Source organism: Anolis sagrei, chromosome 1, assembly GCF_037176765.1.
Source record: "Anolis sagrei isolate rAnoSag1 chromosome 1, rAnoSag1.mat, whole genome shotgun sequence".
Taxonomy (NCBI): domain Eukaryota; kingdom Metazoa; phylum Chordata; class Lepidosauria; order Squamata; family Dactyloidae; genus Anolis; species Anolis sagrei.
Window position 1 is genome coordinate 152,973,753 of NC_090021.1, and position 60,018 is coordinate 153,033,770.

Consider the following 60,018-nt stretch of genomic DNA (forward strand, 5'->3'; position numbering starts at 1 on the left):
ATAAAATCTTTCCCCTCTTACCTCTCACCCGTGAACCCACCACCCATTACTTCCGACACTATTCACTGTGAGTCTCACATCTCATAAAATCTATCCTTATATCTACTTTAATAAATTCCCCTTGTGGTTATTTTAAAGGAAATATTTGTCTTCCTTTACATGTATTAAAATGCCAGCCTCCATAAAACCAGTTGGGAGGGGCTCCCTCTGTGAGTGGGACTGCAACACCTGTCAGCTAATCAGGGAGCGTTCCCTGCTTCCAATGCAGATTCCACTCTGTCCAATGGATGTAGAAGGGCCGGTTAGTCCAGGAGACAAAGGTGTCAAAATTAGTTATGACTGGATGATATGGTCCCAGCAAGGAACAAACAATAAGGTCCATCAGGTCCCAAGAATCTTTATTGTTGACATTATTGCTATCTGAATCCTGAGTTCGTAATAGATTAAAACCAGTAGACTAGGAAGGGCCCTTAAGGGTCAAATACATCTTTATTTTAAATGGATCTGGATAAAAGTGCTGAAGGAAAAGGAGTTGGCCAATGTCCTGGGTGAGTTTTGCCAAGCATCTGCCTCAGAGCTACGCAAGAAATTAGGGGCCTTCCACACAGCCCTGTGTCCCAGAATATCAAGGCAGAAAATCCCATGTTCTCTGGGTGTGGACTCAGATAACCCAGGCAGGATCCAGAAAGCCCTTTATCCCAGGAGAATCCGCACCCACCCTCCCAAGCCCCAGACCCCTTAGCCAGAGAACATCCGGAGGGCCTACACCCCTCCTCCCAAGCCCCCAGACCCCTTAGAAAAGTAATAAAAACTTATGTGGGCTCCATTAGAAGCCTCAGCCAGCTCTCCTGGCACATAGAAATGACGTGCCAGGATCACGGGGCAGGGGAAATTTTCCTCCCTCCTGGGGAGGCACTCTCCTGGTACATCATTTCTAGCCAGATGAGGATTGTAATGGAGGCCTGGTAAGTTTTTATTACCTTTCTAAGAGTTCTGGGGACTTGGGGGAAGGGGGGTGGGTATTCCCACACTTTACCTGTCTTATTTAGCCCAGTAAACTGTGTGAATACACTCTGGAGCGCAGAATTCTGTGGATTTATCCGACACCTTCCAGACATTGTCTGGACAGCCCCTCCTTTATTGCGGGAGTTGATGCAATACATCTAGATGGGCCCCCAGTTCAAAACAGATATTGTGGGATTTTCTGTCATGATATTCTGGGATATAGGGCTGTGTGAAAGGGCCCCTAGATGGCAGTGGTTCCTAAGGACTCACCTTGGCCTGGTCAGAATATCCCCGCCTGTACCCCTTCCATACAACTGTACAAAATCCACATTGAACTGGATAATATGGCAGTGTGGAATCAGGGCCCTTCTAGATAGGCCCTATATCCCAGGATCCGATTCCAGGTTTTCAGCATTATACTAGATTATATGAGTGCCCACTGCTAGATAATCTGGGATAAACAGAAAAGCTGTGATAAGATCCTGGGATATAGGGCCTGTCTGGAGGGGCACTCAGATAACCCAGTTCAAAGCAGATATTGTGGATTTAGCTGCCTTGATATTCTGGGTTATATGGCTGTGTGGAAGGGCCCTAGAAGACCAAGGACTCTGCAAAGGATCAGGCTGCATGGCATTTCCACATTCCCTTACTTTACACTTTTGCTTCAATGTCAAGAGGCCTAGACAAGGGTCAAAAGCATTCGTGTGTTAATTATCCTGAAGTAGATCAGTACATTTTATTTTACAATTAACTGCATGAAAGCTATGCCATAGAAAATTATGCAAATTTCCCATTCAATTACTAATAGAAACACACACAAGTGTATACACATATAGTCTTCTATTGAGTTGAAACGACTGTACAAAGAACCCACCCCCTTTTGCGCATGCGTCTTCACTGCCACCTCTCAAGTAGCGCGTGACTGCTACGTCAAGCACAGCGCAAAAGCGTCATCGATTGCAGATCCCTCCCCACCCCCTTTCTCCTATTAACGGACGCAGAGAAGAGAGCGGTCTCGGTGCATTGTGGGAATGGTAGTTCCTTTGAGCCTGGAGTTTCGCTCTGCGCCGCCTCCTGGCGTGAGAGCGAAGACTACAACTACCAGAGGGGGCGGGGGCGTGTGAGCGCGCGGCGGTTTCCTCCGCCCCCTTTTGACTGCCTTTGGAGCGGCGCTTTCTCCTCTCGCGTCTTGCTGTGAGAGGTGACTGAGCGCAGAGGTGACCCCGAAGAGTCAGTCAATCAGTCAGTGGGGCCGGCTGCTTTCACCGTCTCGTCGCCATGGTTCGTGGGGCCGGGCTCATTGAGAGGGAAGGGCGGGGAAGACCGGGAGGAATGAGGGACACGTCCTTCTCTCCTGACAGAGGGAGAAGGGGAACAGAAAGGGGGGGGGGGGGAGAAAGAAATGGGCTTCACTTCCTGCTTGCAGTGAGGCCTTCTGGGGGTTTTCTTGACTAGATTTGATTGGGGGGGGGGGAGGAGGTTGTCCTTGCCCTGAGACTTAGAGTATGGCCTCTTCCACACAGCTGTATAAAATCCACATTGAACTGGATTATATGGCAGTGTGGACTCATAACTCAGTTCAAAGCAGGTATTGTGGGTCATCTGCCTTGATATTCTGGGTTATATGGCTGTGTGGAAGGGTCCTGACTTGCTTAAGGTCACCCTGGCAGAGCAGGGATTTGAACCCTGGTCTGCAACGCTCAAATCACTGCATAAGTTCCTTTACTTCAGGAATGCTCTTAGACTGGATTGCAGTTAGAGTTAGAAGTGTGGGAAAAGCTGGCACTTGGTCTTGAGCACTTAAATCCCCCCAAGTCCTTGGTGCGATAGAAATGAACCTAGTATTGAGCGAGAAGCAGGTTGTAGCAAAAGCAAGCCCAGAACTGCCCAATATCCTATGTTGTAACTGCCAGTTAGCTGGAGAACTAATTGGAAACATCTAATTATTATTGTTGTTGTTGTTATTGACACAAAAGCACAGTATACCACAGCAAACGAGATCTATGTGCTGGATTTCGTATCACAAAATCACAAGTCGAACACTTCCCAAGTGTCTAGGACTGTGTGATATATTTTCGAATGATGCGTGCAGATCCAAGAAAGGTTTGGGTTTTTTTTTTTTTTGCCATGACAGTAGCGACTTGAGAAACTACAAGTCACTTCTGGTGTGAGAGAATTGGCCGTCTGCAAGGACATTGCCCAGGGGATGCCCCGATGATTTGATGTTTTTATCATCCTTGTGGAAGGCTTCTCTCATGTCCCCATATGAGGAGCTGGAGCTGATAGAGGGAGCTCATCCACCTCTCCCTGGATTCAAACCTGCAACCTGTTGGTCTTCAGGCCTGCCGGCACAGGGGTTTAACCCACTGTGCCACCGGGGACTCCTCCAGGAAAGGTGACCTTTTGCAGTTGACAGATCATGATTTTGTTGATGTTTATTGTTTCCAAATGCCGGCTGAGATCTTTTGGCACGGCACCCAGTGCGCCAATGACCACTGGGACCACCTGTACTGCTTTATGCCAGAGCCTTTGCAGTTCGATTTTGAGGTCTTGATAGCGGCTGAGTTGGCGACATGGCGACATCAATAATCCAGACTTTTTTCTTTTCCACAATCGTGATGTCTGGCGTATTGTGTTCCAAAACTTTGTCAGTTTGCATTCGAAAGTCCCAAAGTATTTTTGCATGTTCATTTTCCACAACCTTTGCAGGTTTGTGATCCCACCAATTCTTTGCTGCTGGCAGGTGGAACTTTTGACATAAGTTCCAGTGAATCATCTGGGCCACAGAGTTGTGCCTCTGTTTGTAGTCCGTCTGTGCGATTTTCTTGCAACAGCTGAGGATATGATCCATGGTTTCATCAGCTTCCTTGTACATTATTATTATTATTATTCTCTTTGGAATGCCCTCCCAGGGGAGATTAGATCTGCACCCCTTTTGTTGGCATTCAGGAAGAGGCAAAAAACCTTCCAATGGTTAAGAAGGCCCTTCGATTTTGGGACATTTTATCAGGGTGGTTTCACGGTATTTGCTAATATTTATACAGTAGTAGTACATTTTATTGATTAGCCCATTGGCCGTGTCAAAACACTTGACAAACACATTTTACACATACAGTATTCATCCCACAGTACAATAAAGGTTAAAATAAGCAAGCTGGGCCCTTTACTGGGGAAAGGCAGGGTATATATTTAATTTAATAAATAAATAAAATGTGATTACTATTATTATGTTTATTTATACCCTACTTTTGTCTCCATTAGGAGACTCAAAGCGGCTCACAACTAAAAGCATTGCAATATAGCTTAAAATATACCAGTATTAAAACAGTTATAACACCATTAAAAGCATTTAAAATCACAACAGACTCTGTCAATCTTACACACCTTTATATTTAAAAGCCTGCCTGAAAAAAAAGGACAGCGGGGACAGGACAGCAGGGAAGGGGCCGTTCTGACTTCTCTGGGAGGAGAAGCCACCAAGAAGGAAGCACCTCTCTCTCGTTCCCAGCAACCAAGCTTGAGATGGAGGTGGGACCGAGAGAAGGGCCTCTCCTGAAGATCTCAGGGCCCAGGCAGGTCCATACAAGGGGATGTGATTGGCCAAATAGCCTGGACATGAACCATCTAGGGCTTTAAAGGCCAGACTAGCAGCGAGTGGAGCTGCTGTAGCAGAGGGATTGTCCATTCCCTGCATCCAGCCCCAGTGAGCAACCTGGCTGCAGCTCTCAGATGCAGCCCCATGTAAAGCGTGTTACAGTAATCCAGATGGGATGTAACTAAGGCATGTTTCACCTTAGTTAGATCTGGAAGTTTTAATTGTGCAAAGGCCCTCCCAGCCATCACCGACACCTGGGCCTCCAAGTTCAGCACCGAGTCCAGGAGGACCCCCAACTTTGGACCTGTGTCTTCAGGGGGAGTGTAACTCCATCCAGCACCGCCTGGATCCCTATTCCCTGGACTGTCTTCCAACTGGCCATTGGATTTAATTTCAATTTGTTTGCCCTCATCCAGTCCATTACAGATGACAGGCACTGGTTTAGGGTCAGAACAGCCTCTTTGGCATTAGGTGAAAGTAGTAGAGTTGGGTGTCATCCGCATACAGTTGGAACTGTACTCCAAAACTCTGGATGACCTCTCAGTGGTTTCATGTATATGTTAAACAGCACAAGGGACAAAATGGAACAAAAAGGTTAGGTGGTTGTTGTTTTATGACAAGTCTTGAGCCTTTACTGACTCTACAGCTGAAGTCAGATGGCATAGCTGCTCTAGGGCCCCTTCTACACTGCCATATAATCCAGATTATCAAAGCAGATAGTTTGGATTTTATATGTTAGGGGCCTATCTCTTATTAGTACTGCGTAGAACCATTCCTAAACTACAAAATCTGCCGCTGCTTATACTCATTAAAAGAATCACATAGGTAGCCTGCAGGGGTGAGTGGGTGTGCGCATGAGCACACAGGCACATCGTCTCAAACTAGATGTCCTTGAAGGATGCAAAAAAAACCTAGGCTTTGGCTGTATGGCACTTGAGGGAACAGCTGCAGAAGGACTTGCATGGCTAGCCCAAGGAGAATGTCTCATTCACCTTTCTGTATGTGCTGTGTGATGCAGAAGAATCTCTAGGATGTTTCTCTTCAAGGAGGCATGTTGCATTTCCATATCTTGTAGGATCTGTAATGTCAACGTGTTGAAACTTGATCACAATTTCTAATTAGAGACATAAAGTAAATTGTTGCTGCATATTAATCACAAAGCTGTTACAATTGCAGAAACCACTGGCAAATCCTCATTAGCAATGAATGACCTGCAGTTTGTAACTCGATTAGGCAGGAATGTTATTTATCCATATATCTTTCCAAAGCTAGATATTACCAGTTTGCGTAGTCTAAAATGCTACAAAGTGTTGTATTTAGTATGCTACTTTGGTTTTACTTAAGAATAAAACCAGTGCTCTGACATCATCAGGATTAAATCTTGTACTGGAGATTACGGGGAAACAGCTGTAGTGAAAAACCATCAGCTGCTTTTGTTGGCAGCTTATTCGTTATACTGTTATTTTCCTTTCTAGTAGGTCTAGTAAACTAATATTTTCTCTGTGTGGTTAAAACTGGAATGGCTTCTTTTCAAAATACTTTTTTTCACAACTAGTGATTCTGTAGTTAGTAGGTATTGCAGTATAGCATGTTATCCTCATCTAATATATGCTGTTTGTGCCCTGTTGATTGTATCAAAGATCACACAATCTTTGTGGCCTGTTCTTGGAGTTTCTGTACTGCAAAGATGTGCCCTAGCATTGTCAGGCTGCTTTCTGCTATTCCAACTGGAATGGGCCCATAGTGCTAAAGCTTGTGTATCTTGGGCAAGCAAACAAGGCCATGTCAGGTACTATTCCTAATGCTTCTTGTTTCTGTGTATTTCTTTCTGAGTTACTGTGCAACTGTTTTTTTTTCTTTCTCGCTTTTCTGATTTGTCTGATGCTTTAGCCTAGGGGTTATGAGTTACTTTTATGGCCCCATTTTTTACCCTCCCTGCTCTCAAGTATGGTTTATGGCATTTAATGGTGGCTCCTGTATAGTATGCAAAAATTTGGAAAGTTTTGTTCTTAGTCATTTTAAGATAGAGATCAAATTCATGTCACTGTTTTGTAGATTGGGATACTTATTGCTTTTGCTGGTTGTTTTCTAGATTCTAGGAAGTCATTTGCCCTTACATCTTACCATCTCTTCACTCCTGCAAACTTCCTTTCACAATCTCTTCTCCCTTCACTTAGAAAACTCTACATTTTTTCAGGAGAAAATTTGTTCAAGTTATTTTGGGATTACAAGGTCAACCTGGATCTTCATGGTTGTTGGATGTAGATTAAATCCATTGACTCAACTGCTGAATAGGAAGTAAACTCTTTAAAAACCCCACTGATTATAAAGGTCTGTTTTATATGCGATTGTCAGTAAAATTTAGGTCATTGGCTATTCAGTGTCCTTCAGCTAGTGCTTAAGCACATATTTTCGTGATGTGTCTACACCATGCTCATATATAGGTTGATACATTTAGCAAGGAACTGATAAGACAATCTCTGAATGTTCCTTGCCTAAAGAAACCTGTAAATTCTTGGGTCGCCATAAATAGACAGTCACCTTGAAGATCATCACACCTATGCAGCTATACAAGATACTACTGGATGAACCTTATCTCTTTTTTTGATAAAATAACAAGTTTGGCAGATGTAGGGAATGCTGTGGATATAGTACATCTGAATTTCAGTAAGGCCTTTGACAAGATTTTCCCATGCCATTCTCAAAAAGAGGCTAGTAAAATGTCAGCTAAACAATGCTACTATGAGGTGGATTGGGATTTGGTTGACTGGCCAAACCTAAAGAGTGATAACCAATGGCTTCTCTTCATTCTAGAGAGAAGGAACCAGTGCTGTGCTACAAGGCTCTGCCCTAGGCCCAGTACTGTTCAACATCTTTATCAATGACACGGATAATGGAATAGAGGGCATGCTTTTCAAAATTGCAGATGACACCAAATTGGAAGGGATCCAGAGGACCTTAAGAGATTTGAGAGCTGGACCAAAACTAGCAAAAGGAATTTCAACAGGGAGAAATGTACTAGATTTTGCCGATAAAAATGAAATTCAGAAATATGGAATGGGTGACACTGTCTTGAAAATAGTACATGTGAAAGGGAGCTAGGGATTTTCATAGAGCACAAGCTGAACATGTGCCAGCATTATGATATAGCAGCTTATATGATTCTAGGCTGTATCACATAGGAGTATGATGCCTATACTGTGTCCAGTTGTGGGCACCACAATTCCAGAAGGATATTGACAAGCTGGAACAGGTCCAGAGAAGGGCAACCAAAATTATCAAAATTCTAGAAGATGAGCCCTATGAGCTGCTTAGGGATCTGGGTATATTTAGCTTGAAGAAAATAAGGTTTTGAGGGGACATGATAGCCATGTTTAAATATTTGAAGGGTGTCACATTGAGGAGGGGAGGGAATTTGTTTTCTGTTGCTGTAGAGATTAGGATATGAAGCAATGGATTCAAATTACAAGAAAAGATATTCCACCTAAATATTAGGAAGAACATCCTAATGGTAAGAGCTGTTTGACAGTGGGATATGCTTTCTTGGAATGTGATGGAGACTCCTTTTCAGGAAGTTATTAAACAATTATTAAACAGCCATCTATCATGAGTGCTTTGACTGTATTTTCCTGCATGACAGGATTGAACTAGATGGCCCTGTGACCTCTTCCAGCTCTATAATTCAGCCTGATACTAATTACTAAAACTTAAAATATCTTTTCTATTGCAGTCTAAACCGATCAGAGTTCTGGTGACTGGTGCTGCTGGACAGATAGCCTATTCTCTGCTCTACGGCATTGCTAAGGGTGATGTCTTTGGCAAAGATCAGGTAATAGATAAAAGGAATTTAATTGTACTTGTAAGTAGTAATGAATAATCTAAGGATCACTTTGGAAACTTGTATCAAACCTAGATGGCAAGAATAAGTCACTGAATTATACTTACTTCATTTCGTATTCTTTAATAGAACTGAAGTTTCATTATGGAGGGGGGAAATTCCATGATTATGCTGCTTGCTGTATGTGTTTCAGGTGAAGAACAGTAAATGAGAATTCAACATGTTGGCATTTTATATTTCATTATATGGTAATCCATATGGTTTTATCTATAGAAACAGTCACATTTTCTGTACTTTGTTATCCTCAGATATTTATTGAGTTAACTAATTTACACATTTGTCAATTTCTCTGCAGCAACTTAGTCTTGTTCTGTTGGATATCACTCCCATGATGACTGTATTGGATGGTGTACTTATGGAATTGCAAGATTGTGCTCTTCCTCTGTTAACAGGTGAAAAAATATCAAAATTTAGTGGGGTGATCCTAAGATATGCTATCTTTTTGTTTATGGTTCAAAGTCTATAGGCCAATGGGTCAGCATAAGATACTGTACTGTTTTGCAACATTATTTAATACTGTAGATATCAAGTTGCCATTTTGTAAAAGGATATCAGCTTACATAAGGAGCAAGGTGCTAGGTTTGAAAGGCAGTCAGTGCAACCCTAGAAGGTTTAATCTTCAGCGGCTGAAAAAAACAAGTAGTAGTTGTAGCTGAAGTGATGCAGATGATTCAGTTTTAATGTTTAAATTATGAACTAGTACTACTTTACAGAGAGACTAATTTCAACTTGTTTCATGCTGATTAATTATTTTGTATATCACTGTAGCACAGCTAATTTTGATGATGAAGACCTCTTTTGCTCACCTAGTAAACTGAGTGATGAACTTGCTTTATGGTACTGGATAATATTGCTGCTTATTTTATATAAGTAGCAACAATTTCTTCTGCCTTTTTGTTGTAGTTTGTTGTTGTTAGAATTCTATTTTATATCAGTTTTTTTATTCAATTTTGTAAACTACTGTGGTGCCATAAAAAGAAGGCCATATAGTAAAAATTTCAAATTATGTTGTATGCTTGCAAAGACCTGTTTCCTGGCCATGCAGGGGGTTTGACTGGATGGCTTTTTTCACTCTATGATTCTATGACAATTAAAGTGCCAGTTACTACCTATAAAACATATTTTTTTTGATCCTGGCTGTTTGAAGAGCTGTATGAAACAGCTGAAGCCTTTGTCTTGGCTCCATTCTTATCTGTTGAGAATGCCAGAGTGAGCTTTCTTGCTGTTTCTCCTAGCCTTTCAACCTTCCTTCCTAAGGAGTATAGAGGGACCCTCTTCTTGTTATTCTTCTTGTAGCAGACAAATACTCTTTTTGTTCTGATGAGCTTTCAGGAACAACTTCTAATGAAGGGCTCTTTATCTTCACCATATTTGTTTATATCCTGCATTCCTCTCAGTTTGAGACTCAAGGTAGTTTACAGCAATTGAAACAAACAAATGTAGCTAAACAGTCACTTCATAAAAAGTTTAAAATGTAATTAAATTGCTGATAAAATTAAAGTTAGAAACATAAAAATTAGAGAAAACAAAGACTGTACAAAGATCTTCCAACATCCACTAAAACAAAAATGAGTCTTTGCCTGCCTGTGGAAAGATAGTAAGGTGAGTCCCAATCTGACCTCCAGTGGTCAGTTTCAGAGCCTGGGAGTAGCCACTGTTTCAAAGCCTGGGAGTAGCCTTTCCTATGTTCTCACAAAATGTACAGATGACTATGGTGGAACAAAGAGAAAAGCTGACTAGAAGATCTCATGTGTTGTATTCTCTGAGGAAACAGATTGGCAGCCAGTGGAGCTGTTGCAGCAAGCGGTTTATGTGCTTCCTGTAAACCTGTGGCCCTCCAGGTATTTTGGATTTCAGCTTCCAGAATTCCTGACCATTGGACAAGCTGGCTATGACTTCTGGGAGTTGGAGTCCCAAACCCCTGGAGAGCTGCTGCTTGTATACCACTGCTGTAAACAGACCCAGTTAACATTCTGGTTGCAGTGCTTTGGACTAGCTGAAGTTTCTGAACACTTTTCAAAAGCAGCCTCATATTGAGGGCATTACCTTAGTCGAATCAGGATGCAACTAAGCTCGTGTCATTGCAGCTAGATCCGGCATCTCTAGGTGTGGGTTGACGCACAAATCTTAACTGTGCAAAAGCATTCATGGCAAAATCTAACCTCCCAGGCTCAGGATTGAATTCATGAGTACATCTAAGCTGCAAGTCTGAGTCCAGGAAGTGTGTGACCTCGTCCTGTACAGATTGAATCCTTTTTTTAAATGTTCTGGCTTTTGATTAACTTCTAGCACTGCCTTTACCCATTCAGCCAATTGCCCTCCAGCATTTTTGACAAACTAGAAGGGCAAGAATGTCAAATACATGTGGCAGTTCTCAACTCTCAAAGAATCCTATTTGCCTGCTCAGACAGCATGGATGCTGCTGATTAATTTTTGAATTTCTTAATGGATTATTTAAATGGAATGTTAATTACTATTTAACAATAATCTTTTCAGTGTTTTTAGTGTTTTATCTATCATACATTACATTTTAATTTTGTAGCTGCTTCTAGTCCTTGCTCTGTGGAGGAGATGGGAAATTTTAAAAATGTAAAAAGAGAGGCTGAAAACGATGTTTTGTTCTAGTGTATATTCAAAAAAGAATCAATTAATGCCAGCACGGATTATAATACTGTATTGACACCTTTTCCATAGGGTTGAAGACATTTTCCTCTCAAAATATTAGCATTAATTTATCTGTCTGTTATAATTACTGTTATCTTCCTGTCTTCTTATAGAGGTAATTGCAACTGACAAAGAAGAGGTGGCGTTCAAAGACCTTGATGTAGCCATCCTAGTGGGCTCCATGCCAAGGAAAGAGGGCATGGAACGGAAAGATCTTCTCAAGGCTAATGTGAAAATTTTTAAGTCCCAAGGCGCAGCACTGAATAAGTATGCAAAGAAGACAGTTAAGGTGAATAAGATTATTGTAATGTGTGAGAAAAGTAAATGAACTGTGCTATGAGAATTTGGTAGTTCCACATCTGAAATAGAGATACGATTACTGGTTCTCCCTCACAGGATTGCTGTAATAAATGAAGTACTGTGAACATTCAAAGCATAGTTTAAATTCAAATCAATTTTATTTATTTATTTATTTAAAACATTTATATTCCGCCCTTCTCACCCCGCAGGGGATTCAGGGCAGAGCACAACATATTTACGGCAGACATTCAATGCCGGGACATAAAACCATAAATATATACAAACATTAAAATCACTTATCCACATTAAAAGTTGCTTAAAAGCCATCTCAGGAAACAAAGTGTGTGTACACTGAATCATCCCAAAGAATAAAAGGTCACTATCAGCCATCCCCATATAGACAATTTTGGATTATAAAGTATTTTAGATTTCAGAATATCATGCTAGGACTAATATAACATTTTTAGAAATGACTTTCTAATCTACCTGTGTCTTTTAAAAGGAAGAAAAAGATAATTCTGATGATATATATATATTCTATATGTGGAGTTTGTTTCCAAAAGGTACTAAAGCCACAATTTAAAAAAAATCAGCTAAAGATGGCTCGGAGTAAAATATTATGTACAGATCAAAACTATCAGAATGTACCAGATCACTTGGAAAATTACATTTTGTAACAAAAGAATGCATATCCTTAACACATGTCAGTTTGCTTTTAAAACTGGATTTGCATGTATGTTGGAACAGGTACATTTTTATGTGTAATTGAAGCCAAAACCCCTTTTCTTAGTTTGGGATAGTATAAAGAAGGGTTAATACCCCTGCACCATATGGTTTGCTGTCTGTACCCCTGTTTAGGAGCTTTCACTTCACTTTCTGTCCCTGTGAGAATTGGATTTTGAAAAATTTGGCATGTCATGGAAATAAGGATTGGTGAGAAAGCTTCAGTGGAGATACCTTTTTCTCATGGTAATTCTTACAGGAGTGGATTTCCCTTCCTAGGAGTGGATTATCTTCCTCTCACCTCCTGTTGTCTCACCCCTCCCCCAAATTTGTAACTACTGCCTGTAGTTTTAATGCTTTCTTGTTACTGGTGAATCACTGCCGTGTTTCACAAGGTAACTAAATTCCTGTTTTGACTATTGCTGTTCATCCTGTGTAAATTTTCTTACATGATAGAAAGACCTTTGTTAATTACCCGTTCAACAGCTTTAATGTAATTAAGCCTAACTTTTGTTCTCTTAGGTGATTGTGGTCGGCAATCCAGCCAACACCAATTGCCTTATTGCTTCCAAGTCTGCTCCCTCCATCCCAAAAGAGAATTTCAGCTGTCTAACTCGTCTGGACCACAACAGGGCAAAGTCCCAGGTGAGAATGGATGTCTACATCCAGAGCACACTCATCATTTTCTTTTAATATGAACTATCTTGAAAATACTGTACAGTTATATCTCAGTTAACAAAAATATGATGTGTTCCTGAGCATTCCCTTTTTAACAGAAAATCTGGTACTAGAGACACAATATATACATATAACATATAAAAGGCTTCATAAAAATGATTCATTTGTTGGAGGCTCTGTTGACTGGCAATTGGCTTTGTTGAGTTTTGTTTTTATTGAGTTTTAACGGTGCTGTTTTATACTCTTATATTTTATTGAATCGTGCTTTTATCTGAATATATATCACCTATGTTTTATTTTAATTTGTGTTTTTGCTTTGATTGATGTTTTTGTATTTGTGTCTGTGGGCATTTTGTCCCATTTGTAAGCTGCCGAAGTCCCTTCGGGGAGATGATGGCAGGGTATAAGAAAAGTTATTATTACAGGCACATAAAATCACTCTCAACAAAAGATTCCCCCCAGGCCCTTCCAAGCCATTGAATGCTAATCAAGGTGATCAGCTGAAACATTCACAGCTAGCCTCAGCAGACAAAAGTCCTTTGTCTCACCCTGGTCATTCCACAGATATATAAACCCATTTTTCCTACTTCCAACAGACCTCACTACCTCTGAGGATGCTTGCCATAGATGCAGGCGAAACGTCAGGAGAAAAATTGCCTCCAGAACATGGCCATATAGCCTGGAAAAACCTACAACAACCCAAAGTTATTATTATTTGAAACACAACAAGATGAGTCCACAGCAGACACTCTGCTGGCTGTTGTATTGGATCACACGTCGGACACTTCCCAAGTGTCTAGGACTGTGTGGTGGATCAGAGAATAATGCGTGCAGATCCCAGTAAGGTGGTCTTTTGCAGCTGGCAGATGGTAATTTTGTCAGTGCCGATTGTGTTTAAGTGGCCAAGGTCTTTAGGCACTGCACCCAGTGTTGTTGCTATTATTATTATCATCGTCGTTGTCGTTGTCATCATCATTGACCATCATCATCATCTCTGATTAAAATTAGAAGTTTAAATTATTAATCAATTATAAGACATTTTCTCTTTTGTATCAAACTAGATTGCCCTGAAAGTTGGTGTGACTGCCAAAGATGTGAAGAATTGCATTATCTGGGGGAATCACTCCTCTACTCAATATCCAGATGTTAACCATGCCAAAGTGAAAGTGCAAGGGAAAGATGTTGGAGTTTATGAAGCTGTGAAGAATGATAATTGGCTGAAGGGTGACTTCATCACAGTAAGTTATATTTTAGGGGCATTATCTTCAGTGAAATATTGAAATTTACTTGCATTCCATAGAATAATTTGATCAAGTGATCAGTGTTGGTATCTTAGTTTTGCCCACCTTGCACAAGGGACATATGTTCTGCCCCATACATTAACTCAACCTTGTGTAATGAAGTTATGTAACAAGATTAGGAACAAGGTATTTCGTCTTTTCCATAAAATAAAGATTTACAATATCTGAATCAAACCCAAGATGTTCTTATCTACTTATTGCTTTTAAGCAGAGGTTGGATGGCCATCTGCCAGGGGTGCTTTGAATGCGATTTTCCTGCTTCTTGGCAGGGAGTTTGACTGGATAGCCCACAAAGTGTCTTCCAGCTCTAACGTTCTATGATTCTAAGACCATATTCATGTGGTGGCAAGGTTTCGTGATGGTATCCAATGGTTTTCCTGTGATTTAGCTGTATTGAACCCTGACCTCATTCAGCCTGGATTTGGTACAGTTATTCTGACTTCAGATTATGCAATTCAGGATATATTGGATAGATAGACATTGGTCCATAACTTGATAGTAGAGCTACATTCTGTGTCTTGAGCTTCCTAAGAATACTGAGTTTGTACAGTAGTAAATACAAATAACCCAGTAATTTCCATCTGTCAATACTACAGACTGTTCAACAGCGGGGTGCAGCTGTCATTAAGGCCAGGAAGCTGTCAAGTGCTATGTCAGCAGCCAAAGCGATCTGTGATCATGTGAGAGACATCTGGTTTGGTACTCCAGAGGTAAGCATTGCCCTTATCCATGAAGACATTGGCCTTGATCATGCTCTTCACAATTAGTGCTCACTTAGTACATACTGGGCAAACATCTGATCGGTAACTGATAGTTCCGTGTACGTTTTCGTGAACAGTGGGGTAGACATGCTAAAATTGTTCAACATATAGACAAAAAAGTTTGATAATTTGATCTTTGGTTAAAAGAACACAATGAAACAGCAAGATGCAGAACCTTCCTTCTGAAATATTTTTTCCACATGCACGTTCCTATACCATTTCAACATAGCATAAATAGATTCCAGCATAGCAGCAAATGGTTGCCAAGGCCATGAGTTCATCCATTGTTCAACAATTGACTAGCTCTCTAGCCACTAGATCAGGGGTATCAAACTAAATTTCATTGAGGGCTACGTCAGCTTTATGGTCGCCTTCAAAGGACCATTGAATCCATGGATGAAGAATCCATGGATACAGAGGGCCAACTATAGTTATTTTACGCTGTGATCAGTGCTCTTTAGATTTTACCCAGTTTGGGTTCCTGGATGTTACTAAATGACAACTCCCATCACTTTTTATTGCCTGCCATGCGAACTGGGGATAATGGTTATAGCATCCCAATAGCCCTCGTAGGTCTGAGATTGGGGAAAGGTTGAAGGACATTTTAACATCAGACATAGTATTCACAAGCCCTGTTTCAAAATTCAAACACCACTCTCCTGACTAAACAGAACAAACAATAGCCTTACAAATGTTACTGTATCACAATTCAGATCAGCCCTAGTCATGATGCCTAATGATGAGTAAGACAGATGGCCACATTTGTTTATTTATTTACTAAATTTATATCCCCCCTTCTCACCCTGGAGACTCAGGACGGCTCGCAACAGAGGCACAATTCGAAGCCTTGATACATATAAAAATAAAACAACATAAACTTTAAAATCACACAATTAAAACATATCACTTAAAATAATTACTTAAAAACACAGTCCAAAAGCATATTCCAGGAGCCATTCCAATTGTCATTGTTCATTATTGCACTGAGAAATAGTTGTTGCACTGGGAATTACTCTGCAAACGCTTGATCCCACGAACAGGATTTAACTTTCTTCCTGAAGGTCAGGAGGGAGGGAGTTGATCTAATTTCCCTGGGGAGGGAGTTCCAAAGCCGAGGGGCCACCGCCAAGAAGCCTCTGTCTCTCGTCCCCACCAGTCATGCCTGTGAGGGGGGTGGGATCAAGAGCAGGACCTCCCCGGATGATCTTAACCTCCGAGATGGTTCATTGGGGAAGATATGTTCGGACAGGTAAGCTGGGCCGGAAACATTTAGGACTTTATAGGCTAAATCCAGCACTTTGAATTGTGCTCGGTAACAGACTGGCAGCCATTGGAGCTGGCACAACAGGAGGGATGTTTTCTCTCTGTATGCTGCTCTGGTGAGCAGCCTGGCTGTCGCCAGTTAGACTACTTGAAGCTTCCGAACAGTCTTCAAAGGCAACCCCATGTAGAACATGTTGCAGTAGTCTATTTGAGATGTAACAAGAGTGTGGACTACTGTGGCCAAATCAGAAAATGACATGGCCAGCCGCATTTACTCTGTGGACCTTGAGTTTGACACAAATCAAAACTGAGAGGGAAGACTGCGTCTGCTTGATGAATGAATGGCTGCCCTGTAATTACACAACTTTGGAAAACAGAACTACACACAACATTGTTTTCATGCTAATATGGTATTCCTTGAAATTCATGGCAGTTCTATAAGTTAATGTACAACTTGAGCCACAGAAACAGGATTCCAGCCATAGTCTGAATTAATGTTTTGAAGAGGGCAGAGGGAGCACCAACCTAATTTCTTGTGTTTACTTTTCAAAGGGTGAATTTATTTCCATGGGTGTAATTTCTGATGGAAATCCTTATGGTATCCCGGAAGATCTGATCTATTCGTTTCCTGTTGTTATAAAAGTATGTAACTTTTTTTTTGAAGCACACTTATTGAACCTTCTATGTAAATGTGATACTTGCGTTTTTAAACACTGATGCCTTTTCTCCATTTGGGTAGGCCTCATAGCATATCATAGTATTTCAACAAAACACCAACACCTTTGAATCTATGTTATGCAAAGGGAATGTCTACAGGCTGGGCCACACTCTCAATTTATTGTGAATACAGTGGGTGTGAAGTACCACATGGCAGCAGTTTCAGTAATATTCCTTTTTTTAACTTTAATTTGTATTATTTGTTTCAATACTATTCCTAAAGCACTTGATGTGTTGGATGCGCTCTTGGTAAACGCAGACCCTGAATGTGCATTCAAGTCATAGACTTCTCTGAAACACTTGTGTTCATTTTACAACCCTTCAGCTTTGTCCGAGAAATTCATGAAATAAAATAAAGGATTTCTTGGTCAAACTCATTGAATTGTAAAATACTGTTTTAATGCAGACAGAAAATGGAATGACAACATAGTTTGACAAAATCTAATTTCTAGCCTATTTTCTTCACATTGGATTTGAAGTTTTAAAAAATTGCAGAATTTATGGCTAAATTCAGTGGCTAATCCCAGTTAGATTAGCAGTGGTTCTCAACCTGTGGGACCCCGGATGTTTTGGCTTTCAACTCCCAGAATTTATTTATTTATTTATTTATTTCGGGTACTTTTACCCCGCCCTTCTCAACCCCCGAGGGGGGACTCAGGGCGGCTTACAAAAAAGGCACGATTCGATGCCTATACAAATTACACATAATGTACAAACCACCATAGTTAAAACAATAATCACAATTAAAACAATCAAAACATCGATATACAACACATCATATAAAACTATTCACATGCTCAGCGTAAGTCTTTCAGAGTTCCAAATTCCATTCCATTAGTCATTTCCTGGCCATTGTCAAAGTCCTTTCTTTATCTGCCCGATTGTCCAAATGCCTGGTCCCAAATCCAAGTTCTCAGTTTTTTCCTGAAGGAAAGGAGTGATGTCGCTGATCTGATTTCCCCGGGGAGCGAATTCCACAGGCGGGGGGCCACCACTGAGAAGGCCCTGCTCCTCGTCCCCGCCAACCTCACTGGTAAACTGGCTGGGATTTCTGGGAGTTGTAGGCCAAAACACCTGGGGACCCACAGGTTGAGAACCACTGGATTGAAACCTGTAAACCAAGAAGACTTATGTAATGTTGCTTTTCCAAGTTCCCATTGATTCAGTGGGTTTACTCTGGTTAGGACTAACAATTGGATTTTTTAATTTAATTTTTATTTTATTTATACCGTAAATAAATCTTGTAGAGTTAACATCTGATGTGCTCCAATCTTTCTGATGTATTATTCGCAGGATAAAAAATGGAAGCTTGTTGAAGGCCTTCCTATTAATGACTTCTCCCGCGAGAAGATGGATTTGACAGCTAAAGAGTTAACTGAAGAAAAGGAAACTGCCGTTGAGTTTCTGTCCAGCGCATGACTAAATGCTCACCAAGATGCAGGAGATGGGTCAACCCCTGAAGAGTCTAAAAGTCGTCTCTAAAGTCACCATCGAATACTACTGTATCAGATGTTTCCCCCTCCCTTGTGGCAATCCTTTGATTATTTGCTTTGTTGGTACCTCTGTGCCTGTTATTGAGTGCTCTTAGTAATGAGATGAATGCACAACCTGTTTTGAATGTAGTGTGCAGTCTTGACCAAATCTTGGTTTATTGTTTGCTGCTTGCATTGCATAGTACATAGCCTACTTAGCCTCCATTTCCAGAAGGTTAGAAACCTTTTAGCTTGATTTACACTAAAAGCAAATCCGCAGTCCTGATGGTAATTTCTATGGAATGGGTTAATCAAGTACAGCTAGATTCAGCAGTGGCACAAGAGAAAGCCTACAGGGCATAGACTTATTAGTATGCAAAAATCTAGGTAGGAAATATTGAGTATAATGAATGTACTATGTATTAACAGTCACTGACTTTCTCAAGCAATCGTATTCAAAGCACATTAAATGTTGAGTAGGCACTCCTATTCTGTGGTGGTGTACTGTGTATTTTGTTTTCCATCAAAAGTATGTAACATTTCACCAAAGTATGACTTTGTTTTTAAAACAAAGCAATAGGGCTTGATTTCAAATTGGTTCGGAGACTTAACTAAGTAGGAAAGAAGAGTAAGAAGTTTCCAAAATACAGAGTTCCTCAAATTTTGAACTTTAAATTAGAGTTTGATTTTCAAAGAATTTGTAGTGTTATTTGTTATATGGAATGACTTCCCTGTCTTATAATAACACACCAAAAATAAAGTGGCTAAGAGCATACTTAATAATTATGAAGCTGTCATTAAAGTTGGATACCTTATTAATCCAACTTTAATGACAACTGATCAAATAATAGATCATATGTGTCAAACGCTAGACCCACGGGCTAAATGCAGCCTGCCATGTCCTTTTATGTGCCCCTCCCCCAAAGATGCTGGATTATAACTCCTGTCTTCCTTATCATTAAGCTTCATAACTAGAGCTAATGCAGTGTTTCTCAACCTTCCTAATACAGCAACCCCTTCATACAGTTCCTTATGTTGGGGTGACCCCCCCCACCACCACCACCACAAAATAATGTTCGTTGCTACTTCATAACTGTAATGTTGCTCTTGTTATGAACCATCATGTACATATCTGATATGCAGGATGTATTTTCATTCACTGGACCAAATTTGGCACAAATACCCAATATGTCCAAATTTGAATACTAGTGGGATTGGAGGGGGATTGATTTTGTCATTTGGGAGTTGTAGTTGCTGATATTTATAGTTCACCTACAATCAGAGAGCATTCTGAACTCCACCAACGATGGAATTGAACCCAACTTGACAGACAATTCCCACGACCAACAGAAAATACTGGAAGGGACATTGACCATGAGTTTGGGAGTTGTAGTTCACCTATATCCAGAGAGCACCGTGGACTCAAAACAATGATGGATCTGGACCAAAGTTGTCATGAATACTTAATATGCCCAAATGTGAACACTGAGGAAAATAGACCTTGACATTTGGGAGTTGTAGTTGCTTGGATTTATAGTTAACCTAGAATAAAAGAGCACTCTGAACCCATGATGAATCTGCATCAAACTTGGCACACTACTTACATGGTCAACATTGAATACTGGTTGGGTTGGGGGGATGTTTTTGAATTCTGAGAGTTGTAGTTCACCAACACCAAAAAGGTAGAGGAGGACAGCCGAAGAGATCTTCGGCCTTCTCTGCCAAAGGGTTCCCAAGACCATCAGAAATACGTGTTTTCTGATGGTCTTTGGCGACCCCTCTGAAACCACCCTTGCGACCCCTCCAGGGGTCCGACCCCTAGGTTGAAAAACACTGAGCTAGTGGGAGTTACAGTAACATCTGGAAGGCTGCCATTTACCGTATGTACTCGAGTATATGCCGACCCGAATATAAGCCGAGGCACCTAATTTCACCACAAAAAACTGGGAAAATGGATTGACTCGAGTATAAGCCGAGGGTGGTAAATAATAATAGAGTAATAATAATAATAGAGTAAAATAATGGAAATGTATTAATAACGGTAATAATAAAGTTAAATAATAAATGTAACAATAATAATAAATACAGTAAAATAATATAATAATAATAATAATAACAATAACAATAAAATAATAAATAACTTTGACTCGAGTATAAGCCGAGGAGGACTTTTTCAGTCTAAAAAAAGTACTGAAAAACTAGGCTTATACTCATATACAGTATTTTGTTTAGTCAGAAGAGTGGGGTTTTGATTTAGATACAAGGTTTGTGAATATGATGTCTGACTTTAAAGTGTCTTTTCACCTTTCCCCAATCTCAGACCCACAAGTACCACTGGGTTGCAATTCCCATTATCCCCAGTTCGCAAGGCAGATGATCAAAAGTGATGGGAGTTATCCTCCAATAACACCTGGGGACCCAAATTGGGTAAAAATTAAAGAGCACCAACTATGATGTAAACATTTATAGTTGCTTTTCTGAATCCATGGATTCATCAGCCCTTTGAAGACAAATCATAAGGCTGACGTGGCCCTCATTGAAAATAATATTGACACCCCTGAAATAGAAGAAACTTGAAGCTTGAAAAGGACAACACCTGATTGGCTTTGTGTACCTTGAACATGAATTATTACTGATATACTAATAGATCTTTCGAGGACGGATGCTTACATTCATTCACATGCTTGGGTTGCTTTATAAAACCATTTAGTCAATTCAGTGGAATCTGTTGAATACCACCATAGTATTTTTTTAATCCTTGCAAATCCTTAGCTGAACCTCCAGATGGTGCTAGAAGAAAGGAAACTCAGGAAACACCATTAAGCAGTGGAGAGGTAAAACTTTACATCCCTAAAGCAGGGGACAAGCCACATCACCTCTGTTAGAACAAGCAGTCAGAACCATGGAAACCCTATATATAGCATTGCAAGTTCTTTGATATGTCTACCTTGAGGATACTTTTGCATATTTAGAGTGACAGATTGCAGAAGAAACACATGCTGCAAGGATCCTACAGCATATTTTAGGAGACACTTTCAAAGATTGCTCATGACTATTGTAACTCATTATTGCTTTATGTGGATTTGTCAACATCTAACTCTAGTTGGTGACTTCATATTGAGGGGAGAAACAGCATTGAGCCCAAACTGTCTAAAAAGAAATTGCTTGCTGATAATTATATTCTCATTGAGGAATCCCAGAATTAAAAACAGTTGTAAAAAATCTTCATTAAGTTTGAAAATACACTTACATGTTATAGGATATGAGTACTCAAGGCTCGGCCCAATTACAACAAAATGGGTGGGACCATTTGTCGTGTTTATACAGGTCCCTTTTATTACAATGGTTGCAGAAACACCTCTGTTTAATTAGGAATTGCCTGTGCATATAGAGAAGCCTTATTCTCACAAACAGCTTTAAATAGTTTGCTCAGTTTCTATATGGTCATAGCTCATCACTGCAGCAAGTACCTTTCACACTGAAGAGCAGACGTTAGGGCAAGAATTCAAGCTTTCTCCCTGTTATACCATTTTTTTAATGTGTGAAGATGATTTGTCATGAAAACCACAAAATTTGCAATGGGGTATTTCATTACAAAGACTTTACAGTTCAAAAGGGACTAAAGAAAACAGTGTTTAAGGTTTTTTAGGGTTTGGGTTCTTTTTAAAGTATACCATACTTTTAAATTATTGTAATAATAATATTATTATAATATACTTTATTTATATTCTGCTCTATCTCTCTGAGGGGACTCAAAGCACATTACAAAATAAATTTGTGGCAAACATTCAATGCTGTTATATAAACTAACAAAGACAAGACAGTACATAGAGGCAAACTTCCCTCTTTTTTTTGTTTCCGGCATCTGGAGGCTGTGGGAAGATGCTGTTCCATTTTTCCATGCCAAGGAGTCTGTTGTCCTTGAACGCCTTGCTAGCATGTCTTCAGGAGCGCCTTTTACCTCCCCGCAAAAGTGGTACCTATTTATCAACAACATTGCTGTTTTTGAACTGCTAGGCAAGCAGAAGAGCTAGGGCTAACGACAGGAGCTCACCCCACCCCTGGCTTGAACTGCTAACCTTCCAGTCTGCAAGATTTTCTGTAGCTGGTGGTTTAACCCACTGTGCTATATATTATCTATATAAATAAAAATGTAATGTTCGTTTGTGCTATTCACAGAACTCAGAAACCACTGGACAAATTGACACCAAATTTGGACACTATGTCCCTAACAACCCAATGTATGTTCTCCACTAAAAAAAAAACAACGAAAACAAAAAGCAGAAAGGACTTCTAACCTGCATGTCCACAAAGGGGAAACTGCATGTCTATAGAGACCCATGGCTACGCCCCCCCTCCTCGCGGGGAAACAGCTGGCCGTTAAAGCCAGGCGCACGTGCACGGCCACACACACACAAGCGAGTGGAGTGGAGGTGGAGGCGTGCTGCATGTAGCCCCTTCTCTTTCTCTCCTATGTCAGGAGAGCAGTCTACTCCTTCTCCTTTCCCTGTTGGGAAAGCAGCAGCAACGGCAGCAGCAACGGAGCATCCACGCAAGGAAGAAGGGGAGGAGGAGGGGAGGAGGAGGGGGGGAGGAGGGGGGAGGGGGAGGAGGCGAGGAAGGTCCACGTTGCTTGAATGAAGAACCTTCCTTCCCTCCCTTTCCTTCTTTCCTCCCTTTCCTTCTTTCCTTCCTTCCTTTCCTTTTCTTCCTTCTCCTTCCTTTTCTTCTTTCCCTCCTTCCCTTCCTGTCCCTCTTTCCTTCTTTCTTTCCTTCTTTTCCTCCCTCCCTCCCTTTCCTCCTTCTTTCCCTTTCTTCATTTCCTTCCCCTTCATTTCCTTCCCTCCCTCCTTTCTTCACCCCCCTCCTTTCTTTCCTTCCTTCCTTCCTTCCTTCCTTCCTTCCTTCCTTCCTTCCTTCCTTCCTCCCTCCCTCCCTCCCTCCCTCCCTCCCTCCCTCCCTCCCTCCCTTCCTGTCCCTCCTTCTTTCTTTTCCTTCCTGTCCCTCCTTCCTTCCTTCTTCCTTCCCTTCTTTCTAAGATATAAATACAATATTAAATGGAAGGGACAGTCAAGAAGTAACGAGAGAAGGAGAGAAAAAGGGAAGGAGAGAAGCAGGGAGGGAAAGAAAGAAAGAGAAGCAAAGAAGGAGAGAAGGAAATAAAAAAGTGAAAGGAAAAAGAGAGGGAAGGAAAGAGAGAAGGAACAAAAGATAGGGAGGAAAGGAAGGAAGGAACCAAAGAGCAAAGAAAGGGAGGAAAGAAACAGAGATGGAAGAAAGATGAGAGATAGGGAAAGAAAAAAGGAAAGGAAGGAAAAAGGGAAGGAAGGAGAGAAAGAGGTAGGGAAGGTTGGCCACAGCAACACGTGGCAGGTACAGCTAGTATATAATAAATATATAATTGTATTATATATTAATAATATATTAAAGTATATTAGTTATTATAAGCTACCTTAAATCCTGTTTTGGCAGACATTTTAAATAAATAGGCGCAAAAGAACAAAACGCAAAAAGGCATATTGGGACAATATCTTTGTTTTCCCAATCAAAGGCACAAAACATTGCAAGTTTTCAAGTAACCAGGAGCTTTCAGTAGGCAAAATTTTACAAAATGAGAGAGACCAAAAATACCAACCACAAACCAATAACTTCTAGCTTTGATAGAGTTTACACTTTATCTATAGATGGGCTGCCAATTGCTTTCACAAAGCTGGAAGAGATGTGAGCAGATAGTGAAAAGGAATATTTTTACTATCCCAATCAAACAAAATTGGTTGTGGCTAGAAAGCTTAGCTAAGGCTGAAATCCCACTTTGGTCAAAACTAAAGTGGATTTTGATCTAGCACTGTTTCTAATAGGACTACCGAATGAATGACTTAAAAGGCAGAAAATAGAAACTAATTTTAGGGGAAGTTTATATAAGTAATATAAACAGATTATATTATAGTTGCATTTTCTATATGCAACTATATATACTATACAGTCATATACTATACAGTATATGACTGTACTTATATTACAATAATAACAAACAATGGCTGGGAGAAGAATTTCCTCCTCAGACATTCACTAGAAAACAATTTAACTATTGTATTGTCGAAGGCTTTCATGGCCAGAATCACTGGGTTGTTGTAGGTTTTTCCGGGCTAAATGGCCATGTTCTGGAGGCAATTTTTCTCCTGACATTTCGCCTGCATCTATTGCAAGCATCCTCAGAGGTAGTGAGGTCTGTTGGAAGTAGGAAAAATTGGTTTATATATCTGTGGAATGACCAGAGTGAGACAAAGGACTTTTGTCTGCTGGGGCTAGCTGTGAATGTTTCAGCTGATCACCTTGATTTGCATTCAATGGCTTGGAAGTGCCTGGGGGGAATCTTTTGTTGAGAGTGATTTTATGTGCCTGTTTGTTTCCCCTCTGTTGTTTTGCTGTTGTAATCTTTGAGTTTTTTAATACTGGTAGCCAGATTTTGTTCATTTTCATGGTTTCTTCCTTTCTGTTGAAATTGTCCGAGCCCACAACACAACAATACAAGCAATAACAACAACAATACATGCAATTAAAATAAACCACATAGACAATAACATGAGCATCGACAATAGTACAACACACTTTTAAAATCTATGGCTAGGCTAAATGTAATTAAAAAATTAAAATGATGCTGAACATGTATGAGATAAGGAGGTGGGGCGTTAGTGGAAACATATGAGCAGACCTAAATCATAGAATCATAGAATCAAAGAGTTGGAAGAGACCTCAACTTGCATATGTCATGGTCTATTTTCCTCTAAGAGCACCTCAAGAGCGCCCCTGGGCAAAATCAACTATACTGCATGTGCTTACTTTGCGTAATGGTTGAGCCGCCCCAGGGTCTGCCTGATGTCATTAGGAAGTGAGTTCCAGAGTCGAGGGGCCACCATCGAGAAGGCCCTCTCACTCGTCCCCACCAATCGCGCTTGCAATGCAGGTGGGAGTGCGAGCAGGGCCTCTCCAGATGATCGGAGAGATCGTGTGAGTTCATATACCAAAATGCGGTCACGTAGGTAGGCGGGTCCCAAAAAGTTCAAACATGCTATATAAGAGCAGATCACATATGACACAACCTTTGACAAGGCCTACAACAGAGTCCCCCATGACCTTGAAGCAAACTAGTCGAACGTGAGCTAGCCAATGCTACTAAGAAGTGGATCGGTAATTGGTTAAGTGAACGAACCCAAAGGGTGTTTCTCCCCAATGGTTCCTCTTCATCCTGGAAAGAAGTGACTAGTGGAGCTAACAATGTAATATAGATTAAAAATCCAGGCATACTATAAGAACAGATGAAAAATGACACAACTTTTTCCACTGGGGCTATTCTTTTCAGCATATGTCATCATATAATACGACAATGTCAATATTTATATAAGCAATGTTTACTGATCAGCAAGTTGTAATGGGAATATATGTGAACCTGTTGCACACAATCTGAAACCAGAGAAGAGACCAGGCTCTGAATTTACCTAAGGTTTTAAAAACTCCTGGTAGAATTAAAGGTACAAAGAAGAACATGCAGATATAACTCTAATCAATCACTTTGTAAGAAATGAACCTGCTTCTGCTAAAAATAATTTTTAATCAGTGTGTGAAGTCACTTGAAAGCATTGCTAACTAGGTGTGGGGTCATCCAAACTTTTGGTGGCATTTAAATGGACTGTTCCACTCATGAGATTATAAAGCCTTGGGAGTCATTCACATAGTGATCCAATAGATAGAGGTTTGGTTCTTTGTATTTTTTTTCAATGTGTGCATAGCACTTTTAGATCTTTCAAAATGTCCTGGGGGCAAAAGGGAAATGAACATTTTGGAGCCTCTTCTCGTTCTTGCAGGTTTGCTCAAAGTTAGCAAGCAGCTGATGAAATAATATTTTGTATTGTAAGATCAAATGGTAGTAGAACAAGTTTGGGTTTGTAACATCTGAAAGTTGAGACAGAAAGTATTCCAGCAAAAATGTGCAATTGCCTTTATTTCTTTCAGACCCAGTGTATATTTTCTCTACCAGTTGTGTGTTTTAGGAACATATGTTAGACAGAACTTTCAGTTAATGGCATTTACCAAAATCCACTAAGTTTCTGATGCTACGTTCAGCAGAGGACAAGAGGGATCCTCTCACCTCTGCAGGAGTCTACTGTATACCATGCAGCTGTGGACAAGTCTACATAGGGACCACCAAATGCAGCATTGCCCAAACACGAATCAAGGAACATGAAAGGCGCTGCAGACTACTTCAACCAGAGAAATCAGCCATAGCAGAGCACCTGATGAACCAGCCTGGACACAGCATATTATTTGAGAACACAGAAATGCTGGACCACTCTCACAACCACCATGTCAGACTACACAGAGAAGCCATTGAAATACACAAGCATGTGGACAATTTCAACAGAAAGGAGGAAACCATGAAAATGAACAAAATCTGGCTACCAGTACTAAAAAAACTCTTATAAGTCAGGGGTCGTCTTACACGTGGGAGTCGTCTTATATGCCGGGAATCGTCTTATAGAACGGGTGCTGAAACTTCCAATCCGGATTGGAGAAACTGTGATTGCCGCATATTGTGGGGGGAGCTCAAAAATGGCAGTGGCCACGTCCCTGCTGTATGCAGCGACTATGAAAGCATTAAGGGTGACGCTGTACAAGTACGGTAGAAGAAAATCCATTCATCAGGATTTGTGGACTTAATGTGATCCCGATAGTGAGGTGAAGGGGCACCTCACTGGGAAGGTGTAAGTGAAGGGTGGAGCAAACTGCAGGTGTCCGGGGCGCCCAGGATATAGAAAAAAGAGATAGAGTGGCTCTGGGCTCTGTCTGGCCCGCCCTTGTATCCTATTACCATACCTCCTCCTCTGCTCTCAGATCTCCCTCCTGAAGACTTCAGTGAAGCGGTGCAGATGCACATGTGCGAGATCTGAGAGGCAAAGAAAGAGGTACAGTAATAGGAAAATTATCATATTGAAATCAAATCTGATCTTTTTAAATTTTTATTTGGTGTGCGTTGGAAAAAGGGTAGTCTTATATGACAAGTATATCCCAAACTCTATATTTTAACTGGAAAATTTGGGGGTTGTCTTATACGCCCAGTTGTCTTATATGCCAGAAAATACAGTATATAAACCCAATGTTCCTGGTTTCCAACAAACCTCACAACCTATGAGGATGCTTGCCACAGATGTAGGTGAAACGTCAGGAGAGAATGCTTCTAGAACACAGCCATACAGCCAAAATCCTACAACAACCCAATGTAATGTTTGTTTGTGGGATTAACATAACTCAAAAACCACTGGACGAATTGACACCAAATTTGGACACAATACATCTATCAGGCCAATGAGTGACCATCACTCATAAAAACACTGAAAAACAGAGCAGAAGGGATTTAAAAAGCCAAAAAAGCAAAAATATGCTACAGAACATGCACAAAAATGACTCCCCCAGCAAACAAAACAAACAATAGCATATCTGCAACCCGGTTTTTGATCTGTCATACCATGACTTGCATTTCCCAGTGTTTTTTCCTGTTCATCTTTTCTATCATCTTCTTGAAACTTGAAAAATAATGATTTACAATATTTAATTTACTTAGATGAATTCTCTGAATCTAACTAAAAGTTTTTGATTCTCCCAATGGATGTACAGAATACACAGAAATGAAATTGTTTTCCAAAGGCAAGGCTGCATTTTATCATCTTGTGTATTTGGCTTGTTTACAGAACATACATATAAAGCAGGATTAGATATGTAGGAAAGAGGTGTGAAAATTTTAGGAAGGAACATCAACAATGTAAGATATGCAAATAACACTTTACTACTAGCAAGAAACAGCAAAGACTTGTTGGAGCAATTACGGAAGAAAGGCAAGGGGGAAAGTGCAACGGCCAATTCACTGCTAAACACGAAAATAATGTGCACAGCTAATTTACAGTGCTTTAAGTAGGCAACACATACTTCAAAATAGTTGCGGTTTTTCCAAACTCAGCATACAGGCTGTAGTCAAGAAATCGGAAGACTAGGGTCCCTTCTACACAGCTGTATAGAATCCATATTGAACTGGATTATATGGCAGTGTGGACTCAGATAATCCAGTTTAAAACAGATATTGTGGATTATCTGCATCAAAATTCTGGATTATCTGGCTGTGTGGAAGGGCCCAGGACTTGGAATGGCAGCTATGAAAGAACTTGATAATATTGTCGAAGGCTTTCATGGCCGGAATCAATGGGTTGTTGTAGGTTTTTTCGGGCTATATGGCCATGTTCTAAAGGCATTTTCCCCTGACGTTTCACCTGCATCTATGGCAAGCATCTGAGGATGCCTGCCATAGATGCAGGCGAAACGTCAGGAGAAAATGCCTTTAGAACATGGCCATATAGCCTGAAAAAACCTACAACAACCCAACTTGATAATATCTTGAAATGCACCTATATAAATCACTAAATACTAAAGTTAGGATTGTCTATGCCGTCATATTTTGAATTGTTATGTATGGTTGTGAAAGCTTCAGTGATTAACTGCCTCTTTCTTTCTCCCAGTACAAAGTGCTACTGGTTTGTTTTTTTTATCCCTCCTCTCTGTTTATATTAAAGGACACTTAAGTGTTCCTTAATGTTCTCCAGTTAATGTCAAAAGGATTTAAAAGTGCCGAACCGTGACTGTATATTTGCCAACGTTGTTTTTTGCTGAATTCAGCAGTTGACAAATTGCCTCTGAGTCCTAACAGATGCATCAGAATCGGAACTTTGAAATAAGACTTCGGAGAACAATAATTCCAGACCGGGCTATTCTGGATGTCTGAAATTACCCCAAAGTAACGTTTCCATGCTTTTTCAGTTATCAGGACTCTTCCTGTTGTGGGGCATGTGTTTAATTGTACCGTGACCTTGTGTTGCTTCTTCTCATCTCACTTTTTTCTTCATGTCAGGGGCGACTTGAGAAAATGCAAATTGCTTCTGGTGTGAGAGAATTGGCTGTCTGCAAGGATGTTGCCTAGGGGACGCCTGGATGTTTTACCATCCTGTGGGAGGCTTTTCTCATGTCCCCACATGATAAGCTGGAGCTGACAGACCGAAACTCACCCTGGTCCCTGTACTTGAACCGCCAACCAATCCCAAATTAACACAACTATCTTATTAGCCAAAAGCAGACCCATACTTCCCATTGAAATACTGGTAAGTTTAGGTTAATTAAAATTCTCCATCATTTTAAATATTGTTATTTTATGAGGGTTTTTTGCACTACAAATAAGATATGTGCAGTGTGCATAGGAATTCGTTCATGTTTTTTTCAAACTATAGTCCAGGTCCACAAGAGTCTGAGGGACTGTGAACCAGCCCTGTGTTTAAAAAGTTTGGGAACCCTGAATTAGACTGACTCCAAACCCTCTCTCATGGTGCACCTTCTCCAAAATAGAAATCCCCAGTAAATTCGGGATACTGGCCAAAACACACTTACAAAGGTGTAACAGCCACACACACTTTACTGTGGCCCTTTACTTCTAAGTACACTATGCATTCTGATATTTCAATGGCTTATAAGTTTTCTTTGGCATAAGCTTTTGGTGGTGCAGCAGGTTAAACCGCTGAGCTGTGAACTTGCTGACTGAAAGGTTGGCGGTTCAACTCTGGGGAGCGGGGTGAACTCCCACTGTCAGCCCCAGCTTTTGCCAACCTAGCAGTTTGAAAACATGCAAATGTGAGCAGATCAATAGCTACCGCTTCTGCAGGAAAGTAACAACTCTCCATGCAGCTCTCCTGGAGAGGCCCTGATCACGCTCCCACCACCATTGCAAGCGCGATTGGTGGGGATGAGGGAGAGAGCCTTCTCGGTGGTGGCCCCTCGACTCTGGAACTCACTCCCCAAGGACATTAGGCAAGCCCCAACCCTGGCAATCTTTAGGAGGAGCCTGAAAACGTGGTTGTTTCAGTGTGCCTTCCCAGAATAAGGAAACTCCCAGCAATATGTCCCTAAACGCACTTTATTAATGACTTAAGATTGTCTGCACATTTCTTCCCTCTCCAAAACTTCTATCCCAGTTACATGTCACCTTGTCATCCCCAGCATTATTTTTTTTAATTAATTATTACATTTGCCCCAGCCATAGGTTTTAAACACGTCGTGTTATTGTTAATGTTTATTGCTTATTTTTGCTTATGAGTTTATTTATTGTTTTGTATTATGGCTGTAATTGTTTATTGTTGTATTGTGGGCTTGGCCTCATGTAAACTGCACCGAGTCCCTTGGGGAGATGGTAGTGGGGTACAAATAAAGTATTATTATTTGTTCTGGTACAGCTGTACCAGGAGCTCCAATTTTGTTTGTTTTGCATTGAATGTTTGTTAGCAGTCCTAAGTTTCAGAGACTCTGCAGATGGGTGGCTTCTTTTGGTTGCAGTTATAGGGCAAGCCACCTGTCCATCATTGTTGAGTTTGGCCCCGCCCCTTGCTCAGGGCAATTGGGAAGGGAAGGGGGCCATTTTTCAGTCAGTCTCAGCTAGGAAGTCAATGTACAGGACATGTACAGACTTTCTCCTGTACAAAGGCTTCAACCCTTAAGACTTCCCGGGGGAGAACAGTCTTAAGAGCGTCTAAAGATTCCCAAAGGTTCCCAGGGAAACAGCCTTACAGCCCTGAGGAATTTCGGAGGGAATAACAGCTTTAAACATCAAGAACTCCAGCTAAGTGACTACAGGCCTACTGGTAGGTCCACTCGGTTTTGAGACGCAGTTCAGCCTGGTAGTGGATCCACATCAGTCAGGCTTAGGTTCACAGTTAGCCTGGGAGGAGCTAGAAAGGGATTTTCCTTGGAAGTAAAGCAAAAAAATAGTTAGAAGTCACCAGTTGTTTGAAGGCTGGAAGGATTTTTTTTAATCTTTGAAGACTAAGGAAGTTTCTGTTTAATTGTTCATCAATAAAATGTTGTATTTAAGCTTAAGCCTTCTAAAGACTGTTTAATGGGGGGAAATTCTCTAAGGGCTTCTCTTCGGGCCCCCTGTCTTCCTGTTGGGCTAAAGTTGCACATCCTGTTTTAAAGGCACTTTGTTTCAAGCCCAGTGGCGACAGAACATTATTATTATTATTATTATTATTATTATTATTATTATTATTATGCAGTCATGTCGGCCACATGACCTTGGAGGTGTCTACGGACAACTCTGGCTCTTCAAAATGCAGATGAGCACCACCCTCCAGAGTCGGACACAACTAGACTTAATGTCAAGGGGAAACCTTTACCTTTATTTTTGAGAATGGCATGCTAATTCATCAGACACAAGTCCAATTGCGCCATTAAAATGTATGTTCACCCTGACTTAATTGTATGCTTTGAACTCCTGGCAGGTGCCCACCACACACTGAAGGACATGGAAGAGGTGACCCAGAAAAAGTAGGAAAGCTGTTGGCAAAGGGGCAGAACTTCATTGACTATCTCATGAAATCAAACTGAAATGCCATCTATTGATTCTAAGGTAACATGGGCAAATAGCAAATATAGGTCACAGATGGCAAACAAGAAGTTTTGCAATGTCACAAGAGCCTTTTGAAACACGTGAAGATTAGCAGCCACAGCTCAAACATTAACAGACAGTCAATATTTTAACTCAGTTTCAATAAAATTCATGGATGAAGTTCAAAACTCAAATCTGAAGAAGGATCCTGGACAGCTGAAAAGCAAGAAGGGCTGGAGCATCAAAAGGAGGCTGCTAGATAGGGACCACAACCAATTGTTGAGCTTGGCAAACAAATCCTGCTCACCTATTAACTTGGCAATTCCATACACACAGGGAAATCCAGCCTTTTACATCACAGAGCTCACCAACCCCTCTTACAGAAGAGCCTACATGCTGGCTAGATTTAACATCATGCCATCGCCGCTCCATAGAGGAAGACTCAATGGTCTCCCGAGTGACAAGAGGGTCTGCCTCTGCAGCACAGGACAGCTAGACTCCATACCGCATATTCTCCTGCACTGTCCACTCTACCAGGAGCTAAGATCCAGTCTGCTAACACAAGTTTTAGACTCACTGAAGAACCGCAGCGATTCTGACAAAGTGATTTTGCTTTTAAATTGCCAGGACTTTAGCTGCTGCCTTTCAGTGGCAAGATTCCTGAATGAAGTCTGCAAACTGAATGTGTAGCAAACGAGAAGCCCTTTTTTATTATGTGTACGATTTTTTATACTCTCTGCCATGTTATGCCAATAAAGGCTTATTGTATTGTATTGTATACTTCATTGACTATCTCATGAAATCAAACTGAAATGCCATCTATTGATTCTAAGGTAACATGGGCAAATAGCAAATATAGGTCACAGATGGCAAACAAGAAGTTTTGCAATGTCACAAGAGCCTTTTGAAACACGTGAAGATTAGCAGCCACAGCTCAAACATTAACAGACAGTCAATATTTTAACTCAGTTTCAATAAAATTCATGGATGAAGTTCAAAACTCATATCTGAAGAAGGATCCTGGACAGCTGAAAAGCAAGAAGGGCTGGAGGAAGCAGGATGTCACAACCTCTGAGGATGCAGGCAAAACGTCAGGAGAAAATACTTCTGGAACATGGCCATATAGCCCAAAAAACTCACAGCAACCCAGTGATTCCGGCCATGAAAGCCTTCGACAACACAATTTATTGTTTATTCAGCAAAGCGTGTTCACTGTATGTTGAATAGGTTGGAAATGTTGAAAGAAATGTTTCTCTTTTCACACCCATTATTCATATTTAACTTGTCTTAAATTACTTTTGCTCCTTGGTAGCCCAAACCTAAACATCTTTACTCAGAAATTCCTTCTGCGTTCAGTGAACAAATGTAGATCAGAACCATAGTCTATAGTCTGAACCATATTTTTTGTCCAAATTATCAATTTCCCCAATTTGATCAATTATTAAATGATAAGATAACACTTCTATAAATCCCATTGATTCAGTGAGTCTACTCAACTTGGGAGAATCAATAGGATTCAGGCCTATGTCTCATTCCAAGATATTTTTATGGGAAAATAGATTTCAATTTAACTATTAGAACTATATATAGAAAAGCAACTTCTAAAGAGTTATAGATGGTCCTTCCCTGCTTTTTTATTGTTACCGTTTCACAGTTGTCTTTCAGGTATACCTTAGACAGGAAATTTTGACCTAGCTCAGGCTGGACAACAACAACAACAACAACAACAACAGGAAAAACTCAGCCGCTCTCAAGACCTCAAAATCGAACTGCAAAGGCTCTGGCATAAACCAGTACAGGTGGTCCCAGTGGTCATTGGCGCACTGGGTGCTGGCATTTGGAGACAATAAACATCAACAAAACCACGATCTGTCAACTGTAAAAGGCCACCTTACTTGGATCTACGCGCATCATTTGAAAATACATCACACAGTCCTAGACGCTTGGGAAGTGTTCGACTTGTGATTTTGTGATACGAAATCCAGCATATAGATCTCGTTTGCTGTGACATACTGTGCTTTTGTGTCAATAGTAATAATAATAATCATAATCATCATCATCATCATCACCATCTCTGCAAGGAAGCAGATGAAACAATAGATCACATCCTTAGCTGCTGCAAGAAGATTGCGCAGACAGACTACAAGCAGAGGCACAACACCGTTGCTCAGATGATTAATTGGAATTTGTGCCACAAATACCATCTGCCTGTGACAAAGAACTGGTGGGACCACAAGCCGGAAAAAGTTACAGAGAATAAACACGCCAAACTACTCTGGGACTTCTGAATTCAGACAGACAGAGTTCTGGAGCACAACACTCCTGACCTCACCATCATGTTAAAAAACAAAGTATGGATCGTCGATGTTGCAATCCCAGGTGACAGCAGGATTGAAGAGAAACAACAGGAAAAGCTGACACGATATGAGGATTTAAAAATCAAATTGCAAAGGCTCTGGCACAAACCAGTAAAGGTGGTCCCAGTGGTGATCGACACACTGGGTGCAGTGCCTAAAGATCTTGGCCTGCACTTAAACACAATCGACGCTGACAAAATTACCATCTGCCAGCTGCAGAAGGCCATCTTACTGGGATCTGCACGCATTATTCGCCGATACATCACACAGTCCTAGACACTTGGGAAGTGTCCGACGTATGATCCAATGCAACAGCCAGCAGAGTGTCTGCTGTGGACTCATCTTGTTGTGTTTCAAATAATAATAGTAACAACAACAACAACTTTATATTCCGTACTTCTCACCCCGAAGGAGCCTAAGTATGGATCACAGTACACATACACGGCAAATATTCAATGCTGTTTGTATAGACAGTACACAAACAGACAGAACAGAAGGAAGTGTGAGCTTTTCCAGCACTATATCCCTGTTTGCATAAGTACAAACAGGCCAGTTTCTTTATGATACACCTGCTGATTAGCCAAATTTATCCTGTGTGAGCAACTTTCATGAAAACCATTCCAGTCAGATGGCATCAGGGGACATGAATGTTCCTCCCTGGAATCATGTGCCATGTCTGTGAGGATATATTTCCACCTGCTAGGCTGCAGTCCTATACACACTTACCTAAAAGGAAATCTCAGTGAACTCAGCGTCATTAATTAACCAAAAACAAACTGCAGTTCAATGCAGATAATCCTGATTTTATATGGCAGTGTAGAAGGGGCCCATGGTATATCGGTATGTCTCTTTGCCTGGGATGACAGATACTCCCTAATTCCTTTCCCTTCTATTATAATATAGGCAAGTAGTAAAACACTGCTCTAATTCGTTTAGATTAGCCAGCTATTCCTGTACTGCCTCCTTACCTGTTCCGTGCTGCATTTCCCCTATTGCATCTTCTGCTCCTTTATCCCCATGTTAAGCACAGATTTCCTTTTGGGAGAAGACCAAGGCAAAGAAGGTGTTAAATAGTTCTGCCTTTTCTGTCTCCTGTTAGCCTTTCACCATCACTTGTCTGCAGTGTCCCTTCCATTTCTTGGTTCTTCCTTTTGCTATAGACATAAAAACAAACAAAAAAACAATTTTTATTGTTTTTACTCTCTAATAAACCTAAACTCATCTGGTGCTTTAGCTTTTCTAACTTTTATTTGAATTCTTCTTTGGTGATTTTTACCAATCTCTGTACATTTTCCTTATTAGGATAGAGATTGCAAATGAAGATCAAGCTGATAAAATACAGTAGTTTCCAAGCATTGAGAAAGGACTATGAATATGAACCAGTGGCAAAGGAAGAGTATTTTCAACTCTTTTATGTAGGTAAATATATCCTATTAAAATGCTTGTTCCCAGGTGTTTTCCCATCCACAAAGTAAAAGGGAATTAAAGATGAATGTTCCTAGCGGGGTTTGATTACAATAGTAGTCGACAGAACTACTGATCCAGTCAAAGTTGCAACTCCCCAGAGCAACATTATTTTTTCAATGAATTCATAAGACTTTTGCAGCATAAAGTATTTGGAAATTGCTTTCATATAGCTTTGCCTTTTGCACCAACTAATTTTTCGTTAATCTTTATTTGCCGTTGGCATAAATCTTATCTTGGCACTGAATATAGTCTTGCCAAAAAATCTCCTTGTCTCTGGATGACTCAGTACTTCATGCATCAGAGGACTCTGGGGTAGGTTAAGCACCTGATTCAACGCAGAGTATTGTCTCATGCTACCCTGCTGATTCTAGATTAGGCCCCTGACTTATACACTGAAGGTATCAAAGGTCTTTTGGGTTGAACATACAGTAACAGCTCCAACTATCCATTCCTCCAGCCAACATTTATAAAACCCATATCCCACAGCTCCAAGATCACTTGATAAACTCCCCCTTGAACCTTTGACTGCAGGGAAATTGTAGTGCCAAATAAGAAGCAATCTCTCCCCTCTCCCCCCCCCCTCTCATTGATTTAGGGCCCTTCCATACAGCCACATATATCAAGACAGATAATCTATAATATCTGCTTTGAACTGGGTTATCTGAATCCACCCTGCCATATAACCCAGTTCAATGTGGATTGTATACAGCTATGTGAAAGGGGCCAGAGATAACCAGGTCTGGGTATATGTTAAATGAACAGTTTAATCTATTGCTCTCTTGCATCTCTTCTGCAGCATAACAGTTTTTGACATATAAGGCTACTCCGCCTCCTCTCCCCTTTGTTCGGTTTCTGTGAAAGAGGTTATAGCCCTCGAACATGAGGAAGAACTTCCTGACTGTGAGAGCCGTTCAGCAGTGGAACTCTCTGCCCCAGAGTGTGGTGGAGGCTTCTTCTTTGGAAGCTTTTAAACAGAGGCTGGATAGCCATCTGTCAGGGGTGATTTGAATGCAATATTCCTGCTTCTTGGCAGGGGGTTGGACTGGATGGCCCATGAGGTCTCTTCCAACTCTTTGATTCTATGATTCTATTGTAAGAAACATAGTGAAAGGTTTCAGTTTTTTTTTAAGTTCAATTACAAGGGGGAGTAAGATCAAACACTGTGAACACTGCCTCTATAATCTGTAATAGATCTTGTAATAATTACTAAAGCCCCTTCTCCACTGCCATATAATTCAGATTATCAAAGCAGATAATCCACATTATCTGCTTTGAACTGGATTATATGAGTCTGCACTGCCATATAATCTAGTTCAAAACAGATAATCTGGATTTTATATGTCAGTCTAGGTGGGGCCTTGGAATCTAAACAATTAAGGCATTTTGTATAAGTGGAAATAAACTGAAAATAGCTTCTGGTCACTTCCTGTTTTGAAAAAAAAGACCTTTGCTGACCCTAAAATAGACCAGTAGGTCTTTAAAAAATGGTGAAAATATCACCATCACAGTTGTTTTTGCAATGGAAGTGCAGTAAGGGTGCAGCCTCTCAAGGTCTCAGAGCACTACTGCAGCCCTCACCTCCTTGCCTGCCCCTTCAATATAGAATGGTGAAGTGAAAAGGGTTAGCAATAGAATTGCTATTAAGCATTCAGTCTATATCACAAATTTCCTTGGTTTACAGAAGATGCATAGGCAATGAAACAGGCTGGAAAACTGTCCACAGTGGTTCTCAACCTGTGAGTTCCCAGATGTTTTTGGCCTACAACTCCCAGAAATCCCAGCCAGTTTACCAGCTGTTAGGACTTCTGGGAGTTGAAGGCCAAAAACATCTGGGGACCCCAGGCTGAGAACCACTGTGCTAGAGTGAAGTCATATTTAGACTATGGGACACAGTTAAGGAGGGTCCCACCTGGTGAGTCCAGCTAACCACCAATATTCTCAGACAAAGTAACTCATCAACATGGAGACAAGCAACAGAGGCATTACGATCCACAGACAGGATGCAATGTACAGTACAGATGCTATAAATGTACAAGCATAACCATATTGTTGCATGCAAGCATTTTTATACAGTAAAAACTCATTTGTTAACATTGTCTTTGTTAAATTCCCCTGCCTCTGAATGTGATTGGCTGAGTGTGAGGGCTAGTCAGACACACCTCTGCTCTTGATTGGCTAGGAGGAAAATCTAGACCAGCTTGCTTCCTGATTGGTTGAAGCTCTGATGACATGACTGGGAATCTCCTCCTTGCCTGGTGTGGAAGTCCGGGGCCACCCAATCAGTTGTTGGGAGGTGTCTCCCTGTGTGGTGGGAGTTCCTGAGGAAGGCCAGTCCATACTTGGGGAGCCCAAGTTCTCGATCCCAGGACAATGGTCAGCCAAGTGTGACAATGATGAGATTATGGAGCTGAGGAATCCAGGATGCAGGGGACAAAAGGTGATGATCTCTGGGTCTGGTTCCAGGCAAGGCAGAATAAAGTCCATTGATGTATCTGAGGGTTCAATGTCTCTTTGTTTTGAATTTTGCCTGACTGATAGTTGGTGCACACCTGAGGCAGTCCCAGATGGGGATTGGGAAACTCATTAATCAATGCTGTCTGTACAAATCGACCAGATGGTTCCTGCCCAGGCCGTGCCCTCTATCTGAGGCACAGTTGGACATTCACGGAGACAGCTGCATCTGGCTTGGGTCAGGCAGAGGTAGAAAAGTCAATGCAGCTTGTCCCTTTATAATGTTTTATATTAAATAAAATATATTTTATAGAAGAGATAGGGAAGGAAAGTAAGGGATGTAAGGCAGACAGAGTAAAAACAAGTTAGTTATATTTTATGGAAGGGGGACTGAAACATATATTTTATCAAAAGGATTTCGGTTTATTGCCTTGCAAGAGGTCTGCTGCTGCAGACTTGGTTCATACATGAGCTAGTACGAATCAGCGAACATGTATGGACCTTTAATCAAAGAAATTTAAAATATATAAATTGAGGAATAGGCCTCTGGGGGATCTGCTGCTGGTAATCTGCCATGGGGATCACAGAGAACTCATGGAAAAAGAGGAAAAGGAGTGGATTCATTCAATTTGGCATAGGTGTCCTTAGTGTACTATAAATCATCACCGGAGGGGGGGGGGGTGCCATGTTCGACAACAGAGCACAGATGGCAAATACTACCAGAAATGAGTGAAGACTTTTTGTGGTGCCTATTACACAGCAGCCAGATTATCTGGACAACAATTTAGATCAGCTCACCACATATGTTTGATTCATGCCCATCTTGGCTGGAAAAATCTAGCAGGGTCAGGCAAGTGATGAATGTTTCAGTATATCAGTGAGGCACCTTCTATACCACCATATACTCCAGATGATCAAAGCAGATAATACAGATTATCTGCTTTGAACTGGATTATATGAGTCTACACTGCCATATAATCCAGTTCAAAGCAGATAATCTGGATTTTATATGGCAACGTAGATGAAGCCTCTGCTGGGGCTATGGAGGTGTTGGATGAGTGCCTCGATGCCATAATGAGCTAGATGACGGCCAATAAACCACAGGTGAAATCCAATAAAATAGAAGATCTTCAGACTGATGGTTCTCATGTCTAGGAAGCAGGTAAACTACTAGCCCTAGATGGGATTGCACTCCCCATGAAGTGGAGGTCTGTCTTTGGGAGTACTCATAGTTACATCTGAGTCATTGGAGACCCAGCTAGATTCCATGGCTGAAAGTGTTTAGGGCCAACCATTACTGTATTCAATTAATAAATCAGGTTCACAGGATAGTAACAGAACATTTAAGAAGTCTTAGGGTGTTTCCAGACAACTCCAAAATGTGTGTGGCAAAAAATCCCAGGACCTGACAGCAGGTCCACACATAAACCTGTCAGTCTCAGCCTTCCTTTATAGCGGATCAAAATAGAGAGTGGAGTTGGGACATCCAGCGGAAGATTTTTAAAATCATTTTTTGTTGAGATTAACTTCACAATTCAGCAGCAGATCAGTTGCACAACTTCAGCGCTTCCTGCACAGTATTTTCAGTCAACTGCTCCCACAGCCTGCAGTCACTCTGGAACCTTTTACAGACACTTGAGCACATGCCCGGCCATTGTCAGTTTTACCATTGCCTTTCCCCCAGTCTAGATGATATTACAAACTTACCACAGCATACAGTTATATCTTGTCTTAGCAGACAGGTTCTTTAATTACATAGAGCCTTCGACGAACAACATCACAGAACAATGAGAAATATACACTGTACATGACTTCCTTATATACAATTCTATACAATTACACATAGCAATCTCTGATTGGTTCCCAACTCATTGACTTAACCCAGACCCAGAATTACATCATTCACAATCACCTGGACTAGGCCAGAACACATTCCCCAAATGATTCCCTATATACTGTTAATGCATGACTCAGCATTTCCAACAGAAGCCCATTAGCAGTGCATGATTCAGCTATATTACATTACAATACATTGTAAAACCTGATAATTTTTTATGTGCTGGACCTCATATGTAAACATGTGAATATCTTAAAGTAAATACAAGCAGAACTGCATGTGCGCAAATGATGTCCAGCACATACCGGAGTGAATTAAAAACAAAAAAAAAAAACCAAAAAATCCACCAGATCTCTCTCTTCACCCAATGGTTAATTCAAGCTGTCTTTACTTTTATCAGGTTTAAAAGAGTTTCAGAAAGTTCTAATTGCTTTCCCATTCTGCTTCCCTTGAGCCACCTGTATGTCTGTAGCTCCATGTTTTGACAGCTCAATCAGCTGATCAGCTGTTTCTGGCTTTTAAAAAGTGCACAGTGAGCTGGAGCAGTCCACACAGGGGGAAAGGAAGGAAAGCATGTGTTTTGCATCACTGCAGGGATAGACAGTCATGTAAAGGTGTGCATTTTTTGGGTGGAATCAGGTTTTAGGTGCACCTTTTAAACACGTGCTTTTCAGCTGTTATCCTGATTTCACCTGCACTTTGGCTAAAGGTCGTTTATGCACACACCCCTTTTAACACAGTTACTTCAAGGTTTTTAACCATATGTCGAAGAGCCCTTACAATGTAGCAGATTTTCCAAATCGGTATTTCCTACATTGTTAGTTTGTTAGGTTGTTTGAGGTAATATTCCCACTTTGCAAGTTAGGAAAATATCATAGGTTCATGCTCTCTCAAAGTAAAGGTGCATGTAAAAGGTCTAGCTGCAAACAGAAAGTGCCAGACGTAAAAGTCAGAAATGTATTCTGCCATAAATATTCTATTGCAGTTCACTCACATGCTTCTCTTTCCACTTCACATCAATCCCTGAAGGTTCACGAATTCCATTCTTTGTAGAATGGGTGGCTAATGACATTTAGGAGCCAGCCTTGTAGGAAGCACACTAAAGTCCAGCTATCAGGTTAACAAAAGAATGTTTACTTTAACTCTCAGGCTGCTGGGTTTCATGTCTTATTGCCCACTTACATTATTGCATGTGCACATGCTGTTCCAATTTTTTTTCTTCCATTTATCAAATGCAAACCATCACAGTTCAACAACACTGATGAAAATAGTATCTTGGCTGTATTTTCCTTTAACGTTTTGGTCATTTTAGCATTTGGTTTACTGGCTCTTTAAGTCCTAAATGCTATCAGATGATTGACAGACACGTTCTTCTGAGACCATCTGTGCAGATAAAGATCATCTGAGATCACATGCTGAAGTCAAGAGTTAAGCTCCCAGAGTGTGGTTCACATATTGAGTTGGAATCAACCCAAGCCTCTTCGGCTTTCACCTTCAAAAGATAAATGTAAACTTGAGTAAGGTGTCCTGATGAATAGAGTACAGGCACTCCCCAAGTTACAAACAAGATAGGTTCTGTAGATTTGTTCTCAAGTTAAATTTGTTTGTAAGGCACATTTTAAGTGTAACACCAGCCACACACACACACACACTTTGGATAGGATAGAGCAGGGGTCCTCAAACTAAGGCCCAGGGGTCAAATACGGTCCTCCAAGGTCATATACCCAGCCCTTGCTCAGGGTCAACCTAAGTCTGAAACAACTTGAAAGCACACAACAACAACAACAACAATCCTATCTCATCAGCCAAAAGCAGGCCCACAGTTCCCATTGAAATACTAATAAGTTTATATTTGTTAAAATTGTTCTTCATTTTTATTATTGTATTGTTTTAAAGTATATTTTTGCACTACAAATAAGTTATGTGCAGTATGCATAGGAATTCATTCATGTTTTTTTCAAATTATAATCTGGCCCTCCAAGAGTCTGAGGGACTGTGACCTGGCCCTCTGTTTAAGAAGTTTGAGGACCCCTGGGATAGAGAATGGCTAACACCCTTGTGCCGTTTGTTTTGCTCTCTGTTCCCCTGTGATAATTGAATTTTGAAATTAAAAAATTGGTTTTTTGTGAAAGCAAAGATTGGCAAAAAAAGCTTCAGTGGAGACACCAGGAGTGAATTTCCCTTCTGAGGGGTAGATTTCTCACACTTCCAGTTGTCTCACTCCTGTCTGTAACTATGAATCATTTGTAAGTTGGTTGGTTGTAACAAGGGAATTAGTTGCACTGAGTTTACAAAATGCTCAAACAGCAATTCCGAGTGTTATTGAAAATAATGTGTAAACTTTCAAGGTTAGAAAGGAAATGAAAGAAAACTGTCAAAACAATGCCAGACAATGGCTAAACCAACTGAGGAAAAGGTGTGAGTGAGATAACACTCTACTAAGCAACAGATATATAATAAGTGTACAAATCAGGAAACCGATGCTGGGAATCCAAACTGAAGACAGTATCCACTCAGGGTTTGTGCTGATTTTAATATACCATATATATTCAAGTATAAGCCAACTTGAATATAAGCCGAGGCACCTAATTTTACCATAAAAAACTGGAAAAACATATAGACTTGAGTATAAGCTGAGGGAGGGAAGTGCAGCAGTATATATACCATATATATATACCATGCTCGAGTATATATGGTATATATATATGTTCGTTTGTGGTATTAACATAACTCAAAAACCACTGGGCAAATTGACACCAAATTTGGACACAATACATGTTTCAGGCCATCACTCATAAAAACACAGAAAAACACAACAGAAGAAACTTTTGTTAGGCCCTACATACCTATCCGAACGTATCTCGGCCTATCAGCCCACCAGGACCCTAAGATCTTCAGGAGAAGCCCTTCTCTCCATCCCGCCTGCTTCACAAGTGCGGCTTGCGGGAACGAGAGATAGGGCCTTTTCTGTGGTGGCCCCCCGGCTTTGGAATGCCCTCCCTACTGAAATAAGATCAGCCACCTCGCTAATGGCATTTCGGAAAAAACTGAAAACTTGGATGTTCGAGCAAGTTTTCAACTAACTCTGATGTGATGATGTTTTGATCATGGACTAGCAATCAAGGATAACGAATTGGATTACGACTTTAACTATGAGATGTTCCGGTCTGTATTGGTGGCCCAATACTATGTATGTATATGTATGTATTTTTATAATTTATCTTATATTTTTAAAGTGAATATTGTATTTTTAAATATGTTGTAAACCGCAATGAGTCGCCGCACAGGCTGAGATATTAGCGGTATACAAGTGTACCAAATAAATAAAATAAATAAATAAATAAAAAGCCAAAAAACAAAAAGTACATTACAATGCATGTGCAAAACCACACACACACACACATGCAAACACACATATACACAAATATATACATACATATATATACACACAAAACACATATACACAGACTGGGTCACAGCAACGCATAGCAAGGAACGGCTAGTTTCAAAATAAAAATAGATACCAATAAAATTACATTAATGGAGGCATCAGTAGCTTAAATGTTTTTGAATATTTACATAAAACTGTAATTTAAGATTGGATTGTCCAACTCTGATTAAACCATTATTCTAACCTTCGCAACTTCAGACCTCTGAAAAAGGTTTTTAATAAAAAGGAAAAATCTTATATTTCTTTATAGTCTATAGTTTTTTTTACCGAACTATAAATCTTTCCTGGGGAAGGTTACTGTAACAGGCATATATACTGCATGTCCTTTTCACATATTGTGCACTAACAAACATAAAAACAGAGACAAATGTGATTCCAATTATGTTTCTTTTTTATTATGGTCATAAAACTAAGATTATGAAGGGGAACATATAAAAATGCAGGTACTAAAAGCTGTAAAAAATAAGCTGAATAATAGCAGCATTTGAGGAGTGATATGCATGTGTTATGTGTAACAACTTGAGAAGTGACATGAAGAGCTGGAGAAGAGATTTGTTGTTCAATCTCAGCTAGCAAAAGTCTTGGGCTTGTGTTGATTACCTCTATCCTGGATAGGAAATAAATTAATCTTAAATAACAGGACCCATCTGAACAAAGCTGTATCGACTACTGTTTATTTATTTAGGGTTTTTTTATACCGATCTTCTCACCTCGAGAGGGACTCAGATTCGGTTCACAACATGTGTCAAATACAATTTTACAACACACAATGCATTATCAAAAAACATTAAAAACATATTTCAATGAACAGTATACAATATACATCATCACATCACAGATAGATAAAAGCCAGGTCGTCAGAACATTAGTCGTAGTTCACAGTTAGTCGTGCTCCTTCCATATAAGCCCACATTGACTCAGTTATCAAAGGCCAGATCCCAAAGCCAGGTTTTTGTTAGTTTTCTGAACGTCAGGAGGGAGGGTGCGGTTCTAATCTCCAGGGGGAGGGCATTCCAAAGCCGAGGGGCCACCACCGAGAAGGCCCCGTCTCTCGTCCCCACCAAACATGATTGTGACAGTGGTGGGACCGAGAGCAGGGCCCCCCCGGACGATCTTAGGGACCTTGATGGTTTGTAGGGGAGAATCTGTTCGGACAGGTAAACTGGGCCAGAATCGTTTAGGGCTTTGTAGGTCAAAACCAGCACTTTGAATTGTGCTCGGAAGCTAATCGGCAGCCAGTGGAGCTGGTGCAACAAAGGAGTTGTGTGCTCCCTGTACCCAGCACCCGTTAGTAATCTGGCTGCCGCGCGTTGGACTAACTGCAGCTTCTGGGCAGTCTTCAGAGGCAGCCCCACGTAGAGAGCGTTGCAGTAATCCAAACGGGATGTAACCAAAGCGTGTACTACTGTTGCTGATTACATCTCTGTAAGTTTTCATGGACATCTTGCATATATGTGCTAAATTGAAGTTGCAAATGGATAAATTCAAGTCTCAAACATGCATATTAATGCTGCCCAATCAGCCATTCTTAAACAAAACATGCACACGCACAAGCATTTCAGGAAATGTAGTATTTGGCATGTCCCTATGTAAGACTCAATGCAATTGTATGATATAATACATCTCTTACTAGAATAGCACAATCTACTGGAAGTATATTTTTAAAGAAGATGCATTGTGCCAAAGAGACATCCCCCAAGCAACATAGTAAATCTATTCAATGTCACTGGTGCAAAGTTCAAGTTAAGGAAGAGGAGAATCAATTCAATAACACCTTTCAATTTCTCCAGTACAGGCTGATGAAAAGTGGATTTGGCTCAAAAGCCTTTTCAATGCAGGTATTGTACCAATTACTCTAATTTCCTGAAACGTCTCTCAGTCTTTTCCTGTGCACAGTTGACTTTTCAACAGCATCCATTGTGCTTCAAACCTGGTCTCCATATTTCCACTGCGTTATAAAGGAAGAGGAATAAATGTTAATTCGAATACTTCTGGATGCATGTGTCATTGTATAAACATGAAACATTATGGGCTGTAGCTCAAATGGATTGCTGAAATATAATCTGTGACAAGCATGGTGAGACTTTCAGGAAACCAGAACTGAAAACACTGGGAGAGTCATCACAAAAGTGTTTCTCAGCCTTCCTAATGCCGCGACCCCTTAATACAGTTTCTCATGTTGTGGTGACCCTCACCTATGCCTCATTTGTAGCAGGTTGACAATTTATCAGCACTTTATATCCTAGCTATCTACTATTCATACCACCTGTTGACATCTATTATTACGTAAGTGCACCTTTGCTACTAAAACTCAACAACGGGAACGAAAATTGAGAGGAGGGGTCTCCTGGGGGGGGGGTTCTGCGGGCGGGGGGGTCACCATAGAGGTGGTGACAGGTAGAGGGAGATACGGGAAAGGGACAACAATACACCTAATTCGCTCTAAATTTTATAATAACACACTGGCAACTTCTAAATATACAAATGAACAACAAATTCGGCCCAAAATCTACAATAGAACATTGGCAATTCCAAAAATTACTCATAATACAATTCAACAACCTATTCGACGCAAAATTAAGAAGGATATATTGGCAAATCCAAAACAATCTCCTGACAAGGAACAGCTGAGGTGCCAGGACGGTGGTCCCTCCACGTTAAAAGTGGTGCTGTTCAATGCCAGGTCAGTAAATGGGAAAACTTCTATCATACAAGATCTAATCCTAGAAGAACAAGCTGACCTGGCCTGCATTACAGAGACCTGGTTGGACGAGGGGTGAGGGGTGAATCTCTCCCAACTATGTCCACCAGGCTACTCTGTGCAGCACCAACCTAGACCTGGAGGGCGGGGAGGCGGAGTTGCAGTGGTCTATAAGGATTTTATCCCCATGATCAGGTGCCCCATCCCACAGTCATCTTCCTTTGAGTGTATCGGCATTAGGATTGGTGACCGGGACAGGATAGGGATTCTGTTAGTGTACCGACCACCCCACTGCATGACAGTCTCCCTACCTGAGCTAGCGGGGGTGGTCTTGGACATGGCTTTGAACTCCCAGCGGCTTTTAGTCCTGGGAGATTTCAATGTCCGTGCCGAGGCTCCCACAACAGGTGCAGCTCAGGACTTTATGGCCGCCATGGCAACCATGGGCCTGTCCCAATTAGTATCTGGTCCCACCCATAGTGCCGGACACACACTGGATTTGGTCTTTTGTCAGGGATGGGATGAAGGTGACGGGGTGGAGGAGCTGACCATCGCTCCATTGCCATGGACCAATCACCACCTGATCATGTTTAGACTAACTGTGCCTCCTACCCTCCTACTCATTTACTAGACTTTAGACTGTGTAGGGGTGGGTAGATGTGGAATCTCAATTAATGTAATACAATGGTTAGTAAAGCCAATTAATCAACAAGAATTTAGTAAAGCCAATTAATCAACAGGAATTTAGTAAACCAATTCTTATATAAGTCAGTCTGATCCAATGGCTCTACTCTTTCAAATTACCAATTACATTTCATCCAGTAATTTAACCTAAGTATAGAATTGAGGGTACTGTTCCATTATCTGGAAGGAGGCCACAAGGGGGTGCAAGAGAGAGAAGGATAGTCCATTTTACAAGGGTTCAGGGTTGGTTGAAGGTGGAAAATTATTTCTCCCTGTTTTCCTGTTATTCACTCCACCCATGTCCTTGTCGTGGAAAAATCTCTTGTTTATGATATAGGAAGGGGAGAAGGGGGAATAACCAGTAAAACGGGATAAATTGTTTTCCTCCTTCAACTCCCCCCATAAAATGGAATATCCTTCTCTCTCTAGCACCTCCTTGTGGCCTCCGCCCAGATAATGGAAAAGTACCAAAATGATAAAGCATTACCATTGAGTGAATTTTTTATCTATATTGCCTATGGCAGTGGTTCTCAACCTGTGAGTCCCCAGGTGTTTTGGCCTACAACTCCCAGAAATCCCTACTTTACCAACTTTACCAACACTTTACCAACTGTTAGGATTTCTGGGAGTTCAAGGCCAAAACATCTGGGGACACATAGGTTGAGAACCACTGGTCTATGGGCACATTTACTTGGGTGCAAGACAAAACTAATTAAAGTTTAGGACAACTATGGTAGTAGGAAACACCTGAAGCATCCTTTAATATAAATTACTGTTTTTCTTGATATGAAATGCTGGAAAAGTGTTGTGGGGGGGGGGGGGACACTGGCACAAAAATAAGTCAATTAGTTTGGGTTGGGTCATGAAAACTGAAGTGTTTTCCATTTCCCCCCCCCCCCCAATCTCAGGATCTAAGCTGCTTTTATGTTGGTCTTTTTTCAATCACTGAATAGTTTCTTCTTATTTCCTGAGAAGCTGAAACACTGCGGGGCATGAAAATTCACTTCCAGGTAATCTCTGACTCTCCCTTTTGTATTTGAAGGAGTAGTTCAAAGGATACTTGAGTGACTGAACAGGAATGGAGAGAGACAGAGGAGGCACCACAGTAGGCTGAATAACAAAAGGCGAATTGTGGTAAAGATTGCTTATCAACCATTAAATTTCCTGCAGGAGATGAATGACTGGTCCTTGAGTGATATTAGGCTCTTTTTACTGTAGAGTCTTATTACTTACATATACTATACTAAAGGAAACTACTTTAGCATGTGCAGTGAAAGATCTCTTTATTGCAGAAAGTCAACAAGATGATTTCGTTTTACTTTTCAATTATATTTTACATTGCCCTAAATGCCCTTGGGCATACATATTTACATATATGAACAAATAATGTCCCATATATTATTATGAGTCACAACTTGCATTGGGATTATGATGGGCATCTGTTTTCTGCTCCTGCTTTGTCAGGTGGTTGCTTACATGAATACAGTCAGCCCTCCATATGCACAGATTCAACTACCCACAGCTTGAAAACATAAAAAAAAAACCTTGAGGGTTGTTGTGTGTTTTTCGGGCTGTATGGCCATGTTCCAGAAGCATTCTCTCCTGACGTTTCGCCTACATCTATGGCAAGCATCCTCAGAGGTTGTGGAAGTTTTGATTTTGCCATTTTGTGTAATGGATACCTATTTATTTATTTAAAGCATTTATATTCTGCCCTTCTCACCCCAAAGGGTACTCAGGGCAGAGCACAACATATAAATGGCAAGCATTCAATGGCGAAACATACTAGGCCAGAGGTCCTCAAACTTTTTAAACAGAGGGCTAGGTCACAGTCCCTCAAACTGTTGGAGGGCCAATTATAATTTGAAAAAAAACATGAATGGATTCCTATGTACACTGCACATATCTTATTTGTAGTGCAAAAACCACTTAAAACAATACAATAATTAAAATGAAGAACAATTTTAACAAATATAAACTTACTAATATTTCAGTAGAAAGTGTGGCCCTGCTTTTGGCTGATGAGATAAGATTGTTGTTGTTGTTGTTGTTGTGTGCTTTCAAGGCATTACAGACTTAGGTTGACCCTAAGTGGGGCCGGATAAATGACCTTGGAAGGCCACATTTGGCCCCCAGGCCTTAGTTTGAGGACCCCTGTACTAGACCATACACATGTTTGTTTGTCATGTCAGGAGTGACCTGAGAAACTGCAAGTTGCTCCTATTGTGAGAGAATTGGCCGTCTGCAAGGACGTTGCCCAGGGGACGCCCGGATTTTTGATGTTTCATCATCCTTGTGGGAGGCTTCTCTCATGTCCCCGCATGAGGAGCTAGAGCTGATAGAGGGAACTCATCCACCTCTCCCCGGATTCGAACCTGCGACCTGTCGGTCTTCAGTCCTGCCGACACAGGGGTTTAACCCACTGCACCACCGGGGGCTCCACCATACACATACAAAAGCATTGAAATCACTTATCTTGACATTAAAATCCACTAGTTAAAACTGTCTCAATTTTATGCCATGTATACAACAAGACTTGAGCATCCACGGATTTTGGTATTCATGTAGGGGTCTTGGAACCAAACCCTGCTGAATACTAAGAGCCCACGATATTAGTTTGCTCCTGTGCTCTGTATAGAGAAAATAATACCAACAGAAATAACAGGCAGTGTAACAACAGCAATTAACTTTTGAAAATATTCATGGCATGAACATTGCCAGCTATAAATCAAGGTACTGTATAATAACAATGTCACTAGATTTATTAACTGTACATGGAAGGGGCTGAGAAGTGCACAGCCATGAGACAAAGACCTTTATTATTTTGTAGTAATTTGCATCTCAATGTGCTGAACACATCTAGCAAAAATCACTACAATATTATCAGTAATGATACAATAAAGCAAAGTAATAAATAAAACAAGCAACAATAAAAAATAGGAGAAGCAGCAGAAATGAAATAGTTGTACAGAAAATTAAGTAACACTCATAATTGATTATTATTGTTGACTGTGCTGGATAGGAAAGCCAGTGAGGTGTATTGATTTGCGTCATACTGCCTCTGACATTGGAAATATTTTGGAGCCATAATGACTTACAGCCTTTGATAGTAATATTGCTACTCTTCCGCTATCCAGGCAGGGGCCACTAGGGGGTGCAAGAGAGAGAAGGATAGTCCATTTTATGAGGTTAGAGGGTGGGTTGCAGGAGTAAAACAATTTCCCCCTGTTTTCTTGTTATTCCCCTCACCCATGTCCCTGTCGTGGAAACAACCCTCATTTATGATATGGGAAGGGGGATAACCAGTGAAAATGGGGGACAAAATCCTCCTTCAACTTCCCCCCTAGTAAAATGCATTATCCTTCTCACTCTAGCACCCCCTGGTGGTCTCCGCCCAGATAATGATAGAGTACCGTAGTATTGAGGGAGCTGGGGGTGGTAACGGCCGACAGGGAGCTCTGGTGTGGGCTGGTCCATGAGGTCACGAAGAGTCGGAGACGACTGAACGAATGAACAACAACACCGTAGTATTTTCCTTTCTCTTACATGTCATTCCTACTCATTTGTTTGACTGCCAATTTATGTAATGGAATCTTTTAGTCAATTATTCTCATTCAACCTTTTAGAGCAGGGGTCCTCAAACTAAGGCCCAGGGGTCTGATACAGCCCTCCAAAGTCATTTACCCGGCCCTCGCTTAAGTCTGAAATAACTTAAAAGCACACAATAACAACAACAATCCCATCTCATCAGCCAAAAGCAGGTCCACATTTCCCATTGAAATACTAGTAAGTTTATATTTGTTAAATAGGTTCTTCATTTTAATTATTGTATTGTTTTAAGTCTTTTTGCACTACAAATCAGATATGTGCAGTATGCATAGAGATTCATTCATGTTTTTTCAAATTATAATCTGGCCCTCCAACAGTTTGAAGGACTGTGACCTGGCCCTCTGTTTAAAAAGTTTGTGGACCCCTGTTTTAGAGCGTTTCTGCATTATTTTATCATATCATTAACATAAACGCAACTCATGCACATGTATGTTGATGATGCTCACCCCCAGCTCTCACTTTCCTTTCTATCTAAATTTAAGAAAGCTGCTGCAATGCTAAAACGGCTTTAGCAGTAATGCATGGGATGAGGATGAACAAGCAAAAGTTTAATCCAGATAAGACAAAAGTGCTCCTGTTCAGTTGAAAGGTGGATCAGGAAATCTGGATTAAGTCTGTTTAGAATGGGGTGACACTCCTCTTGAAAACTCAAGTTCACAGCTTAGACAGGTTCCTGCTCAAGTTTCAGTAATTACACGTTTTTGCCTCTTAAAGTGTCCAATTTCTTTATTTTCAGGTATTGCAAATTGTCTGTTCTCTGTATGCAAGGAAGGGCACACTTGCCATGTGGAGAGGTTGACTGTTTCTAGTAAGAAAACTTCCCTTTTTGTGGGAAGTTTCTACAAATCTTGTGGAGAAGCTACACAGACACAGAAGGATTCCTCTTGGTCATGCTACTACAACTTACTCCCTCTCTTTGTTTTTTTTTTTATGGACAGGATGAATACTATGGAAGACTTGAGCAGGACACAAGTTGGTCAGTATTTGTTGAGCATTGAGATAAATTGTTTGACCTCCAAGATGATGAAAACTCACAATTCACTGGCAAACTAGCAAAGATGCCAGTTAGACTATGCCACATGTTTACATGTTTTTCTGTGGGAAGTAGTCCTCTTGAGCTTTTTTTATTGTGTCAGAAGCAACTTGAGAAACTGCAAGTCACTTTTGGTGTGAGAGAATTGGCCATCCGCAGTGACGTTGCCCAGGGGACAGCTGGATGTGTTACCATCCTGTGGGAGGCTTCTCTCATGTCCCCACACGGGAAGCTGGGGCTGACAGAAAGGAGCTCACGCTGTCTCGTAGATTTGAACCGCCAACCTTCAGGTCAGCAGTTCAGCTGGCACAAGGGTTTAATCCATTGTGCCACTGTGGCGCCTGTCCTCTGAGCTGAATTCCACTTTAAAGCTTTTTACATTCTTTGCTCAAGTGTCATATGGTGCATGAAGATGCCATATGGTGCATCTTCAAACTGCAACTCCCAGGATTCCATAGCATTGAACTATGGCACTTAAAGTGGAGTCCTCTGAGCTGAATTCCACCTTAAGTGCTATCACTCAAATGCTATGGAATCTTGGGGGTTGTAGTTTGATGATGCACCAAGTATGCTTGGGCAGAGAATGCAAAAAAGGCTTTGTAAAACTACAATACCCATCATTCCATAGCATTGAGCTATGGCAGTTAAAGTGGAGTCAAACTGCATTAATTCTGCTGTGCACATGCATCCATGGATTCAAATACACTGTATTTGCTAGTAGCATGATCATTTTCTCTATGAACAGAATTTAGCTCAGATTGGCTTTTGGCATCTCTTGCATCCTTTCAGAGGTGGATCAAAGCCAGTCCTGAAAGTACGGTATATTGAATCCTATTGTTGCTTCACTATGCCAAAATCCACACAGGGCTGCTGGAAATGGTGATTTCATTGACCTGGAAGCATGTTAGCTCTCAGAAAATACTCAACCCTATACGTTTTGAGTTTGGACTCACATAATGACTACAACTGTCAACATGTAATTGGAGATGAATGGTTCCACTGAGTGATTAACTTCTTAGTAATTACCATGCAGAGAAATGACAGAAACCCAGCTTGGTTAATCTGTGATGGCTAATTATCGCATTAAGAGAGGAAGGGGCAAAATCTATGGGCCCATTTGCACTACTATATCTGTCACCTACATATTTATTTATTTATTTATTTTAAACTTTTATATCCCGATCTTCTCACCTCCGTAGAGGGACTCAGACCAGCTTATAGCCAGGATTCAATGCTACTAATACAAGTTAAAACATCATACAACAATACAAGGTTAAAATACATATAGATAACATATAGTTTATTGTCTTTCATGCCACATGTGTTGTTATCCTATAACAAGTGGGCAGCAAGGCACAATACCTGTACATAAATTACCTTTTCATTAATGAAACAAAGTGCACGGATACACCATAACATGGTACCAGAGAGAAAAGTTTGTTAGGGCATATCTGCTAGTGAGCACATGCTTGTATACACTAGAAATGACTATGAGAATAGAACACCTCTGAATGGCAAATATGTACAATTTTTTTCTGTCCAGGAGACTCCCCAGACAAAAAAGTATTTGGATCTGGTTGAAACTAAGGACCTTATCAGAGGGCAATATTGAGACACATTGTTAAGTTAAGTAAAGAGAGGAATCGGAATTGGGAGCTGATCGTATCTTCCAGTCCTCCCGCACCTGAATCTACCAGAATCCATTTCCAAGGGATGCTGTAGTTCTGTATCTGAACCCATTGAACCCATGAGACGAGGGGCTTTTCCGTCCAGAATATCAAGGCAGATAATCCCTAGTATTGAACTGGGTTGTCTGAGTCCACACTGCCATATAATCCAGTTCAATGCAGATTTTATAAAACTGTGTGGAAGGGGCCAGGGATGCTGTTTTAAACCATGGGATTCAACATGGGATTCAACTGTTTGTTGTCCAAAGGCATTGAATAGTTGCCATGTGTAAAGCTGCCTTGAGTCCCCTTTGGGGTAGAGAATGGCGGGATACAAATAAATAAATACATAAATACTGCATCAAAACCCATTCCAGGGGTCCACAAACGTTTTAAACAGAGGGCCAGATCATAGTCCCTCAAACTGTTGGAGGGTCGGATTATAATTTGAAAAAAATGAATGAATGCACACTGCACATATCTTATTTGTAATGGAAAAAAAACTAAAAAATACAATAATTAAAATGAAGAACAATTTTAGCAAATATAAACATATTATTTCAATGGGAAGTGTGGGCCTGCTTTTGGCTGATGAATAGCATTGTTGTTGTTGTTGATGATGATGATGTGTGCTTTCAAGTCGTTTCAGACTTAGGCTGACCCTGGGCGAGGGCCGAGTAAATGACCTTGGAGGGCCGCATCTGGCCCCCGGGCCTTAGTTTGAGGACCCTTGCATTAGACCCTTGGGCAGGGCTGCTGTTTTAACCCACTTCTTTCCATAGGAAGGAGTAATCATGCATTTCTATAAGCAGGGATGACAGCTCTCTGCTAAGTACAATATTATAATTGAAACAAACCAGCAAAGGAAAACTGCCTGTTCTACAATGCCACTATTACGCTATATCTGTCATTAATATTTTTTTTAAAATACATTTGCGAAGGGAAGGAGTTATTATGCAGTTCTGTCAAGAGGGATGATAGCTCGCTGCTAAGGACTGCCCATCAGAATGCCTCTTTTCACCATGCCAAGCTCTGGAACAGAATGGACCCCATCAATGTTGTTTTGAGCCAAAATAACAGGTCCTTAGCACTATTTTGACTAAATTCATGATTTCTCCCCATGATTACATATTTGCTCGATTTTGGTATTGCTCTGTAGTTCTGTTACCGAAAAGGGGGGGGGGGGGGAGTGACAACCGAAAGTTGTCTGATGGCAGCCGCGACTCCCAGTAACTTTACGGTAGCTGCCTGTAAAATAGGGGGAACGGGGACTGTAAGTGTGATGTGGTGGTAATTTTAATTTGGAGATCTGCAGATGTTTTTCTCATCCAAGTATTCCCAGCATTACCAAGAACTTTCCATTCCCACTCCAAACAGTTTGGATGCAAAACCATGAAAATGTAAATAAAATACAGACAAAAATAACTGGAAAATCTCAGTATTTTCAGATAAATTCTCAATAGGCCCCATGTAGTTTCTCATGCAATGCCTGTTCTTATTTATAGTGTATGTGGATTTCCTCTCTGGTTGCCAGCCCCCCCCCCCCCCCCAAAAGGTGATTTGTCTCTTTGCTTGGAGGGAGAAATATACCTGGTTCCTGTACCATTGTTATCGCTCGTTCACCCATTCAGCCCGCTGTCTCCATCCAATGCCAACTAGCTTTTCTAAAGAAATGTATTATTAACATTGCCTAGCAACAGCAAATAGTTTGCACAACACTTCTGTATATTTATAGATTCATCATGATGAAACTCATAAGAAATGCATCAGGTGCAGTGCTAAATAAATAATTTCATTTTGCCTTGTTTCAATCTTATCGGGCTACTTACATTTAGGATTAAAACAGTATGAGAGTCATTGAGAATGTAAGGCCCTCAAAATGTTTTTTGGCTGCAGTTCCCATCATTCCTAGCAAGTTTAGTGACTGGTGAGAAATACTGGGAACTGCAGTCCAATAAGATCTACAGCACCACATGTTGTGGAATCCTCCTGTAAGATATCCTGTTATCATTGATAAATCATTGATACTATTGATTGGGCACACAGATAATACCGGTTGTAGTGGATCAAGGTATCTTGCAGGAATCCTATCTGTTACAACTAACAATAAAATCTGTAACACCTTAAGAGTAACCAGGCTATTGCTTTGACCTCAGTATGACAATGTCTGCCAACATGAAACTGTAGTAATTCCATAAATATAGAAATAATTAAAAAACCACAATTTGATATCCATTTTAACTTCACTTCTACTTACTAATTATCATAATATGCTCTCTCTCTATCCCTCCATTAGTTATATATAGAGAAGGCACCAATTACTGTGTGGTAGGTGCATACAGTCTTATCCAACATAATCTATATGCTGTCTCCTACTTGATAAACAACCATATTGATAAGAAGAGTCTAAAAAACTCTCTTGAGAGAAGAATTCTAGTTCAGTTGAAGAAAATACACTTTCAATGCCAGACATTGTAACTTGGAACCTTGGTGGCACCAGCTAACAGGGAATGGAAAACATAGATGTCATGAATGACTTTTCAATAACATTAAAGCATAGGTTCTTTTTATTGCAATTTCCAGTGTGAGAGGGTATATGAGATTACAAAAAAAAAATTAGACAAAGAATGACATTTGACATACAGACATACAGATTCTATGCAACTATATTGGATTTACAATTACATGGCTAACAAACAGACAAAGGAGAATTACATTTTCACTTAACATTCACACCACATGTATACGCACTCATCCTCAGGCATTCAAATATTACCATATCATTTTCTCCCTCCTTGGAGAAGCACCTGTTAGGCCAGACCCTGCTTTCCTGCAGCCTGTCAACGTACAGCTTCAATAACTTTCATAACTTCAAAACTCCAAAATGCATCCTTTCCCTAAGCACAACGGCAAGGACCAGACCTCTGTTTTCCATACAGCAGAACCTGACTCCCTGCACAAAATCTAAGACTCCAAAAGCACACTTCTTGAGTAAGAAGCCCCAAAGTGATCAGACTGCCCCCATACAAATCTGCCACTCTCCATATGTACACTATCTCTCTCCTTCCCATGGAGCAGAGCAGAGCAGAGCGGGGTAACTGTGTCTCTGTCTGTCACACTTTGAGCAATATCAGACTGAGTCTTTTATAGGAATATTCTTCTGATGTAGTCCCAGAGTTGTAAATTGATGGTAATCTTCTTCTATCCTGGATCCATCTCAGTTTCCTGGCCAGATGTTGACTCTTCTTGTTGGTGTTGACAAACACAAGGCTTTTGTTGACTTTTGTTGAACCTTCTTAACATAAGGAATATTGTAAACATTTCCTTAACTTGAAAGAACCATTGTCACAGTTCTTATCAGAGTTTACCTTTTCAGCTGTCGTTAGCAACTTTTAATTACAGCCCAGCAACCAGGTAGTTAAGTCATTGCAGGCCTTAATTTTATACTGGTGTCTCCAAAATTATTAACTCCATCCATACATCTTCCATTCTTCCATTCATTCCCACACTTCATTATTAAATACACATTTATAAAATCTGCACATTAAATTTTTGTGACACACTCCCCCTCTGCATATTGATTTAATTTTTTTAATCTATATGCAACATATAGTAAAATAACTTCTAAATTTCAGTTGTATCAAAATCTCAATTTCTTAAAACAGAAATACATTTCCACAATTACAATTATAAGTAACCATATCATAGGTTTTGAATATAAACCTTCAAAATATTTGATTAATTAATGAAGGAACCTTCCTTCCATATGCACAAGATCTAAATCCATGTTGTTCCCAAACATTTCCTTCTTTGTTCATTTTCATTACATTTCCATAGCAAAACTTTATTTAACTTTATTGCTCATCACCAAGTGTGTATACACACACACACACACACACACAATATATATGTCTTTTGTCTCCTTCTTATTGTAACCCAGTTAAACCTTCATTGTTTTATTTCCTTTATAAATCTATGTATCTGAACCCAAATTAAGGTATCAAAAATGCTTCACTTATCAAACCACATTTGTATCACATTTCCCTTACATTATCATAAGTTATTAACTTAACCATAAAGCATTTTTTCCATTTGTATGTTTTCCCTACATCAACATAAACCTTTCAAATCTAAAACCTTTATTTAACTGTAGAGCTTCTTTCAACCTTAGATTAACTGTGTGTGTGTGTGTGTGTGTATGTGTATTGAACCCCAGCTTCAACCTTGCCCATGCTGAAAAGCAATGTTTGCAATTCCCTTTCTCTTTAACATTAATTCTCTTGAAATGAGCAACTCAACATCCCCAAATTCCTTGTTTATTCCAGAAGTCTGAGACTTATAGCTCTGGCCTCTGAAATAACTTACAGCATTGGTTAACCTCATTAACACCTTTAGCTGAATGATCCTTTTCTGTTCTTCTTTAAATTCTTCAAAACGTATAGATCACAACGATATATATTCACTCATGAGGGTCGCAGTGGCTTGTGAAAGTGGCAGCCAATCAGAAAGCTACCACATACATACATACATACACTTTTATTTTATAGATATAGATATAGATTTATGACATTTCTACCCTGTCTTTCTCTACCCTGGAGGGGATTCAAGGTGGCATACAATAGGCAACCATACGAAGCCATGGGATATGTACAATTACAAATATATAAATAGAGTTATAAAATACATTAAAACAACCATTCCAGTTAGTCAGTGCACATCAATTCCATATCTTTCTATTTCTCATTTGGTTCTGTAGCAAAAATGTCTGTATCTCATAGGGTCCAATTCTGAGCTACAATCTATGTCATTTCTCAAAAACCAAGTTAGTGGGGCACTATTTAAAATAGCAGAACCTTTATCTTGGCTTTTCCTTTCTTTCCCCATTCCCAAAATTTATTATACTCACTTTTTGGTTTAAAAGAAGTGATTCCTAAGAAATAGCAAAGGAACGATGGACGACTACTTTTCTTCTCTGGATGGTTTTTTGGGTTTAAGAATTAAACCTTGGGGACCAATTCAAAGATATCCTAATATTGTTTTAAATTGGGTAGAATTTAACTTCCCTGTGAGGTCTGACTATCTTTTGTACTATTTATGAAGCTTTTACCAACTTTTCTGTGAGTTTTTGTCATTTTGCCAAATTTAACTCCAGGATTGATACTGGAATGGCCTGAAACAAGAACAAAAATATGGGTGGCCTTGGACAATGATGAGTCTGCCCAACAGAGACAATGGTAGATTAGACCATTCCATTCCCTTTTGCGTGATATAACTAAATATGTCCTTGTAACTGATGGGCCCATTTGCAGATCAAGAATTGGGCTCCACAGTCACCTACAGACCTACTGCCAGTACACCGATCTTGGAGGATAATCCTACTCGGACAACGAGGGATTGCCTAAGTAAGCAAGTAAAAGGGCCCATTTGGTGGGAACATGGGAGAGGGCTTTCCCAGTGGCTCTTCCAGCCTCTGGAAATCCCTTCCCAGACAGGGATCCAGGCATCCCATGAATGTTTTTCCAGAAATGGTTCTGAGACTTTTTTCTTCCAAGAAATCTTTGGATCCTGATTTTGCAGGCAATATATAATGTACTGGAGTCTTTATTTCTTTTCATTGTTCTTTAATTTATTATCAAATTGATTCTATGTTTTAATTGTCTAAATGTTTGTTTATGTTCTATGTTTAATATGATTGGAATTGGTTTAATTTATAGTCATATGTTATCGTTTCAGTTGTTATGCTTGGTTTTGTATACATGTTGGCATTGAATCTTGCCATTACTTGATGTACTTTGAGTCCATCCAGAGGTGAGAAAAGCAGTACATAAATGCAGAAAATAAATATTATTAATTATTAATTATTAATCAAATCAAATTAGAGATATAGTAGAAAGTTTAGCAAAACAAAAGAGCCTGGAGTGGTTAGAAGAAGATGATAAAAAAATTAGATCTGAAATTATAATACATTTTTATAGGGGTAATAGAGAAAAGGGTAAAAAGAAATGGTGTAACAATTTAAACAATCCCTTTCTAAAAAATATTTTAGAGATTTGGGGGAGATATAAAAAAACCCTAATGCCAGGTATTTCTCCCATCATGCCAGTTTTAATGACAGAAAACTTCCCAGAAAATTTAAAAAAAGAACTCGAAGTAGAACTTAATGGAAGAGGTTTAATGAAAGTAAAAGACTGGGATCTGAAAATGGTAAATATGGAAAGAATAAAAGAGGAATTAGGAGACTTAGATTGGTATAAGTATCTACAATTGGGTAAATGGTCAAGTGATATAAGGAAAAAGTATAATGGAGGTAGGGAATACACAAAAATAGAAAAGATGATAACTTAAAGGGAGACTAAAGAAGAGAATATAACATTAAAAGGCACAGTAAGTGATATCTATAAACTGTTATTAATGAATGAACAGGAACAAGATTATTTGAAGGAAGTATGGGAAACAGACATGGGGGAAAATGAATAATCAAGAATGGGCAAACATAGAATATGAGAATACTAAAAAATATGTCTATCAGAATTAAAGAAAATTACTACAAAATGATATGGAGGTGGTATCTAACCCCTATTAGATTACTACAAAATGATAAAAAATATTCAAATCAGTGTTGGAGAGGTTGTCAGGAAATAGGGACGTATCTTCATATGTGGTGGTCATGTTACATTATACAAAAATTTTGGGAAAGCATATTCAAAGAAATAAGAGCAATAATAAAAATAGAGACTGAGATTACACCAAAATTAGCTTTATTACTTATACATGATAATATAATTCCCGTACAAGAGGAGAAAGAATTGGTTTCTAACTTGATAACAGCAACTAAATTGTTTTTTTAAAAGAAATTTTATTAAAGTTATATATAAATACATGGAAAGTGGGAGAACAATATGTAAGAGATAGT

At 40.2% G+C, this 60,018-nt stretch overlaps 1 protein-coding gene and 1 long non-coding RNA gene across 2 annotated transcripts; both read left to right on the forward strand.

Moving 5' to 3' along the window:
* The first annotated feature begins 2,134 nt into the window (after positions 1-2,134).
* Positions 2,135-18,866, forward strand: MDH1 (malate dehydrogenase 1). Its single transcript, XM_060784542.2, has 9 exons — positions 2,135-2,286; positions 8,331-8,429; positions 8,794-8,890; positions 11,276-11,451; positions 12,708-12,830; positions 13,925-14,101; positions 14,761-14,874; positions 16,741-16,830; positions 18,199-18,866. The coding sequence occupies exons 1-9, from the start codon at positions 2,284-2,286 to the stop codon at positions 18,322-18,324; spliced, it is 1,005 nt and encodes a 334-aa protein (XP_060640525.2). The 5' UTR covers positions 2,135-2,283; the 3' UTR covers positions 18,325-18,866.
* An 18,936-nt stretch (positions 18,867-37,802) lies between these two features.
* Positions 37,803-48,472, forward strand: LOC137095919 (uncharacterized). The gene is made up of 3 exons (XR_010909066.1): positions 37,803-38,109; positions 45,202-45,249; positions 47,839-48,472. It is a non-coding gene; the product is annotated as an uncharacterized lncRNA (long non-coding RNA).
* The last annotated feature ends 11,546 nt before the right edge of the window (positions 48,473-60,018 follow it).

Coding starts and splice junctions, on each gene's coding strand:
- MDH1 (XM_060784542.2), top strand. Junction 14,102..14,760: donor TGAAGGGTGACTTCATCACA/GTAAGTTATATT, acceptor TCAATACTACAG/ACTGTTCAACAGCGGGGTGC. Junction 16,831..18,198: donor CGTTTCCTGTTGTTATAAAA/GTATGTAACTTT, acceptor TATTATTCGCAG/GATAAAAAATGGAAGCTTGT.